We start from the raw sequence: 72,089 nt of genomic DNA, 5'->3' as shown, positions 1-72,089 counted from the left end.
TGTTTGTTCATGCTTACTTGGGGCTGCCTGATGGTACGGCACACTGCAGCTTGTCTGCTCCTCTTCCAACTTTTCATTCTTAATCATCCAAGTGCTGCTCATGTGGGAATGTTGGGTCTCTTTAAAATTAAAACCTGAAGAGTTCGGTTTAGACCTGCTTTATGTGTAAAGTGCCTTGAGATGACTTTGTTGTGATTTGGCACTATACAAATAAAGATTGATGTGATAAATTAAAACAATATGCTTTGACCCCTTACAGACAATAAAAGGTACTACAAATTTGATATGTAAAGATATGGGCAGCCAAGCATTTTTTTAAATTCACTTTGGCACACTTATCTTTAAAAGGTTTTATTTTGGGCTTTTAGACGGTAGCTGGCAAATAAACCCACAAGAATCAGAGAGAGAGAGGGGAATGACCAGAGGTCTGTACTACAAAGCTGGATTTTCTCTTATGGAGGTAACTTCAGGGTTAACTCTGGGTTTTCAGTCCTACGACGCTGGTTCACTTCTTAGCGGGTTAAATCACCATGGTAACTTATGCTGAACAGCTAACAGGTTAAGTTCTGGATAAGAGATCAACGAGTATAAAAGCACCACCTCCTGACCATCTATCAACTTATGGAGCCATATGTTGCAAATGTAACACATTGTAGTCGGGCGCTCACCGTACCTCAGACTGTCTGCATTGCCACAGGTAGGCTAATCAATCAATCAATCAATCAATCAATCAATCAAATGTACTTATTATAGGCCAACATCACAATTAACAGCATGTCTCAGTTGGCCTCACAAACCACACATAACATCCTCTGTCCTCATACCGTCACCCCAGTGACCAAAAAGCATTAGTGGTTGTACTGAATTAGCCTTTTCTTTTAATTATGCTTATGGTGTCTTATAATCCCACCTGGGATAGGTCGTAACACGAGACACGAAAGTCATTCATAGGTACTTATATGCACGATGTTGGTCGATGCTGAAAACCTCAGCAAAAACACTTGTTGTGCTGCTATCCATAAAGTGGCAGGTACCCTGACTGAGCTACTAGATGCATTTGTTGTTTTCCCCGGCCACCTGCCCTTACATTCTATCAAAGAGGGGTTTTATGCGATAGCAGGTAAGATAAAATAGGCTATGTAAAATACACATAATGTACACTTACTTACTTACATGCTGCATTACTGAATGCACAGGGTTCCCTAGGGTAATAGGTGCCATAGACTGCACACACATCCCCATCTGTGCAAGTCTGGGGGGAAATGAGGCAGACTACGTAAATAGGAAAAACGTTCACAGCCTCAATATTCAGGTAGTTCAAAAGGACACATTTTAGTTTCGTTCAGGTGCTTGAAATCCTTAAAAATGCTTGAATTTCAATCTTGTGTTCTCAAGGTCTGAAAAGTGCTTGAACCTAATTGTTTCATCATGCCTGGAAAATAAATGAGCTTATATCACTGAATTACCTTCTTTTCATGTTCCAGTCTCTCCAGCTCTAGCTTTGCTATTTTAATTTTTAGTTTTTTATACTTGATATCAAGCTCCAATTTGCATTTGTACAGCAAATGCTCTGACGTGAAACTAATGAAATACATACAGTGGGGCAAAAAAGTATGTAGTCAGCCACCAATTGTGCAAATTCTCTCACTTAAAGAGATGAGAGGTCTGTAATTTTCATCATAGGTATACCTCAACTATGAGAGAAAATGAGAAAAAGAAAAAAAATCCAGAAAATCACATTGTCTGATTTTTAAAGAATTTATTTGCAAATTATCGTGGAAAATAAGTATTTGGTCAATAACAAAAGTTCATCTCAATACTTTGTTATATACCCTTTGTTGGCAATGACAGAGGTCAAACGTTTTCTGTAAGTCTTCACAAGGTTTTCACACACTGTTGCTGGTATTTTGGCCCATTCCTCCATGCAGATCTCCTCTAGAGCAGTGATGTTTTGGGGCTGTTGCTGGGCAACACGGACTTTCAACTCCCTCCAAAGATTTTCTATGGGGTTGAGATCTGGAGACTGGCTAGGCCACTCCAGGACCTTGAAATGCTTCTTATGAAGCCACTCCTTCGTTGCCCGGGCGGTGTGTTTGGGATCATTGTCATGCTGAAAGACCCAGCCACTTTTCATCTTCAATGCCCTTGCTGATGGAAGGAGGTTTTCACTCAAAATCTCAAGATACATGGCCCCATTCATTCTTTCCTTTACACGGATCATCGTCCTGGTCCCTTTGCAGAAAAACAACCCCAAAGCATGATGTTTCCACCCCCATGCTTCACAGTAGGTATGGTGTTCTTTGGATGCAACTCAGCATTCTTTCTCCTCCAAACACGACACGTTGAGTTTTTATCAAAAAGTTCTATTTTGGTTTCATCTGACCATATGACATTCTCCCAATCCTCTTCTGGATCATCCAAATGCTCTCTAGCAAACTTCAGATGGGCCTGGACATGTACTGGCTTAAGCAGGGGGACACGTCTGGCACTGCAGGATTTGAGTCCCTGGCGGCGTATTGCGTTACTGATGGTAGCCTTTGTTACTTTAGTCCCAGCTCTCTGCAGGTCATTCACTAGGTCCCCCCATGTGGTTCTGGGATTTTTGCTCACCGTTCTTGTGATCATTTTGACCCCACGGGTTGAGATCTTGCATGGAGCCCCAGATCAAGGGAGATTATCAGTGGTCTTGTATGTCTTCCACTTTCTGATAATTGCTCCCACAGTTGACTTCTTCACACCAAGCTGCTTACCTATTGCAGATTCAGGCTTCCCAGCCTGGTGCAGGTCTACAATTTTGTTTCTGGTGTCCTTTGACAGCTCTTTGGTCTTGGCCATAGTGGAGTTTGGAGTGTGACTGTTTGAGGTAGTGGACAGGTGTCTTTTTTTTTTTTTTTTTTTAAAGATTTTGTTGGCATAGACGCCTTTATTTATCAGTAGACCGACAGGAAACATAGGAGAGAGAGGGGGGTGTGACATGCAGCAAAGGACCTCCGATCGGGATTCGAACCGGGGTCGGCTGCGTATATGGGCTGTGTCCCAATTTGGTCCAAATTGCGAGGCTGCATCCTCGAAGTGCGCATTTCGAGGCTGATTACGTCACAACGCCGCGCGAAGGCTGTCCCAATTTGAAGACTCCTTCAAATGCAGCCTTGAAATGCGGCCTTCTTTTCCCTCTTTTTCGAGGATGCATCGCTACTATCCTTCGCGGCCTCCCAAATCCCAAGATCCTTTGCGCGGCGCTGTTCAGTGCCGCGAAAACACAACAATGGCGACACCAACAGGTGAAGACTTTTCATTCAAGTGTAAGTATTGGTTTGTTTCATTTAATTATTTTTACTTATTACTACTTATACTTTTATACTTTTACTAATTACTTATATTTTATTACTTGACTTATATCTTATATATGTATATATATATATATATATATATATATATATATATAAATGGACTAAGATGAACAAATTTAGATTTTAATAAAGAGCTACGTTTGGGATTATCACTCACATTATATGTTATACTTCATTATTATCATTATTATGATAATTTTTTGCTATATTGGAACCCTTTTGTCTGTTGACATAGTAAAAAAAAAACATGTTTTACATTACATTTTGTTTTATTTTTGTTTTAGGGAAACCGAGCTCCTGATTAAACAAAGAGGGGAAAATGACCATCTATTCACGGGGGCCAAAAACTCCACCACGGCGGGATGGAGGTAAGGCTGATGTCCATTTTTGTACATCTTTGCATCCCTGTGTTGATGTGATCTTGTGTTTACCTTTTCTCTTGCTTCCCTCTGTGTTTAGAGCAATACTGGAAAAGGTTGGGCTGGAGGGGAAGGTCCAGCCCTACCAGGCCAAAAAAAAAATGGGACAATTTAAGAAAAATAAATAAAATAGGTAGCCTACAGGTTTGGATTAGTTTTACTGTTACTAAATACTTTTGCTGAAAATTGCTGACATGATTGATTTCCACTGCCTTAGGATTGCAAATATCCAGGGACAGGGGAGGGGGCCAGCGGCAAGCCCACTGCTGGCACTTGGCCGTGGTTTGTCCTCATGGATGAGGTACTGGGGCAGAGGCCATCTATTGCCCCCCCCTGTCCTCATTGCCTCCATCCGTGAGGACACACCAGGGCCAAGTGCCGCAGTGGGTGAGCAGGAGAGTGAAGAGGAGGAGGAGGAGGAGTAGGACCAGCCAGGGCCCAGGAGGAAGAGGAGGAGGGAGGATGACCTCCTTGACCTCATAAAGGAGGACATGAGAAGGCAAAATGAGGCAGAGGAGAGGAGGAAGCAGGAGGGGAAAGACAGGATGGAGAGGCTCTTCTCTCTCCTGGAAAAAGTAATAGAAAAATAAATATAAATCTGTATAGATGTGCTTAATTTGATTTTATTTATGAACTGTGTTTATTTATGATTTTTCTTTATTTTTTATTTGATTGTGAAGATTTTGATGTTTTATGTTGTTATTAAATAAAAAATATTGTTCATTGTTACACGTCTATTCCATTTAGTATTTACAACTTCAGTACAATTTATAACAGGGTTGCATAAAGTGCTACTGTTCAGGAAGAACAAGGGATTAAATATTTTCTTTTATTATCAAGTGATGAAACACTATTTACAAAAATTACATCAGAAATAACTATTTACAGATTATTATTATTTTATTATTCTTTCTCTTGTGTGTTTTCCTTCTTTCTTTCTTTCTTGTGTGTTTTCCTTCTTTCTTCTCCTTTCCTTTATTCTTCTCCTTTCTTCTCTCTTATAATTTTGTCAGCTTTTTCACCGTCTTTTCGGTCGAGACGTCTTTCTCGTCTGATGGGAGGGAACAGCTGGTGACGCAACCAGGAAATGCCTCGAAGGCTAGACCGTCTCATTTAACAACGGTTGATGCGTCCTTCGGAGGTTCCTCAAGGCTGCATCCTTCGGAGGTTCCTCAAGGCTGCATCCTTCGAAGGCCGCAAAGGCCGCGTCCTTCGAGGATGCAGCCTCGCAGTTGGGTCCAAATTGAGACACAGCCATGGCATGCGCTCTAACCAATCGACCACCTGCGCGCCATGGACAGGTGTCTTTTATACTGATAACGAGTTCAAACAGGTGCCATTAATACAGGTAACGAGTGGAGGACAGAGGAGCCTCTTAGACTATGTTTACACGTGCCCGGATATTTTCATAAACAGACATTTCATCCTCTCCGTTTACAAAAAAAACTGCGTGCACACCAGTCCGTTTTCAGAAAAGTTTCCGTTTACACTAACCCGTGTATATATGCCGTCAAGAGCAGCTCAAGCCCACGTTAGCCAATCAGAATCCCGCATGTCAACAATAACAACGTGACTTCATTCCTCCACATAATACAGCACTTGTATTTGCAAATGCAAATATAAAGGGATTGCACCAGCATAAATGCAACTGCTATTCTGCATGCATCCATGATCACCATATATTGTAAACATAAACTGTAGATTGTAAACAATGTCGCATTTTACCCAGGAGCAGTTTCCGTCTCACAATCTGCCATCGGCTCCCCAAATCTCTGTTTTTCTCCATTTCCATGCAAACGTGCAAACAGAGTTTTTCAAAATCTCCTCTCTGGCCAGAGTTTTTAAAAAGCATCGTTTTCAGGGGCGAATTCTCCATTTGCGTAACGGAGGGTACAAACGATGGTTAATGTCTCCGTTTTAAAAAAATAACCGGGTACGTATAAACGGGGCCTTAAAGAAGAAGTTACAGGTCTGTGAGAGCCAGAAATCTTGCTTGTTTGTAGGTGACCAAATACTTATTTTACTGAGGAATTTACCAATTAAATCATTAAAAATCCTACAATGTGATTTCTTGGATTCTTTCCCCCCATTCTGTCTCTCATAGTTGAAGTGTACCTATGATGAAAATTACAGGCCTCTCTCATCTTTGTAAGTGGGAGAACTTGCACAATTGGTGGCTGACTAAATACTTTTTTGCCCCACTGTGTATGCATAGCCACTTTTCATGACATGAATTTATGGAACGCACAACTACTCTTGCGGTCATGGTGAGGAATTAATATTCCAACACAAAACATGCTCACACGGAGGAGCTGAGCCTCAAAAGAACTCTATGGAAACTATTAAGGAAAGGAAGGGCACTGAGGAAGCGCTCTGCCCGAAACATCTGTGCAGTAATAAAATTAATATTGTATAATCTCACGAATTTAACGCATTAACAGAGTCAGCAATGTTCTGCCAGCATTCCTTTCTGGCTTTTACTGCAGCAACAGTGTTGCTTTTGGCCGGGATGATGTGTTTGCAGAGTTTCTCCATGTTTGCGATTGGTCAGACGCTGCAAACACCTCCCCTTTATGTGAGCATGCAGTGATCAAGATTGGAAAACCCTGGGTTCAATTACCGAGTCCAGCTTCATAGTACCGCTTATCAGGATTGCGAATGTCTGAGTAAATCAACCCAGGTAATGGAGAGATATCCAGGGTATGTTAATCCAGCTCATAGTACAGGCCTCAGGTAACAGAGATATCCAGGGTATGTTAATCCAGCTCATAGTACAGGCCTCAGATAACAGATATCCAGGGTGTGTTAATCCAGCTCATAGTACAAGCCTCAGGTAACAGAGATATCCAGGGTATGTTAATCCAGTTTCATAGGCACGCAGATTAGTTCACTGAACCTAAAGTTAAGACTGTACTAAACACTAAACAGACCAGGCAAGAAGCAGCAGCAGGTAGCAGCCTACAAAAAGAGACAGTTTGCCACCTGCACACAATAGAATAAAGTTGTCCGGGCCCCACTTACCACCGTAGTAGGGAAAGGGGTCTATGAGTAGGAGGTACAGGGGAGCTAAACATAAATACTAAAGTTAGCCTGACCCTTTGATCTCAGGATGTCAAACCAACTGTATAACATACGGAATAATATCCCTCATGTGCTTCAAGGATTATTTTTTAAATATATATTTTGGTCAATTAAAAAATTGCATCCATCCCTAAAAACTCTTTCTCTCCTAAGCGCTCCTCACGATCAGCGCTCCAATGTCGACAGGACCTTCTAAGAATGGGCAGGTCATTTTCTAAGAGAACTGATTGGTCAGGAGGTGGTGCTTTTATACTCATTGATCTCTTATCCAGAACATAACCTGCTCCGGAGCAGGTTAGCCGTTCAGCATAAGTTACCATGGTGATTTACCCCAGTAAGAAGTGAACCAGCTTCGTAGGACGGAAAACCCAGGGTTAACCCTGAAGTTACCTCGATAAGAGAAAATCCAGCTTTGTAGTACAGACCTCTGAGCACATGACAGCAAGAGAGGAAGAATGAGGGGAGGCAGGTGCCTTAAATAATGTAGCTCTGATTAGGGGATGGTTAGAGGAGGGGCCAAGCCTGGGGCGGTGTTCAAGACCTACTGAGCTGAGGGAGCATTCCCCACCATGCTGGTAAGTAGACACTGATAGATAAACCGAGAGGAGATAGTCAGCAGGGAGGTCTGAGCTCTCACACAGCCTTCACATAAATGAGAAAGAGTTACAAATAAGCTACAGGACACTGGGCCCATGTGCAATCAGCTCAGCTGATAAGATGTTGTAGAAAAAGCAGTAGGCCACACACAGAATGTCTGCATTCTCCAGGCTTGTCTGTATGTTTGATGCATATGTATGTTACACTATTGCAAGTTTCTCTATGTGTACTATCTGCCATGTGCCCGATGATTATTCTTACAGAAATGCAAACAGCAAATGATAAAGTTTTAAATACATACTGTATACTAACATATAGTTGATTGTCACATTTATCAGATCTCGATCCCTAGAGGGTGCTGTTAAAAAGTTTCTCTTCTAGGCTTTTAGACAATGAGTATATAATGAAACAATCATTATCATTAAAAAGTATGCAGAGAGAGTGATAGTCAGGTAGGTTTTTTTCTTAGTTATGCCAAAACATGTGGTTGTTAGCTTTGCTGGTAACAAAAATTCCAGTTGGTGATGTTTGTCACATTCTCTTTGGGGTTGGTTGTCACATGCTGGCATATGCTATGGTGTGATACATCTAGTACTTTCTTTTTTTAAGATAGAGGTAGACTCCTCCAGATGTAATGCTCAGAGCAGTCAGAGAGGTGGAAATGCACAATATAGTTATATAAGGACAAAAAAATGAGGAATGATTTTTCCTGTTTATGTTGTCTTGGTGTAGGAGATGTGTGGCTGTTGTATCTTAATACAACTATACATTGTAAATAATTTTTAATTTAAAAAAAATGTCTACATTTTAAATGTTTCTCCATTACAATAACACAGGGACAACCAACCTCATAGTGTGTGACAACCAACCCTACGATGGAGATGATATATTTGACAGCACGTGTTCTGAAGACTGTATGACAGAGCAGGTGATGTGAACACTGCCGACCACTAGGGGCGCTTCCGCGCCCGGTAAAGCAGTGTGCTGCTGGGTTTTGAGAGAGAGAGAAGTGGAGACAGTCGGGAGCAGTGTTATTTTGTACATAAAGTGGACAAAGTTGTTGCTCTGAATTAGTTGGTTGTTATTTGATGTGCGTCCAGAGATCCAGACCAGAGCATCCCAGGGATGTGCAGCCGAGGCTTCAGATCACCAAGAGGCCCCAGATAAGCCCAGACACTACTGCCCTTACTGCAGCAATACGCTACACTTCCTAGACAAGTGCCTGAACTTCAAGCAATTGACCAAGGAACAGAAGACGACCTGGGTGAAGTCGAATAATCGCTGCTGGCGCTGTGGACGGCACCACCAGGCCGCCCAATGCCGGTTGAGAGTCCTATGCAAGATGTGCAAAGGAAAACACCTCGAGGCCTTGCATGATGTCAATCTCCGGTCTGGCAGGAATGAACGTGCGGCAGGGAATGGCACCAGTGCAGAGTTGAAGTCAGCAACAGATGTTCTGTACCTGGATCGGCGTGCTGGCTGCAATCAGGTCCTTCTGAAGGTCAGTAAGGTGATACTATGGAATGGCAACCACACTCTGGAGACATACGCCATATTAGATGATGGCTCAGAGAGGACGATCCTTCTCCAGGAGGCTGCTCAGAGGCTGCAACTTCAGGGAACTCCAGAGAGCCTTACCCTTAGAACATTTCGACAAGATCTGAGGACTCTACATGGTTCATCAGTGGCATTCAAGATCTCCCCAGCTAGCCAGCCAACAAAGACATTTAGGATTGAGAGGGCCTTCACTGCAGGGGAGCTAGGTCTGGCTGAACATTCTTATCCAGTGAAGGGACTGCAGCGCAGATATAAGCACCTCAAGACACCCCCTGCAGCCGTTCACAGACGCCCACCCACTTCTCCTGATAGGCTCAGACTGTCCACACCTGGTGACGCCTATTGAGCCAGTCCGTCTCGGTCCGCCAGGGGGCCCAGCTGCAGTAAAGACCAGGCTTGGCTGGACACTACAAGGGCCAGTCAAGTCTCTCCAACAGTGCAACCGCCCACAGCAGTGTCTGTTTGTGTTCACCACCTCCCCAGCAGCTGAGCTCTTTAACCAAGTGGAGAAGCTCTGGCAATTGGATACACTACCGTACAGAAATGAGAAGTTGGTGACTAGATCACGGAGGGACCAAGAGGCCATAAACCTTCTAGAGGTAAAGACCAAGAGAGTCGAGGTAAAGGGAGTACTCAGATATGCCATCCCACTGTTGCGTGTGAGTAATATGCCTACGCTCACAGCACAACCTGAAGCGGTGCTCCCCAGCCTACGTAGTACAGAGAAGCGCCTCAGCAGAGACCCAGTGAAGGCAGAGGCGTATCAAGCTGAGATCCTGAAGCTGGAAGAAGCAGGCTATATCACTAAAATTAGTCAGGAGCAAGCAAAGACCTCCAAGGAGTCGTGGTTTATTCCCCACCACCTGGTGACACACAACGGGAAGAACCGTATGGTGTTCAACTGTTCCTACTCCTATAAGGATGAGAACCTAAACGAACTGCTGTTGTCCGGCCCAAACTTAGGGGCATCTCTCCTCGGTGTCCTGCTGCGGTTTAGGGAACACTCCATTGCGGTCAGCAGTGACATAAAGGGAATGTTTCACCAGGTGAGGTTGCTTCCTGAGGACCGGCCCCTGCTGCGCTTTCTCTGGCGCAACCTACAGAGAGACTCCCAGCCTAGCATATATGAGCGGCAGGTCCTTCCCTTTGGGACTACCTGTTCACCATGTTGTGCTATATACGCTCTACAGAAGCATGTGCATGACCACACCAACCCAGGGGATGCAGTCCGTGAGTCCGTCGACAACCACTTCTATGTGGATAACTGGCTACAGAGTTTCCCTTCTCCAGATATGGCCAAAGACGTCACAGACAAGCTGAGGGGACTGTTAATGGAAGCGGGCTTCGAACTGCGACAGTGGGCCAGCAGCACACCAGATGTCATCAGCCACCTGCCCAAGGAGATCAGGGCAGACAGTCATGAGCAGTTGCTGAATCACACCGACATGGACCCACAAGAACCCGCCCTGGGGCTGCGCTGGTTATGCCACTCGGACACGCTGTGCTATAAGTCACGCTTGCTGGAGAGCTTCCCTCCCACCATGAGGAACATTTATAGAGTATTGGCCAGCCAATATGACCCCATAGGGTTCCTCACGCCATACACTACGAGGGCTAAAGTGCTTGTTCAACAGTTATGGGACAAGAAGCGGGAGTGGGACGACCCCCTGCTGCCTGGTGAGTTGCTCACGGCATGGCAAGACTGGGAGAACGAGTTACAGTACTTGGACAACATCAGACTGCCTCGCTGCTATGTGAGCTCAGCCATGGACCGTTCAGCCAGTAAGCAAGAAGTCCACATCTTCTGCGACGCATCTCAACGTGCGTATGGTAGTGTGGGATATCTTCGCACAGAAGATGCAGAGGGGCATGTAGAAGTGGCATTCCTGACAGCCCGTTCCAGAGTGGCCCCAAAGCGCCAGCTTTCCATGCCACGGTTGGAGCTGTGCGCTGCATTCACTGGTGTTAGGGAATTTTCCATCATTAATATGCACTGGGTCAAACTAGGCTTTGCGGTCATAAGCAAGGCCTCACCAAATGATAGGGTTTAGACACTGTCTCTGTGTGTCTGCTCCTTTTGGGGAAAACAGGAGCCATTTCTGATAGGGTTGCTATAGCAGCCGAGGTCAGATATGTGTTTGACTGTTTTCCCTGAATGGGGTTCGAGGCAGCTGCAGTCAAGAGTTTTGATATAGTGTTGAATGTAGGACAAAGGTCCTGAGTGTTGTCTAAGCAATGTTTTGTCTATAGACCAGTACACTAAATTCTGTATATTGTAGATGTGTTGGATCTGTCCATATTTGGGCATGACTCAACCTTGGGCATTATCTGTGTGGTTTAAAGTCTATCCCGGAGGAGAGAAGCTTCAGAATATGAAGGAAGCGTCAGTAGCATGTAATGTGTACTGATCATTCGCTCATTACTCCTTGGCCAAGAAAATAAACCTTTTTCAATACAAGACATCCTGGACTCCTGTCTACTCCCTCCATTGTTATATGGGCTGCATAATTAAAATCTCTATCAAACTGGCGTCACGAGAACAGGATCTCAACATAACAACGACTGGGTAAGTGCAAATTTTATGAATTTATGCCTTACCATGTCGTTGTTTGACGAGATCAAAATAAAAGAACCTTTTTGATTTCAATTTTGCAAACTGACAAAAGTAAGAAAGCCCATCAATTGGCACTGATCACAGACGAAATATCCATTTGACTAAAACATGGATACTGTATCAGAATCAGTGTGATTGACAACGATTGGTTGTAATAGCAGAGTGTGTGGTGTTGGAGGGTCAGGAGGGGTGGGAGTTTTCAACCCCTCGTAGGGCCACATAGTGGCTGTTTTTGGTTTCTGGGCCAGCTTCGGGCTGAGCTCGACACAGAGGGACCCGCATGAGATTTAAGCTGTAAGAAAAGACGTTTTCGGGGATAGTAATTGGCTCTACCTCGCTTAAATCAAGATTGCGGACTATCTGCTCTGTGTCCTTTGGGAAACATGGCTCGGTTTGAGCCTTGGCGCCGGTAATTTTGTGTATACACGTATATTCTAAGCTTCAAACCAACACTGCTGCTATTGTAAAAGAGGAGTTGGAGTCCTAGATGCTGTTGAAATCGTATGTTTTATCTGATGTTGTAAAGTGATAAAAATGGGCAATGATACGTCCAGCGCAGGTGGTAGTTTGGAGTCTAAAACCATACAAATTGATTCAACAAAATTTAGAAGACAGAGAGACTGTCAAACAGTAAGAAACACCAGTGAAAATGTGGAACAGACAAATACATCACCCAGAATGACTAGACAGAGACAACAGGCTGACACAGGGTCAGGTTTCCTTAATGCTCCTAAAATAATGATTGGGGAGACAGCTGTTTACAAACCATGGACACCTGCTGAAATTTTGGATTTAGCCAGAAAGTCTCCAAATCCAATAACACAGGCTGAGAAGTACTGGCTGTGGTTGTCTCAAACATGTAAGGTGTATAACGGTCTGATACCTGATGTCCAAATGTTGCTTGAATTTACATATGGCACTCATTGGCCTCTGTGTAAGGATGAATTTGTTTTCCCTGATGCAACGGAGGATGGCCAGTGGCCGCAAGTCAGACCTATGAGTGTTTGGATGAACAATGAAGCTAAAACAGCAATAACAAAATGTGCTAAAACGCAGTGTGATTTCTCAGAAGTGGTTGACTGTGTTCAAGGTCTTAATGAGGATGTGCCTGAATTTCTTCAGCGATTTATGCAAGTGTGGGATAATAATGCTGGAATGAAACGAGAGGAGAATGCTCTCTTTGCCATTCACATTTTGCTGCAAAATATGAAACCGCAAATTTCCACAGCATACAAACTGTCAGCCCCAGATTGGCAAAGAATAGGTTGGAAAACAACAAAAGGCAAGCTGATGGATATGTACAGGAGTGGTATTTTCACTACTGAAAAATCCACTTCTAGGTCTAAACAGATGGTGCAACAGGCACCGTATCAGAGTGGAGAGCAGCCCACACACAGAAAGTACAACAAAAAGAAATCAAATTGTCGCAGATGTGGAAGAAAGGGACACTGGGCCAAAGAGTGTCAAAGTAATCCCATAAATCCAAACCAGCTTCGCCTCACATACGAACCCCAACAGGCGCCCCAATATTCTCAACAGCCGAACCCTTACTCTCCTCCTCCCCATCCTCCTCCTCCTAACACACACACACCTCAGCCGCCTGCGCACACATCGCAGACATATTACAATCAAGCATAGGGAGGCCATGGAGAGATAGGATCAGAACAACCAATTCACATTCAAGCTGCAACTATTCAAATTTCCAAAAATCCCTCTGAGGATCCAATGATGTCAGTTCAAGTTAATGGAAATAATGTTGATATTTTGGTGGACAGTGGAGCAACTATCTCCACAGTAAAATCTTCTGAGCATGTGTGCACTCCGACCTCTAGATTTATCACAACAGTCGGAGTCTCTGGCATTCCTAATAAAGAGCCATTATCACATCAAGCTGAGATAAGCGTAGAAGGCACAAATGTACAGCACTCTTTTCTGATATCTGAAAAGAGCCCAATTAACCTCATGGGGCGAGATTTGCTTTGTAAGCTCCATGCAACAATTCACTGCACCCCTGAAGGGCTGTTTTTAACTCTACCTGATCACAGAGCAGCCCAAGCATTTCAGTTTTTGCAATCCACTGTTGATTGTTTGTACTGTTGGACATTGCCAAATTTTAACATGTCTTCTATGTTCACAGTGCCCAACATTCAGAAAATTGCCACAACATCACCAGCATGTGCATCATTGATGTCTGCCATGAGGCCTCTCCTGACGTGTCATTGCACGGCAGCCTTTAACCCTTTGGAACAGTATAAGGTATTGGCTAATGATTTCCTAAACAAACAAGAGGGGTTGGAGAGTGAGCAATGTTTGTTTGTTGGTCCGCAGGGGTGCGCTATTCCAATCCGACTGTCTGACACACAACATACACTGTTTGATGTTAAAGATTCATTTCCACACATCACTGTGGCTGTTGCACCCGGAAAAGAGGCGAAACATCTTGGTAAAATGGTGGCTCGATGCCAAGCACTGAGAGGAGCTGTAACAGCCTCTCAAAACCAAACAATAATAAACTTGGGCGAGGAACTGTATTTGTTATCATTAAGTGAGAACACTCAGTTACCAGATAGCACATTTGTTTTGTTTCAGCCACCTCATCCTGCAGAATATGGGGCTCCATCAGAGTTATCAGAGGTTCCCTCATATTTATGGGCAAAACATAAAAATCATGTAGGTTTTGTGAATTCGGCTCCACCTCATAAAGTCACACTCAAACCAAATGTCACATTGCCAGCTATCAGACAGTACAACTTGCCTCACAGGGCCATTACTGGAATTGAAACAGTTATTCAATCTCTATTGGATCAAAATGTACTGGTGCAAACTTCCAGTCCATGCAATACACCCATTTTGCCCATCCCAAAACCAAATCGTCCAGATGAATGGAGATTTGTGCAAGATTTGCAGGCTATTAATAATATTGTCGTGCCCACAGCTCCCATTGTGCCAGACACTAATTCGATTTTAGCCTCGTTACCATCCAATTCAACACACTACACAGTCATTGATCTATGTTCAGCTTTTTTCTCTATACCATTGCATCCAGATAGCCAGTATCTGTTTGCATTCACGTTCAAAGGCAAACAGTATACATGGCGGCGTTTGCCACAGGGTTATGTTGAGAGTCCAACAGTGTACGCAGCAGCGGTAAAAAGAGACCTTGATGACCTCCACTTCCCAGGGGGTTCAACACTTCTGCAGTACGCAGATGATCTTTTGATAGCCTCTCCATCCGAGGAAGCTTGTCGAACTGATTCAGTCTTGCTCCTGCAGAGGTTAGCTGAGTGTGGACATAGAGCATCACTGCCCAAACTGCAATTTTGCCGATCTGAGGTCACATATTTGGGTCACCTCCTGAAGGATGGACAGCGCCTCCTATCACCAGAAAGGGTGAAACTGCTGGTCAACATGCCTCCCCCCAGAACTAAGAAGGGCATGCTTTCATTCTTAGGGATGGCGAACTATTGCAGACACTGGATTTATGAGTATGCGGCTATGGACTCTGTATTGCGAGCAGCCACACTGCAGTCAGCTCCCACTGCAGTTCAATGGACTGATGACATGCAAAAAGCTTTTCAGAACTTAAAGCATGCTCTCACCATGGCTCCAGCATTAGGATTGCCGGACTATCATCAGCCGTTCCATCTACACGTACATGAGAGAGAAGGCTTTGCTACAGGCATTCTAGTACAAAAACATGGGTCTCACTACCGTCCTGTTGCGTACTATTCGTCTCGACTGACCCCTGTAGTCCTTGGTATGCCGGGTTGCCTGAGAGCGGTGGCTGCAGTTGCTATTCTGCTTGATAAATCCGCTCCCATTGTACTGGCTCATGACTGTGTCGTGCACGTTCCGCATGCAGTATTACACATTTTAAACACGTCAGCTACTCAACACATGACAGCAGCTAGACGTTCAGGTTATGAGGCAACCATCCTTTCCAGCCCACACATAACTTTAAAGCGCTCACCCCCCTTAAATCCAGCCACTCTCCTTCCACTGATTGACACAACTGAAATTGAGCATGATTGCATTGCTACTATTGATATGTGTACATCACCAAGGCCAGACCTATTGCAGACACCAATACCTAACTCTGAGATGATTCTTTACACTGATGGGTCAGCTAGCAGACCATCTGACAATGTTCACCTAGCGGGCTATGCAGTAGTAAATGATTGGGAGGTTTTAGAAGCACGAGCTCTGCCTCCTGGCACTTCAGCGCAGGCAGCAGAACTATATGCCCTCACTAGGGCCTGTATTATCGCTTCTGGTAAAACTGCCACCATCTACACTGATTCACGATATGCTTTTGGTGTAGCTCATGATTTCGGTCAATTATGGAAAATGAGAGGGTTTGTGTCATCGTCTGGCAGGCCATTACAACATCATGCGTTGGTAAATGACCTGCTAGACGCCATTATGCGCCCGTTCCAGCTTGCAATTGTGAAATGTGCTGCTCACAGTCAGGAAAATGATCCTGTTTCACGAGGAAATGCAATGGCTGATTTCGCAGCCAAACAAGCAGCAACTTCCTCTTCCTCCATGGTACGTCAGTGTGCCTCCACACAGCCTGTCCATCCATTTTCGCTACCCTCCGTTAATGATGTCGTGATGTTGCAAAATCACGCTGATGATAAGGAGCGTAGTCTTTGGTTGAGAAAAGGTTGTACAGTTGATGCGGAGTCTAGCTTGTGGCTCCACCCTGATGGTCGACCAGTTTGTCCTCGAGCTCTCCTACATGTTCTGGCACGTGTTACACACGGACCAGCACATGTCGGAAGAGGGGTGATCAATGATGTTATTCGCTCACAATGGTTTGCACCGGGTATCACACAGGTCTCACAAACTCTTGTTGAAAGTTGCTTGATATGCCAACAGACCAGAAAACAGAACAGCACTGTGCGACATGACCATTTAGAACCCCCATCAGGTCCATTTGTAAATATGCAAATAGATTTTGCACATATGCCCAGTTGTCAAGGCTACAAGTATTTGTTAGTCATAACTGATCGATTTTCAAAGTGGGTTGAATGCTTCCCAACCAGGAAAGAAGATGCCAGAACTGTTGTGAAGTGTCTTCTAAGGGAAGTAATCCCAAGATTCGGGGTGCCACAGGGAATAGATAGTGACAGAGGTCCAGCTTTTGTATCACACATCACAAAGGGACTGTCAGCTATTTTAGGATTCAAGTGGCAGTTACATGTTCCTTATCACCCACAAAGTTCAGGACAAGTTGAAAGGATGAATGCAACTATCAAAGAAAGACTGACTAAAACGGTAATGGCGACGGGTCTGAAATGGCCTGACGCCCTACCTCTGGTGTTGTATTCAATTCGAAGTGCACCAAACGCAACCACAGGACTTAGTCCTCATGAAGTGTTGATGGGGAGGCCAATGTCCACAGGGACAAGCCCCCCTTTAACTCCAAACAAAACTACCTTGCTCTGGACGGATGAGTTCATGACTGATTATGTGAAAAAACTAACTGAGATTTTGAGAAAATATCATTTGCAGGTATCCGAAAGGCTCCCCAAACCATCAGAGGAACCAATTCATCCTTTTAAGGAGGGTGACTATGTACTAATCAAATCTCTGGAAAAAGTGTCTTTGTCTCCTAGGTGGAAAGGACCGTACCAGGTGCTGCTGACAACCAGGACAGCATTAAAGGTTGAAGGAAAGGCAGAATGGATTCATGCCACAAGGTGCAGACTTGCCCCCCCAGCTGCCGGAGAGGATGTGCAGGTCAATTGCAGGTAATCAGACGATTACTCATATTTTCACTCCTGCTAGGTGAACTGGGCCAAGTTACAGGTCTGAAAGTTTCAGGAGATGGAGAGCAGGGAGGCTTCTCTGCTCATGATACAGTCGTAGTTACAGAGTCCTCAAAGAGGGGGTGCCCTCTGCGGGAGAGCCCTGGAGAAACAAACCAGGTAATAGACTCTGATTGCAAGGACGGAGTAATTCATTTTTTGAAGAAAAATGGCACATGAAACTGCATTAGGTATAAAGGAATTACATGTTAACCATGGGTTTAATTTTGGAGATTTTTCAGGTATCTTCGGACCATGGGGGTCCAACCTGATCAAGCTTTTGACTACACTGCTGGTCATCATTCTCCTCCTCATCCTCCTCTGTGCCTGTATGAGTTGGCTGATTAAGCTGATGGTGAAGAAGACCACTAAATCCGTCACTCAAGCACCCCAGGTGTGTACAACTGTTGACACAAATGTTAACAATAATGTGACAATGAGATATTATGATTATCGAGGCTTTGAGGAGTGGATACAGCGTCTTGGGCTGGATGACCTCTCCCTGGAGGATGATGACGAGGAGGAGGAGACCTCAGGTCTGTAAGCAAAAGTATTTAGTTTAATGAATCAGATAGTGGGAGGCGTGATGTGTCTGAGTGTTAAACTGAGGCAGATGCGTATCACCTGCTGTCTGCGGATGAAACTCAGAGGCTTCTGTGTGTTCATGTACTCCTTGTTTTATTTTCCTTTCAGGGTTTCATTGTTTTAACGATTCCAGATTTTATTGTGTGTTCCAAATTTCAAAATAACTATTAATCACTTTAATCATTTTTGTTTAATGAAGTACAGTTAAACATTTCTCTAGTTTGAATAAGCAGAATCATTTCTTTGTGTAGTTTATAGAGAATGTTGTATGTGATTTTGATTTCATAAATGTGTATTTGAATGCAATAAAAAAAGAAAAAAACAACTGCAACTGATGAAGAGGATGAAACGGATGTTGGATTCAAGGCCACCATGCTTCGAAAGTGCTAGTAACCTCTCCATGGTGGTGACCCTCGACTGTACGTTAAGTACATGGGTTGAAGACTCGTCAGTGCATAAATCAAATGTGTGACAATGATTAAAATTGTTAATGTGATTTAACTTTTCCTTTTCAGGGATGAAATGAGTATTTTGCTGTATTGCTGTAATCACATGTGTATGTATGTACCACCTTTCAAAGTGTAAGGTTTCCTAATAGGATAAGATAAGGTAAACCATAGGTCTTGTTACCTCCATACCATCGAGGCGTGGCCTTAAGTGCTTTGCTAGTCTAGGAGTAGTTAGCACAGGGTTCTTGTTTGCTTTTTCAGGATCTTTAGGGAAATATAGCTTCTGTGAGATAGGTGCATATGACTCATGACGTCTGTCCTGAGCTCCTTTTAATACTTCAGTATTATAGGGGTTCTTCATTCCTTTGAGGGTGAGCTTCACAACTGCCCTTGTTGGCCGGAAGGCAGAACTCATGTGTCATGTGACAGAATAGGCATGTGGTACATAAGAGGGGAATTGTTATGATTTGCATGAAATGTTTTTCAATGATTTTCATGAAATGTTTTAAATTCATTTTATTTTTCCCTAGGGACATTAATTGTAATGGAATGATGTTACTGTGTGAGTTTATGTTTTCAATACTATTTGATTGTCTTATGTGACTTTTGTGGATTTGTACGGTAGATGCTGCTTCTGTTCTGAGGTACTCCGTGGGTAGTCTTGCCACTGTAATGTCTAGAGTATGGGTAGTCAGTATTGATCTCCTGATCAATAAGAGGGGATTGTTAGGGAATTTTCCATCATTAATATGCACTGGGTCAAACTAGGCTTTGCGGTCATAAGCAAGGCCTCACCAAATGATAGGGTTTAGACACTGTCTCTGTGTGTCTGCTCCTTTTGGGGAAAACAGGAGCCATTTCTGATAGGGTTGCTATAGCAGCCGAGGTCAGATATGTGTTTGACTGTTTTCCCTGAATGGGGTTCGAGGCAGCTGCAGTCAAGAGTTTTGATATAGTGTTGAATGTAGGACAAAGGTCCTGAGTGTTGTCTAAGCAATGTTTTGTCTATAGACCAGTACACTAAATTCTGTATATTGTAGATGTGTTGGATCTGTCCATATTTGGGCATGACTCAACCTTGGGCATTATCTGTGTGGTTTAAAGTCTATCCCGGAGGAGAGAAGCTTCAGAATATGAAGGAAGCGTCAGTAGCATGTAATGTGTACTGATCATTCGCTCATTACTCCTTGGCCAAGAAAATAAACCTTTTTCAATACAAGACATCCTGGACTCCTGTCTACTCCCTCCATTGTTATATGGGCTGCATAATTAAAATCTCTATCAACTGGCGCTCAGCTTGCAAACCTGTTAACCAGAGAGCTCACCCTGCAGATATCCAGAGTGGTCATGTGGACAGATTCCACAACAGTTCTTGCATGGATCCAGTCGGACTCCTGCCGCTATAAGGTGTTTGCAGGAACCCGCATAGCGGAAATTCAGGAGTTAACTGATAGCCAGGCCTGGCGCTACGTGGAGACGTCAGAGAACCCCGCGGATGACCTCACACGAGGGAAATCACTGCAAGATCTCACTGGTGAGGATCGTTGGACCAGTGGACCCCCGTTCCTGTGGCTGCCACCCAACCAGTGGCCAGTGCACCCAATCACGACCAGTGAAGACATTACGGAGGAGCTACGAAAGCCTACAATGTGCTTGGTTGCTACGGTAATAGGCACCGACCATTCCTTGCCTGATGCCCAGCAGTTTAGTACCTACAGTGAACTGGTGAAGGCAACTGCAAAGTACCTTCACGAAGCGGCTCCTGACGCTAGTGAGACTCCTACAGCAGAGGAGTTTAAGGAGGCGGAACTCAGCATTCTACGGTCCGCTCAACGAGACAGCTTCCCTGAAGAAATCCAGTGCTTGGCAGCTGGAAAACAAGTCCCTTCCTCCAGCCGCTTAAACACGCTAGCTCCAGAATATGATGCATCTTTCCAGCTGATACGAGTAGGCGGTCGATTACGGCGCTGTCAAAATTTGGAGGATGATGTGATCCACCCTGTACTCCTTGACCCGAGACATGCTGTAACCAGAATGCTCATCCGACAGGTCGATCATGATCTGAAACATCCTGGTGCAGAGCGGCTCTTCGCGGAGCTGAGGAGGAAGTTCTGGATTCTCCGTGGCCATGAGGCTATAAGAAGAGAGCAGCGCTCATGTCCCGAGTGTCAGAGGTGGAGAGCCCAACCTGTCAACCCCAAGATGGCAGACTTGCCCCCTGCACGGCTCAGGCTACATCAACCAGCCTTCTTCTCAACTGGGATTGACTGTTTCGGTCCGGTGCAGGTTAAAGTTGGCCGTCGGAATGAGAAACGCTGGGGCTTGCTCTTTAAATGCCTCACAACGAGAGCAGTCCATATTGAAGTGCTTTCCAGCATCAACACTGACTCTTTCCTGATGGCCTTGAGGAGGTTCATATCACGTCGTGGGAAACCGTCGGAGTTGCACTCGGACCAGGGCACCAATTTCCGGGGTGGAAATAGAGAACTACAGGAAGCTTTCCAAGCCCTTCATCCTTCTCTCCAAACCCAGCTGGCAGAGTACCAGATCAAGTTCTGCTTCAACCCGCCTAGTGCGCCTCACTTTGGCGGTTCCTGGGAGCGGGAAATTAGGTTGATTAAAGCTGCCCTGACTGCTACCCTGGGCTCCCAAGTTGTCAGCGGAGAAGTGCTGACCACCGTCCTGATAGAGATTGAGGGCATTCTCAACTCCAAGCCCCTCGGCTACGTATCATCCGACGTAGCAGACCCAGACCTCACCCCCAATTTGTTGTTGATGGGGCGGCCAGACCCCTAACCCTAACCCTTACCTCAGGCAGTGTACCACGACTCAGAGCTGCTCAGTCGTCGCCAATGGAGGGCATGTCAGGTGTTGTCTGATCGCTTCTGGGCACGGTTCCTGCGCCACTATCTGCCCATGCTACAAACCCGGTCCAAGTGGCAGGCAGACACACCCCCTCTTCAGTTGGACACTGTCGTGATGATTGTCGACCCTCAACTGCCCAGAGCATTGTGGCCTGTGGGGAAAATCAGCAAAGTGTTCCCTGGTGCCGATGGTTTGGTTCGTACAGCGGAGAACAAAGTCAGGGACCGCACATATGTTCGACCGGTGAGCCGTCTCATCAGACTCCCTGCTGTACCGGAAGAGGATGAGCAGTGATGGACTGAGGACTGCAAATTTGCTGGGGGCTGCTGTTCTGAAGACTGTATGACAGAGCAGGTGATGAACACTGCCTGACCACTAGGGGCGCTGCCGCGCCCGGTAAAGCAGTGTGCTGCTGGATTTTGAGAGAGAGAGAAGTGGAGACAGTCGGGAGCAGTGTTATTTTGTACATAAAGTGGACAAAGTTGTTGCTCTGAATTAGTTGGTTGTTATTTGATGTGCGTCCAGAGAAATGTGAGTTGAGTTATGTTTGATTACCAAATGCATTCAATTGTTGTGCTGCTACCTGTTACCGGTTAGATTCAAGTTTATATCTGGTGCTAATGAGCGTGTCTTGGTAATGATTAAGGGTGCTAATTATCAACAGTAATGACACGAACGGTCATTTATTTTATATTATACCGTCTCTTTTCTTTCTCACTTATCTTTATGTGATATACACATAATTCTGGTGATTGTGTATGTTAGATTTAATTTGCTTGAGGAACCAATTGAGATGCTAAAGATAATTATTATTATTATTATTATTGTGTATTTTGTTATTAATGGTTATTATTATTTCTGCTTATTTCAGAACCACACACACACATACACACCTGAACAACCATCTTTGTAAGGGTGACTTTCAGTTGAATTAAAGCGCCATAACCTGATCAACTGTCTCATCCTTGTCTTGGGGGAACCTTGTGAGCTGCGTTCTGACCGACGCACATTTTGCGATTGCGATACAGAGAAGCCAGTCATCTTTCTATGAGACTCTTTATTACAGCACGTCTTCTGAACACAATCAGCTGAAGGAGAGTAAGACCGCTCTATTCCTACATGACACTTTAGGCTCCAATGACAAATTAAAAGGGAATCTGTTCAGTATATGATTTATGAGGAATTCAAAGAAAAGTAAAAAGTGTGACTAACCACCCCCTTCTCCCCTATTCCTGCTTCTTGAGCTGGAGAACATACTCTTAAATGTAGAGAGGGTGTCTGCCCCCCGGACCAAATCTGGAAGATGGTTCCACAGGAGAGGAGCCTGATAGCTGAAGACTCTGCCTCCCATTCTACTTTTAGAGATACTAGGAACCACAAGTAGACCTGCATGCTGGGAGCGCAGTGTTCTAGTAGGTACATAAGGTACTATAAGCTCTTTAAGATATGATGGAGCCTGACCATTGAGCGCTTTGAAGGTGAGGAGAAGGATTTTGAATTCTATTCTGAATTTTACGGGAAGTCAATGCAGTGAAGCCAAGATGGGAGTAATATGATCTCTCTTTCTAGTTTTTGTCAGAACACAAGCAGCTGCATTCTGGACCAGCTGGAGAGTCTTTAGAGACTTGTTAGGACAGCCTGATAATAATGAATTACAGTAGTCCAGCCTAGAAGTAACAAATGCATGGACTAGTTTTGCAATATTACGTAGATGAAAGAAGGCAGTCATTGAAATTTGTTTTATGTGGTAATTAAAGGACAGATCCTGATCAAATATAACTCCTAGGTTCCTTACAGTGGTGCTGGAGGCCAGAATAATGCCATCCAGAGTAGTTATGTCATTTGATAATGAATTTCTAAGGTGTTTAGAGCCAAGCACAATAACTTCAGTTTTTTTCTGAGTTTAATAACAGGAAGTTGCAGGTCATCCAGGCCTTTATGTCCTTAATGCATGTCTGTAGTTTAGTTAATTGGTTAATTTCATTTGGCTTTATTGATAGATATAATTGAGTATCATCTGCATAGCAATTAACATTTATAAAGTGATTCCGGAAAATGTTTCCTAAAGGAAACATATATAAGGAGAATAGTATTGGTCCAAGCACTGAGCCTTGAGGAACACCATGTCTAACTTTTGTTTGCATGGAGGATTTATCATTCTATCAGATAAATATGATTTAAACCATTTTAATGCTGTTCCTTTAATACCAATCAAATGTTCAAGTCTCTGCAACAGGACTTGATGATCAATAGTGTCAAAGGCAGCACTAAGATCAAACAGAACAAGGACAGAGAGAAGTCCATGAGGTTAAAAGGTCATTTGTAACTTTTACTAGTGCAGTCTCTGTGCTATGATGAGCTCTAAATCCAGACTGAAAATTCTCAAATAAACTGTTACTATGTAGAAAGTTACACAGCTGATTAGCAACTGTTTTCTCAAGGATCTTGGAGAGAAAGGGAAGGTTCGATATCGGCCTATAGTTGGTTAGAACCTCTGAATCAAGGGTAGGCTTTTTAAGAAGTGGTTTAATTACAGCTACCTTAAAGGACTGTAGTACACAACCTGTCACCAAAGACAGATTAATCATATCTAATAAGGAAGTGTTAACTGAGGGGAATACTTCCTTACGCAGCCTAGTTGGAATCGGGTCTAAGAAACAAGTTGATGGTTTGGATGAAGTAATCATTGATCATTGGATATTTTCTGGTAGTAGCTTTAGTCAATCACACTGCCATCTTTAACAGTCAGACTCCCCCTGATGTCCATAAGATGCTTCTACTTCCTGGCTGGCTCCAAAATAGTTAAGTGATAGCAGTTTTCAATGAGTACAGAGAAAGTTTTGCCTCAGCTGATGAATGTGCACACAGTCTTCCAGTGTCAAATGCTGCACATACATTATTTTACACAGTGATGCTCAAACATCCAATTGTAGGACTAAATGAATGTAGGTGGAGTTTAAGTTTTCACTTTGCCAGTTAGCTGAGTTAGCCGCCGAACTAGCTGCCGAGTTAGCAGTAGAAAGCTCTCAGACGTAGCGTCCATGTTTTGGGTAGAGGTGGTGACTTTGATTGACAGGTGACACTTGGTAGGGGGCGGGGTTTCTGCTCACATACTTGCGTCCTTCATGTTAGCATGGATGTTAACCAATACATCCACCAGGGGGCAGCCCAGAGTCAAAAGTTTATGACAACAAACAACAAACTCAAAAACAAACATGGCGACTGTGGAGGAGACATCTTGCATAAAAGACAAAAACAATGTGTTGTTGTATGTTTAAAGTTTTAACCAACTCGCACAACCTTTGCTCAAAAAGTTTGAGTAGTTCTGCCATTGTTATTTCTTCTTCATGTCTCACTAGAGCTACGTATCAAGTAGTGACAGCAACACTGCTCCCCCATGGTTTTCCAGTGGTACTGCTCCGTTTGGTCCGTATCCGCAAGCTTTATGGAAACGTGCAGAAATACGGACGAAAAGAACGTGGAGCACGGACAGAAGGCTCTTTCCGTATCTGTATCCGTATTTAACGTTGAGCATAAATGGGCCTTTAGGGGTCTATGAGCCTTAGAGGGTTACATCATATAGAAGTGAATCCAGCTTGTTACTTGGTGGTGTGAAGAGCTTGGTGCCTGATTAGGTTGCTAAGAAAGGAAAAGTTCTTGCCACACTTGGAACAGTGAAACCTCTTCTCCCCAGTATGGACACTCTGGTGGACCTTCAGGTTGGTGGAGGTGGAGAACTGCTTGCCACATTGGGGGCAGGGGAACGGTCTCTCCCCTGTGTGAACCATCTGGTGGCGCTTAAGGCTGCAGAACTGGCCGAAGCTCTTCCCACACTGGACACACTGGTACGGCTTCTCCCCTGTGTGTACGCGCTCATGGATGCGTAGCTGGCATTGATGAGCATAGCGGCGTGAGCAGAAGGTGCAAGCATAAGGGAGGCAGGGCTGCTGCTGCACTGAGTCACACTCTCCATTCTGACTGCAAGTTGGTTGATAAAGCTGGTTTTGATTAGAGAAGGTTTCCGTTTGCTGAACTCCACACCAAGAATTTTTTGAATGCGTTTGTTGTTGGGAGTCCACTGTCCCCGTGGTAACAGGGGGGTTGTTAAAGATAGAGACGTGATTACTGTAGGCTCTGTTACCTTCAAACATCACCTCAGTGTGTGGCTCCTTGATCTGAATACATAGCAGTGGTTGACACGTTGACCTCTCACTGGCATTGTTCTGATCTTCTTCAGCTCCATCATGGCCGCCTCGTACAAGTGCCATCGCAACACTGCAGCTGTCCTCCACTTCACGTGGAAGTGAGGTGCTGAGAATTTCTTGGAACATAGATGCAGAACTTGTCTGACCAGTTTTGGAAACAGTAGTGACACTGGAGGTGGGGTTTGCTCTTACTCGGCTCAATGATGACCTTCTTGATATGGTTTGTGGTAACAACATGGAACAAGATGGCTGCTCCATAGCTTCAGTCTCACTGCTCTCCTGCCACTCCAGCAGCATTTGAGAAGGACTATGTTTCTCTGCAGTGCTACCTGATGAGATGACAGCAAAGGAAAAAAATTAAGGAACATACAAGCTGTGTGTGTCATCAGCAGTTTATGTTGAGAACTGTGAGAAAATACTGGAAGGCATAATAATAATGATAATAATAATACCTTTAATTTGAGAAGAGAGATCAGAATGATGATCAAATACTAGTAATAATAGAAAAGCAGAGTCACACATGATGACACCAACACAGATCTAAAAAAGCTACAGGTGAAATACCTGAGCTGGTTATGTTAGGCACAGTTAAAGGCGCTTGGTTAGTGTGTGCCACATAATTGCAGCATCCCTGGTTTGAATCCGAAATGGGATCTTTACTACAGGTCATTCCCCTTGCTCTCTCCGTTTCCAGTTGGCATCTATAACACTGCTGTTCTTACAAATAAAGGCAAAAATGCCCCAAGATAAATGTTTAAAAAAGGAGTTCTGTAATATACAATATTAATACCTTATAAAAAATCATCAGGATTTTAAAATCAATTCTGCAGCTACCAGGCAGCCACTTTAGGGAGGACAGAATGGGAGAAATGCGCTCCCTCTTTTTTTAATCATTTTGGATACCAAAGTTACAATAATCAAGGTGGGATGATATGAAGGCACAGATGACTTTCTCCAGGTCACAATTTCAAAGAATTGATCTGAGTTTAGAGATGATGTGTAGCTTGTCGAATTTCAATCCTGAATCTAATATGACTCCAGGATTCTCCAAGTCATACATACATAGACTAGATAGGGAATATTGTTTGGCACTTATGTTAACACAACATATATATGTTAAAACATATATATATATATCTATATATATATATATATATATATATATATATATATATATATATATATATATAGATATATATAGATATTATATGTGTGTATATATATATTTTATTTTTGTCCACTTTATTTTAAAAAGTAGAATATCTTATCATTCTATAGTTTTATCTTCTCATTTTTATTTGTTTATTTCTTTTGGCTTTTGGTCTCTTTCTTAACCTAATTGTAGTCCAGCTTTTATTAAATATCTTCTATTTGACCTTTCTTTTGTCCTTTAATCTATTCTAACCTAATGTTTTACTATTTTACTTTTATTATTAATTTCCACTTATTTAATTTACATTTTTGATCATTTTCATTTTTTTTCTCTTGCATGCATTGATCTCCAGTATTGTCTTTAAATTGTTCTTTGTTTTATTCCTTTTTTAAAATGATCATTATTGTTGTTATTTTTCTTTTTAATTGTCATTTGTTCTGTCTTATTATCAGCTTGTCAATCAAATAACTGTAAAGCACAAAGATTGATACACTGTAGTAAAGATAAAAGCACTTTCACAGCCATTTAATGTATGAAGTGTTTGACAGGAAAACAAATGGATACCTTGCACTTCATCCATCTTTTCCTCCTTGCTCTGAGGGCTGCTGGTGTTCAGACATCCTTGGCCCTGGAAAGAGGAGGGAGGTGTTTAGGAAGTTATGAGATGAGTCCTCCAGTCAACAGATAACAGAGAACAGCAGTACAGTAGTATTGTTTATTGAGTTATTAGGCTGCTGTTTATGCAGTTTATTGCTAAATATGAGATAGGATGCAACATGCTCATAATTAAATAAATGAGAAATGTCAATAATTTAGCTGAATAAATCACAGATGGAGCCTTCTAATAATATTACAAAAATCAAACAGTAAACCTTTGAAAATATGGTTTATTGGCATATTTACAATTGGTATGGATCCATGAGAACATACTTATGTGTGAATGAATCTCTGTTATTCAAAATCATTTTAAATTAGAAGTTCATGACAAAGAATCCAAACACCTGATTCCATTCTTCCCAGTGGATCGCTCCATTACTAAATACACACTAAAACTGAATTAGTGCTGCCATGGTAACCAATCTGTCATGTAAGGAGCAGTGAAGCATGCTGGATCTGAGCTGGGACAAATGCTAATGACAGGCTATCTTTATCTGCCTGTCTGGACTTCACACTGTACTGAAGTGATGGGTGATTCTACTCAATATGAAATATAATCATGTTTCTTGGTGTAGATGCTCTTCTAGAGGTGCAACAGTTAAACTACAACACTAGTCTAACACTTTAGTTAGCTAAAAAGAAATATGCATGAATGTAATAAAAGTGTTTTTTGCTTTATTATGTGGTCTGTACTGTTCACTTCTGTTTAGCAGCTGGTGAATCAAGCTGCTTCTGATGTAATTATTGATGGCAATTAGTTTCAAATTATTTTGTATCATTAAATCATTTTTTTGTTTTCTACCTTGTATCATTTAAATTCAATTAAATAGTTAATAATATATCATATTTTTTAATTTAGTTCTTCTTTTAGCTTAGTTTGGTTTGCAAAACTGCCCTACTACTACATAGCAGCAGGCTCTGTCTCTGCCTGTTTACTGGTGTTTGCTTCATTATCCTGTAATCTCATCAACCCTCAACTTTAAACACCCTGAACATCTATTCTCACTATCACTATAAGTAATTATGTACACAAACATTTCATGCTTCATCACAAACACATACTGTATATGATGAGAAGACTCTGAGATGATATTACTCATCATATACAGTAAATAGTAGTTTACCACTGAATGGAGTTACATTTCAAAGAAAGATGCATTTTGGGGTCTTTGTTTTTGTTCTTGCTTTTCTCAGCACTAGTCAGATCTTAGCTGGTTATTGAGTTGATTTTTCTGACTTAAACCTTCACTATTGTGTATTTTATCATGATTGTTTAATAATATATATCTAAACAATCTGACAGCAAATTATCTGATGTTTATTAGATTGAAGTTTGGGGCTATGGATCAATCATTTTCATTATTATTATAAATCTACTTTCAATTTTCTCGATTGATTAGTTGTTGGTTAATAACATTTCATGAAATAATGAAAAATGTCCATTAGTTTCAGTTTTTCACAGAGACCATGGTGAGGTCTTCAAACTTTGTGCACATTTGTTTTCCAAAACTCAAGCATATCATATTTACTATCATAAAAGACAGGCAAATATTATTTAAAATATGTACTACAAGCCCTACCAGGCCTAAACTGCCAACGGGTCTATGCATCTGGGATTTAAAGCTGTTTCCTGAATTTGAATGTGTTATTCAAGTGGTGTAGCTACTTAAGGTCAGTGTGCAGTGGGTGTGCGGTCGAGAAAGAGAGAGAGCAACTGACACTCTGCTCACACACATCAGGGCTTCAGGACTGACCTAAATAAAAATAAAAGTATATCAAATTTTAGAACAAACCCATGAAATCATCAGGTAAATTCTAATGTTATTTGACCCTAAACAAAGAGTTCATGGTGGGAGAGTACCTGACCCTAACCCTGACCCTAACCCAGAGAGGCCAAGCTGCGGTTCATTTGTTATGAGACAGAATCTCACTTCCTACTACTCTGAGACAATGGAAGGATTTGGGAGAGGGTTTCTTTGAAATCATCAGAAACTGTCCTGTCTATATGGGAAGAAAAGTCAGTGTGTGGAAACAGCTGCATGAATATACTCTATAGTAAATGAGCGATTACATCTTTCATTATATTGTATTCCATAAGATTGTTGATTTCAATATTGTATATTATTTGCTAATGATAAAATATTTGCACTGCTTTGGTAATATATGTTTCTGATCTGATTTAAATTAGTGAGACTTGTAAAAAACAACAGATGCTATGAGAGAGACATGCAGCATACTGAGCGAGTCACATCATTAAAACATCACTGAATATGATGGACAATGTATTGTACTGTGATTATTTTTATAATATAAATAATATTGTTGTATTACCTTAATTGAACTGTTTCTATGCTTTGGCAACATGGAGACTTTACATATTCCAGCCCATGTCAGTACGATATGATGTGACTATAGTACAGTTACACACACACACACACAGTCCAATATTATTCATCTATAAATGTGTTACATACACACATGCAGTGGTTTACGGACTAATTATGAAGTTAGACTGGCTAAACCAATCTACAGTCATCAAACAATCATACACACACACAAAGAAAAGCACACACACAAACAAACAGACGCACACAAAACACATGTTTTATGTTTTCTGCAATTGTCTTTTTATTTATTCATTGATTTATTGTATTGAATGTATTGTATTATTCTAGACCCTTGGCAAAACTGTTTATCTGACACTGGAGGAGAGAAAGAGAGAGAGACAGAGAAAGTGTTACTGTGTGTGTGTGTGTGTGTGTGTGTGTGTGTGTGTGTGTGTGTGTGTGTGTGTGTGTGTGTGTGTGACGGTGAGGCAACCAGAGCAACCCACATGCCATCCAGACAGAGACTGAGCAGATACAAAATAGGAGAGTTTCTGCCAAAAACAAGCAGTGACCCGGTAATAAATCACGTGCACAGTGATTGCATGTTTAGTTATTGTGTGTTTTGAAGGTGATCTACTAAGAATAACTGTGTAAATGAAAACAGGAGCAACAGGAACAGACAGCAGTATTTAAATGAGGGTTTTGTGTCTTAATGGAGAGTTTGGACGAGCAGAAAGCTGCAAGAACAAAATGAAATGTGATCTGGTTCTAGTGGAAGAGGTTAACTAATATACTGAGTATTTGTGACAAAGTCAATGCTGTTAGTAAAACCAAAAATATTCAACTCCAAAAATATTAACACAGGTGGACAAAATCTGTCCTGTGTGTATCCTGTCACTGTGCCTCCGTCTCGTCTCTCTACAGTAACAGCAGTCATCTGTGCACAGTAACAGCTGGTTAATACCTGCCCTTCAAAGGTAGCGTACCTTCAAGTTTGGTAAATCACAAAGCGTGTGCTAAATAACATATTTACATTTTCTCCTCCCTGCATTTTGCACACTGTGGTTAAAACGCCTCATATTACATATTCATTATGACAAACTGCGTTAGTAGATCAGCTTGCACATTTTTTGCAGGTGATGTCATGTTTGCACACGTTTTTACACCTTTAGTACATCAAACCCATAGTATTTCACAAATTAATAGTTTTTTTTTGGACGGATGTGGGAACTGAAAATTATTTAAATGATTTCTGTGATTAACTGATACTGAACTGACTAATTTTTTCACCTCAATGTGATTTTGATTCTTGGGATTTTCTCTCAGTCATCTCGCACATCTTGTGCTGTTTTTAATGAACAATGGAGCACTCTGAAAAATAAGTCTCAACTGGTATAAAAAGTCAAGCAGTAAGTCTTGTGTAAAATTGTCTTCAGAAAAACAGGCTGTAAAACTTCATGTGTGTGATCAGTGCTGGATCTTCTGGTGTCTCTTCAGGTTGCTGGGATGGGAGAAGCGGCGGTTGCAGATGGAGCAGCTGAAAGGCCTCTCGCCTGTGTGCACGTTGCGGTGGATGTCCAGTTGGCTCTGGCACACGAAGCTCTTGCCACACACCTGACAGGTGTAGGGTTTCTCCCTGGTGTGCCTGGCCATGTGCTTCTGCAGGTCAGACTCCAGGAAGAAACGCTTGATGCAGCTGGTGCAGCCATATGGCCGCTCCATGGTGACAGCGTGGTAGAAGGCCAGGTGGAGGTTGCTGGAAGGTTTCTGGTAGCTGTGGCTGGGCTGGCTGGCAGAGTGGTGCAGAGCAATGCTGGAAGAGTTGGCCTGGTGGACTGTGTGTGAATCACTGGAGGTAGTTACTGGAGTATCATGACAAGGGAAAACAGACGCTGCCACAGGCACTGAACTCTGTCCTGCTGATTCCAGCTCAACACACTGAATCATGGGTGTTGCAGTTTGATCATGTCTGTCTCTCCCTCTGTCTGCTTTTCTGTTGCTAGGGTCTAAAGCTATGTTCCCTCCATCTGACCACTCACACTCCTCTGCCTCTCTGTCTAACGTTCCCTCTCCATCTATGACTATCACCTCTGAGACAGCGTCATTATATTTCCTGCCATCATCACAGGAAGTCAGAGTGTCTGAGCTTGCAGGTGGCTGACTGTCCCCTGCTCTGACATCACCTTGAGTTAACTCCAGCTGGGGATTGTGGGTAGTGTTGCTGCTGCTGCTGCTGCTGTCTGTTTCAGCTGTCTTGCCGACAACAAACGTGACGATGTTGGATCCACTGACCTCCATTTCTCTGTGCTGTCTGGCTGGCCGGGGGTCACTGGAGTCCTGGTCGTCGGGGGCGACGTTTGCGATGCTCTCAAATGCTCCCTCCACCTTCACAATCAGTAGCTCCTCCTCCTCAGGTTCTGCTGACTTTAAGGACAAACAGAGAGGAGCATTAACAGTTATGTCCACAATGTTCACATTTTGAGTACTGAGGACTGATGATGAGGTTGATTATTTCTGCCTACAATAATCTGATTATAATACAACATATGGACAATGAGACCCACATGCTGTACTTAACACATCCCTCTATCAGGTTGCTGACAGTGTGTTGAAGAGCTACAGACTGGATACCTAGGAGTGTGTCTGTGACCACTATGGGTCAAATGATCTATGCATTTGTATAAAACACAGTGGGCCAGATAAGCTTAACATGTTACTTACTTGAGAAAAGAAAGAAAATAATAACATACATAGTACAATGATAGAGATATACTGCATGTGTAATAAATCACAGGGTTCCCACACCGAGTCTAACCCTGAGCTCTGAGTCTAACCCTGAGCTCTGAGTCTAACCCTGAGCTCTGAGTCTAACCCTGAACTATGAGTTGACTTACTCCGAGATGAAAAACTCTGACTATCCGGTTCCACAACAGCTGATCTGAATTACTTCTATCAACTCTGAGTATGTTCACTTTGATTTTATTCATAGTTGACGTAGGCTATTAAACAAAGTATATATTCATTCTATGACTATTTCAACATGTAGTAATTTAAACCCCCAACAGAAACATATGTCCTCTCATCTAATATCCTGCTTAATAGATTAACATTTTACACTATTTTAACACTTTTATTTAACACATTTTTACTAATTATAAATATTGGAGTCATTGATTTTAAGACTAAAATGTGACACTCAATCATTTCTTAACATTCTCCAGAGAATGTTAAGAAATGATTGAGTGTAATGAACAGTGATACATTCTAACAGATATTCATCTCAGAATAAAAGCACATCCAACTCAGCCCTAAAATCCTCTCCCAACATAAGGCATTGTGAATTGTGATTAATTCTGCCTCGATATCTATCAGATTTGGAAGAAACGGACAAACCATGTCTGGCAGCTTGCTTCAGGTAAGAGGAGACAGGTAGAAACTCTCACAGAGTCAGTTACCATGGTGACTGACTCAGAGTTTCAGTTACCTCTCTTTCTAGGACGGATAACACAGAATTTAAGAATATATATATTTACAGAATATAAATACAGACTGGTTGATTGATTGAAAATGCTCACAGTGACAACCTTTCACTCAATGGAGGAACAGGTTTTATATCAGTCACTCTCTGTCCTTTTTTAACACTATTGGCGCTTTTCCGCTACACAGTTCCAGCACGACTCGACTCGCCTCGGCTCGTTTTTTTTTTTGTGTTTCCACTAGGGATAGTACCTGGTACCTGGTACTTTTTTAGTACCTGCTCTGCTGAGGTTCCAAGCGAGCCGAGCCGATACTAAATGTGACGTCAACAGACTGCCGGCCACTGATTGGTCAGAAGAGTTGTCGCTGGAAGAGTCATGAGCCAACCCCCACAAGAATCAAACCCGGCATTTTTAAATACCGGCAGCAGTGTTACAGTCATATGGCTCAGTTTTCTTGCTTTGTGCGTGACAGAAAGCCACATACAGCAGCAAGTACACCATCGCCTCCATGTCCTCCATTGTTTATGTGTTTGTGTTGCATATAAAACAAAGTCACGGCAGTATCACAGAGCCGTGCTATGACGACCCCACCAACGTTGAGTAGGTACCTTTTTGTAATGGAAAAGGTCGTTCCTGGAACCGTGTCGAGTCGAGCCGAGTAGTGCTGGAACTGTGTAGTGGAAAAGCACCATATGATGGTTAAAAACTAAAGCTACATTAAAGTGAGAGTAGTGTTTGCTGCCAGTGACTCATCACTTTATCACAACATACTTTAATATTAAGTTTATTAGTAATATTAAGGTAACTGAGTGCACTGAGGCTAAACACACACTATGAGACACTGCTACAAAAGTTAAACATTTCATGTCATGTTATGGTCTCTTTAACCATGACAATGCAGCACTTACGAGACAATGCTAACAAAGTAAAACAACACTGTTAGCCAGCACTTAGTCAATGCCATCCATAGCTTTAACCCTGGCATCACATTCATTATTATCAAACTGCCTCAAAAATGACTAACACACATTTGAAGCATTGCTCCTGACCAGCGAATCACAAACCTTAAACCTTTGCAGGCAAGAACAACATGCTAATCACTTTAACATGATTCAACAAGAAAGCAATGTTAATCTATAAACTAGCCAGCAGTGACTGATATTTACATTTGAAGCATAATGTAACTACTTTTGGAGCCTGCAGGTGAGCTGGGGGCGCATTCTAAATTCCCTCGTCCATAAACACACGTCACCATTTGAATTTTAATATGATCATTAACATCACGTAGCCCTGCTGTCACTGTCATCTGTTTGGGGGAATTCTGATAGGAAATGCTTAAATCATTTTCCAGGACATTTTGCCATGTGTTTTCCATGACTGGAGAACTGCTCAACTGTTTTCCAGGTTTTCCAGAGACACATGGAACCCTGATCCAGGAGAACACATGTGATTGATCTGCAGCACCACATCCTTCCAGCTTCCTATAAACTGTGCATACAAGTCCATCAATTACAACATAAATGGAAGAAAAAAAGTCAATCAAACATTTCATTTGAAACAAACAGTTCAGTTGTTACTGATATTGACCAGGAACAACAGTAAGGTCAGGTTGTCCCATTTTAGCAGCAAATCAAAGTTCATTTAAAGTGTCTGGTTTCATATCTCTGGATTTCTCTCTAGCACTAAATATTTATGACTAATGGCCAGAGTTCAGATCAATGATTGACAACAGAACAGTTTCAGTATGTTGCAGTGGTGTGAACTGATTAGTTGATAGAGGTCAATCAGGAAGCAGCACAGGGCATGGTGATAATACTACCTTGGCTTGGACCACACTGCCTACCTCTACCTCAGCAGTGCATGCATGCTGCAACTAGTCATCAATTATTGAAACGATTCATCCACTAATCAGATCAGTAGCGGCTCTGGCTTGTAAGGCGACCCGTTATATACAAATAACAACCCTAAATACCAAAACAATATACAATCATGAATACCAAAAATGAAGTACGAAGAATAGAAATCATAATATGCTATCCTAGCATATAAATATATGTGAGTTATTTCAATTATTACACTTATAAATCAATATAACCATCCTGCAGCAGTCTTAATCAAGAGTCAAGACTAAACCAGTTCACAAGACTGATTTTACATTATTCTTAATGATTTTACTCACAGCCCAGAAAAAATACAACAATGTGTCTGTGAAACGACAGATTCACAGTATGACCTGTGGTTTATTTGGTGTGACTGGTTTTCCATCAATTTCTGTCAACAACTTCGACTAATAATTGCCTCCCTAGTGTTCACACATACAGCTGCCAGCCCTGTCTTTCAACATAGAGTTTGACTCTGATAATGTCCATCAATAATGAAATGTTTCAGATCATTTCATTATAAATCTCATTTATATTTAGTTGAGATAAAATAAAGTTCAGCAGCGTGTGGTCAACTGTGAAATATGTGTGTGATTGGGACTACTTCTATGTTCTATGTCAGCCACATACACTCCTCACACAGGACAGGGTTTTTATTGATTATATTGAAAATCCCTCCAAATGAAACCAAGGTCTTCAAACAAGCCAAACACACAATAAACCTAAATTGACAACAAATAAGTGTCAGTAAGGAAACAACACTAAACAACAGCAAATCTCAGTCTGGAAGCAGGTCAAACTAAAAGACAAAGATTTCACAGGATAGCTTTAATGAAAATGTCTTTTAGTGGTTACTGTACTGTGGAGTAGCTACCTCTATTTTAGTGGTGGTCACAACCTCCTGATCTGGGTCCTGGTCCAGGTTGATGGACTGGCTCTTCTGCAAAGATTGCTGAGACGCTGGCCCTCTGCTTAGAGGCCTGGTCCTGCCCTGAAGAGCCGGGCCTGTTAGAAGAGGAGAACAATGATGGGCCATTAATTCAACTCAACTCTAGAGAACATTCTATGAACATGACACATTGTTATCTATCTGGTGAAAATGTACCATTTGTGTTGTGTTGTGTCTGCCCAGTGACACTGGCTGAAGTATTCTGCATTGTTTGACACTTTGTTAAACTCTTGTATTACAGCAGGTTTACAAAGTGCTACAACCCCAACTAGTTAAGAGCCTGGTGTATCGCAGCCGACTGTTAAGGTAAACGGCTCTTTTGTGCCGTGTCGTTTTTCAGCTATTCTTTAAATATTATTACTGTTTATTAGTTTTCTTTACAGCGTGTCGCTAAGGTTTTGTATTGTTTTTCATTTGCAGTTTCACTCGTGGTATTACTACTAAATCTAAAGAAATAAAGGGAGCAAGACGCTCCGATCCTGGCTCAAGTGTACCTGAGTTTGGTTGACTGTTAAACTGTGTTAACGTACACAAAGCACACAACACACAGGGAGAACAGTACAGTCACCATTGAGTGTTTCTACCAGCTGATATAAACTCTTCTGTCTGGAATTTTAGAATGTAGGGAAATTTGAACTAGGGCTGAACATCTCAAATGAATTATTTGAATTGATTACTTGAAAAATGTGTTTCTGTACAATATACAATTGTTACATCGTACAGTCACGTTACAATATACGCAAACATTTAACTTTTAGCCAAAAAATGTATAAACTGCTTTGGGTCATGACAGACCCGTAAACTTTGACGTCACGTGATTTGCTACACAACATGAGCACCTGCTGCAGGTTCCGGTGGCGAGCTGTCTCTCACTCTGTCACTGTCAACTTAATGTCACCTCTATTTTGTCAGTGCTATACATATACTACATTCAACGCTGTGTATTGGAGTGGAGGAATAATATATATCTCAGAGATGGATCAAAACCACTACTCCAGATGAGAAAATGTATTTGTAATTTGGGTCAATTGGTCCTTTAAAGTTGAGGATGAAATTACATAATTATACATTTGTTTATAATCGCGATGTAACCGATGTAACCAGAAAACCAACGCACCAATGAACATATTCGGAAAAGTTAGTGGAGTGTGGTTTTCCATACCTGCCAGAGTAGCCCTATCCTGCCGGGTATGAAGGCGAACCCCGAGGAAGCGGCTGTTGCTGGAGCTCTCCGTTCCCCTCACTCTCTCCGCTCGGTACCGGGCGATCTGCAGCTCCAACAGTTTGATTTTCCGCCGCAGAAACTCGTTCTCCTTCTGACTCCGGGACATTTCCAGATGGACCACGGCGTATCCGTCGTCCACAACTTTGCAAATTTCTGCGACGGCGGAGTTAGCTAATATCTCCATGATGGAGGCTATCTGAGAATGGAAGTCCATGGCAGTCGACATTGTCATTGCGAGCATAAACAGTCAATCTCTTTGTTGAAGAAACGGGCGTTTGTCCAAAAGACACTGATGGGAATTTAAAAAAAAAACCCCTTGCCACGCTACCTAAAATGCATAACTGACTGGTTATACTTGTAAAGAATAAAAAAGAAAAACTTCACCCTGGCTGCGGAGTCTTTGTTTTTGATATATAGGAAGCACAAATTGTGCCATTTCTTCCTAGCAGGAACTATGGATACAGCAAAACAGCGCCCCCTAGATCCAAAGCGGTCCTGCAACACAGCACACACACACCTCACACTTTGCGGTACATACAATGTCGCTGAGCACCCAAAGAAGTGCAGTGTCGAGGGTGAAGGTGTCTTGAAATGATTTGCTTATTATACCACATACGACAGTCTGGGCTTTCTACCCCTTTTTTTCCTTTGACTATATTATCTTAAGTTTTTTTTTCAGAACATTTACACCCAACGAGTTAGATGGACTACTAGATCATCCCAATCAATCCATACACAGAGAGCAAAGCTCAGCCTGTCTCTACTGTTTCACCATAGATATTCACATTCACTTCAGAATAAGGTTAAAAACAGTCATCTATTCTTACTCCACTTAACAATTAAAAGATAGCAGAATATCTACAGATATCTAATATCTACAGATCAGATAAAAAGAGCCATCCACCTCTGTCTTTCTGTTATAGATACAAGAAAACCAGTGAAATATATATTACGCCAGATATGGACAAATTAAAAAAAGATGTAGATGTACATCTATCCAACACAGAGGCAATATTGATGACTAAAATGCATTCAGCAGCTCTCTTTCTTTTTTTTTTCTTTTTTAATAATGTTGCCAAACCATCACTGTCACCTGTTCATGAGCTTCCAGGGAGTTGTAATTTATAACGGTTTAACCACACTCCAGTCCAGCAGGTGGAGGAAGAGGCACAGTAGCAATGCTTTACCCTCACGAGGAGAAAATATAAGACCGTCGGGATAGTCCCGCGACATTTGCATCGGCAGTCGCAGGCACAAGGTCACGGCTGCCTTCTAGATCCGAGGTGAGCCGGTCAAAGCCGAGCCGAGCCGAAGACAGCGTCCTGTCACAAAGCATGTACTAGAAGCGGTGATTGAACTCTGCGGTGAATTTGAAATATCGATACCCGCACAGCTAAACTTGTGTTACTCCGAGATGGCCAGAGGAAGCCGCAGCCGTTCTTCAGCTCCAGCAAGGTAAAAACACTGAATAGTTTGCTCAGGTCTGCCTCAGTCAGTGCTGCTGTTATACTGTAGCGGCTTCCACGATGCGTGTTTAAAACTCAGCCGATATTAGCTCCAATATTTGAAACATTAAAACAGGCATAACTCATGTTAGTTAACCTGAGATAGTTTGTCTAGTTACGCCAATAACGGTCCTACACAGCAATTAGGTCAATTAAATTATTGTTGCGTCATAACTCCAGTCTAAAGTTTGATCTTGGCAAGGTCACATGTTAAAGGTAATCTTTCTTTAAGCCAAATCAGAGAGCTGCACAACTGAGTTTTATCTTCCCCTATGTTTATTTTTCTGAAGAGAAGTTTTCTAGTGGGAGTATTCTACATCTCTTTGTGTGGAGTTAACGTAATGCCAAACATACAGTGCCATATGTTATAGTTTTTGGAAACAGACAGTTATTCTGTAAACGTTTAATCACAGTGGAGAAAGAATTGTTCATGTGTTTTTGGCTGGTCATTAAGTGTATTGTAGTTGTGTTCATTCACTGGGCCTCAATATAAAAGTGCTTGTTAATTCTAATGTGACAAGTAAATGTCACTGAGCCTTACTAATGTCAGAATCAATTGCTTGTATATAAAAAATAAATAATATAATAAATAAAATATTATGATGAATTAAGATTATTTGGAAACTCGGATGGTAGCTTTTGTTGGTATTGCCCTTTACTGAAATTGGTCAAAACTCCAGCTTGAATTGGTCCAGTAGTTCCGTACCGCACAAATGTCCCCCCTCCCCTGTCCCCCGCTGGCCCGCATTCACATTACGTCAAACCCAAGTGTACTCAAGCACCCATAGGTTGCGCAAAAACATATAGACAGTTTACTCTCATAAAACAGTGTGTGTGTGTGTGTGCACTGTAAAACAAAACACAGCTGATCAATTAACACAACGCACTATGATTAAAAAGTGCAAGCTTGTTCTTCTGAGTCATGCCTGTGTAGTATGTAGTACTAGATACTTGTATAAAAAAGACTGTAGTAAAAGCAGATGTACTGATTCAACTCTTTACTCCAGTAAAAGTAAGACTTAGTTTAATGACTTAGAAGTTGCCAAATGACTTACTTTAACTAATTTTGTTGACTAAAAGTGTGATATAACACTGTATGGATACCAGGTAATGCAAGAACACTTAGTCCATCAAGGCACTTTGGTGATTATTTGTTTAAGGTATTTATTAAGTAACATTTCTCTCCTGCTTCTCCAATGCAAGCATAATGCTGTGTTATCAATTGGACCCCACTCTGTTACCTGGTGACAGATGTTTGATAATTTTGAAATTTGATTGAGACAAAGGGTAGGTATTTTCTCTGCAAACAAGGCTGAAAACCCCTGACTGACAAAACATAATTATTAACATTACAGTACACTGCATGATGATACATTCCATACTTATATTTTATACTCTACTTTTCTGATAGAGCTCCAGGAGACAGGAGAGGTGGAGTAGACCAGTTCTCATTTATACAGCAGACTTTGTACTGTTTTTGTTCTCTTTGTAGCCCAGCTCCATCCCATGCTCCAGCTCCCACTCACCCACCTCCTGCTGCCCTGGCCCCAGCTCCAGCTCAGTCCCAGGGGCCAGGCCTCATGGCCCAGATGGCTACCACAGCTGCTGGGGTGGCAGTAGGCTCGGCTGTTGGCCACGTGGTTGGCAGTGCCCTTACAGGAGCGTTCAGTGGGGGCAGCAGCAGCAGTTCAGAGCCTGCCAAACCTACATACCAGGTAAGAGGTGGAGTATATATAGTTCACGTATGCTCCAACACCCACATGTGTTGTATTTCCAAGTAATCAGTTGATGCATAGCCTAATTAATGTACTGAGAACTTATGTAGATGGTTGATTATTTGAAAGAGTAAAAACTGAGATAAAGCTTTGCAAAAAAGGAAAATGTTTCAGTTTAATTTCATAGACGAATGAAATGAAATAACATTGGGGAAAAAAACCTGTCAATAGAAAAGCTCTTCAAAAGCATCTGCTACCCTTAAAACACTATGGCTCAGTTTCTCAAATAGAAATGAAGACTAGTCCTAGACTAAAAACAAGGTTCTGTGAAAATATTCATTAAATAAGAACTCTAGTCTTGGAGTAAACTTAATCCCTGTCCAGGAATACAACAGGACGTTGGTCTAGAGAGTATTTAAAGTTGGTGGCTGCATTAGAGAACAGCAGGAATAGTTATGTGTGGAGTTTATTACTGCCACGGGTGCGCAGCTCCGAGGCACTCCTCTCCAGCAGTAAAGCTTCTATTACTATCTATTACTCTTCTCCATACTTATTAGTGCCACGGATGCGCAGTTCCGAGGCACCCCTCTACAGCAGTAAAGCTGGAGAGGAGTGCCTCCGCAGCTTTGTGAAAACCCCGAAAATATATACATCAAAACATGCGGCTTGATTGGGAAAGAGGTGTTGTGACTTTTGGTGTTGAAATTCCAATTTTTCCCAAAGTTATTCCCAAATAACCAGGAAAAATCTCCATTGAAAATTAATGGGAATTTTTTTCTAAAAGCCACCTAGCTCTCTCATACCTACACGTAGTAATGTGATTCAAACTTTAAAACGGAGGAAACTTGTGCTCTCTGGAAAAAAAAACTATTTTTCCATTGAATGTAAACTTTTCAAACTATGAGTCAAACTTTTTCTTCAAAGTTAGAGTGGAAGCGTCAGTTAGCTTGAGTGTGAGAAGCAGTAAAAAAAATAACCACAATTTTTATTTTTACTCACGGCCAAACCGTAAAAAGGACACAAATAATTTTTTATCAAAATGTAGACATAGGTGTTGGGATTCATAAAATGTGACTTTGACAGGCGGGGTCTGCACAAAATTTAAACGGGGGGGGGGGGGGGGGGGGGTGTCAAGACCGGCAGCAATACCTGTCTCGCTCCCATTGACCCTAATGTAATCTTTTTTTTTTTTTTTCAAAAGACTCTAGTTATATCTTGTGGTTATATGATTTGTGGTGTATAAAAAGATTCAACATTTATCAATAGAAGATAAACAAAATGTACATAATATAATTATTTAAAATAAAAAGTATAATAAAATCTACTCTCTAAATGATTTGAAGATTTACTTAATAATTTCATAACAGTGATGTTCCTGTCTGTGGAAAAAATGAAGTAGACTTTAATTAATAAGTTTAAATAAATATTATTTATGCTTAAATATGATTAACATTCACTTAATATTTTCAGGGATGTTAAGTTGAGAATAAAGTACATTCATAAAGAAAAAATAAATCTTGTACTCGTCCCAGTAGTAGCCCCGTGGCACTAAAAATTTCCCTGGAATTTTCTAGTTGTTGGTATTATTATTATTATTATTATTATTATTATTATTATTATTATTATTATTATTATTATTATTATTATTATTGGGGCGGCTGTGACTCAGGAGGTAGAGCGGTTGTCCACTAATCAGAAGATTGGCGGTTTGTATCCCGGCTCCTCCAGTCCACATGTTGATGTGTCCTTGGACAAGATACTTAACCTCAAATTGCTCCCGTTGCTGTGCCAACGGTTTATGAATGTGTATGAATGGCTAGTTTCCCTCTGTTGAGCAGGTTTGCATGGTAGCTCTTGTCATCAGTGTATGAATGTGTGTGTGAACACAGGGGAAACATTTTCATATTGATTTTTGACAAATTTGTATCAGTTGCTCTAACTAACATTTGCTGTTGGATACTGTCATTAATAAACAATTTATTGTAAACTGAAATACAGAATATTGGAAACACATAGGCCTGTGTTTTCTACCCTTGTTGCTTTTGTGAAGTTGTGGTCAACCAGAAGTCCCAACATTCTTTTCTATCTTTCTAGCTGCTCTGCTGTGGTGAAATGTCATCACACCTCAGATATGTGATGTGTTATCTTGCTGTCTTGTATCCAGGAGACCCCCCGGCCTGCTCCAGGACAGCCAGGCCCTTGTCACTTTGAGGTAAAACAGTTCCTGGACTGTGCCACCAATCAGAATGACCTGAGTTTATGTGAGGGCTTCAATGAGGCACTCAAACAGTGCAAGGTCTCCCATGGTGAGTCTGTTCTCAATGTTAGAGCACCGCTCAACACAACAGTGACTTTAACTCAAGAGAATTGTGGTCATAGCAGTAGATTATTGACCTTTTGACTACTATAGAAGTATTCATGTGAGCTTCAAGGATCTACAGCAAGTTGTTTGACTTGTATATATTATATTTAGAACATGTGAGTGTGTATCATGTTTCATGTTTTGTTGTCTTGTTTTTCTGTAGGTGTGACATCACTGGTGTGAAGAGTGAGCATCATAGACACACACTCATATGGTTTAATGACTCTGTACCTCAGGCAGGGAGCATTCTGGGTTTGTTTGTTTTGTATGATGACTGTGAAATGTACAAGATGTTTTTGGTAATACGTACAGTGAACTTTAATAAATAGCTGCTAATTTCAAATTCTGTCAGCATGTGTTGTATTGATTTCTGTTATGGCCATATTGTTACTATGACTTTTTTTTATCCTAAAAATTGACCTAAAGTGGAATTATTATTTTGTTGTTGTTTATTTTGAAATGTCTGTCTAATGAAAAAGTGGAGCAGCAGAGGCGCTCTGTCTTGGACCTTCTTGATCCATGGTTGACCCAGAAATCCTTCCTGTCCACCATCATGACAGCTGTTCTACACACACTTTTATTATATATCTGTTGATGATTGGACGCTGCACCGGATCACCAGTTTTATAATGCTGCAGATATATAACAGATTCAGCCCAAGTGTATTACTTTGTTTGCGTTCTGATTCGCCATCAAAAAAATCCTGATCAGTTCTGTAGTTTCAGATCCCTGTTACTTCCCCTCTAATATGAGCTATATCTGAAATAGATCTCTGCTGGATCTCTGCCTTTTTCATAAATATCTAGTTTCAGTACCCACAACACAAACCCCATACAAAAATATAGATTTATCATATTACTTTAAAGTATTCAGGTGAAGTATATGTTCTTACATAAGAATTAGCCACATTTGATCTCATCTGTACAGTGGCCCTGAAGGACAAACGACAACAACAAAAAGAAAAATACAATGACATTAACTCCTAACAGAAAGGGTAGGTACCTGCTATAACTAGGATCATTGCTGATTGGATTCCGTTAGGAGTTAATGTCGTGTTTTTGTTAATGTTGTGTTTTCTGTCATAAACTTCTTGTGAGTTAAGGTTCTTAACACAAGAAAAAATGACATTCCTCATTTTTGTTTTATCATTCCACTCGCATGCGTGCAACCGAAGTTATTAATCATGTTTAAGCAACATTTGTTAAGAATGAAAACACAGAAGAAGTATAAAAGACTATAAAATGCTTAAACTACAGACAGCCAAAGAGATGCTAGACAAGAGGTTGTTTTAATAGAATTGTATGAATGGACATCAGTTTGTGTAGCAGATTGTGGTGTGAAGGATATTTCTGGGAGCTGGCAGCTTTTTAGCTGAAAGATAAATATGACAGACATATTCAACATATCGTTTGGAAAAGGTGAAGGTACAGCACTAATCAAAAAGAAAGTATTGGAACAATGGTAGGAAAAATGGGATGGGGACAGTAAGGAGAGATCATATCTAGAACACAAAAGACAGCACAGAGTATTAAAGGGATAAATAGAATGGGGGAAGTAGTCCTATCCAGATTCAGGTTTGACCACACTGGTTTAAATATGTTTCTATTGGAGAAAGTCAATTCACAAGAGCTAAATGATTTTTCATATTGGGATACATAAGGTCAAGCATGGGCCTTAACATGGGTAGAGACAGCACTTCATCATGGCAAAAAGACACTGTCTTCTCTTTTCCTTGAGACTTGGTCAACTGACTGGTATTTGGGAAGCAGGAGCCATTCTGATAAAGGTGAGGTGGCGTTGCTGTGGTAACTGAGGTCAGAGGACATGGCTGTCTAGCTCTCTAGGCCAGGGTGAGGTGACTGCATCCAAAGCCAACAGGGGTCAGATAATGATGACCCTGGAGTAGAGTGTGTGTTCATGAACTGAGGCCCCATGTCATGTGACCTGAACTAAACACCTAGAGTAACAACGCATTGGGTTTGACCATATGGGCATAGAATTTTCATGGCACTCTCTGAAGGCTTAAAGACTACACATGGAGGAGATTACACACCAAAGTGGGTACTAAGTGGTACTAAGTGAACTGATAATTCCTTCATTCTCATTTGCTAAGCATAAGACATCCTGGGCTCCTGAGCACTTTCTCCACTGATGAGATGAATAAACAAAATTCTCAGTATCAACAAGTATGTATTACAGAAAATATATAACATGTAATCAATTTACCAAATGTAATGAAGACAGGGTAATATTGCACCAAAGGGTGATACAGGCTGGACGAGGATGGAAGGAATTCTAGGAACAAAGGAGGTAAGTTATGGGAAACACAGAGAGGGGTATAGTTTCCCAATAAATACGGAAAGGTTTAATATAGTATCTATTTCTTTTATTTTTTCCAGAATAATGTATTATCAATCCTGTTCTACATACTCCTGTACAGTAGGTGGCGGTATGCACCTTAAATTGGTACTGCAATCCGCCAATAAAGAAGAAAAAGAAGAAGAAAGTAAAGTTGTTGCAGACCAGAGACAGACTTTGAGCAGACTTCAGTTCCAGCAGCACAGCATAGTGATCAAGATGCCTTTCATTGACATAGAGAGTAATCTAGCAGCCAGCACCTTCACCGAGGACTTCCTCAAGAAGCTGTGCGCCTGCACCGCGGCTGCTCTGGGCAAACCACAGGAAGTGAGTGTTATATTTCTGATTTAGCCATGCTCAATGTCAAAGCTATGTGCATATCCATAGCCTATACCTACTGGATCACAGCTGGTTGGATTACTACCCGAAACATGGGGGCATGAATACGCTCACATATAGGCCTACGTCTGTTTGTAGGTAGGCCTACAGCTAACGGAAAGCTTATCACATTCAACACTGCAAAGAAGATTTCAGCATAGTATATTCAACAGATCAATATAAGGCCAATGAAGATAATTGAATGTTGGATATTCAGACATATTCAGACAGGTTATCCTTAATAACTCTAGAGTGAGCTCATCAGTACAAACCAGGTTTGTTGTGCATTACAGAATAAAGCGTGACTGATGCTGCTTAGGACGTTTTTACCTCACGATCCGTTGTTTAAGCGTGTTGCTTTGGGAACCTTGACATTACCCAAGGCAAATGACCAGCTGCAGTTAGGGACCGTCTCTAAAGTGCAGACAGCTCGGTCAGTAGAGTTTACCAGCCTTCTCGTAATATATGGAATAATAGTGATGTTACAGCATTTTTTTTCATCAGACACTTCACTTCCAGTTTTGTGTTAATCTGGGTCTTCTCCCTCTAGATGCACAGCCTCCAGTTTTCACTAAATGCATTATATTGGTTCATGGAGCAGTATTATGCAATATGGCCCAGTTAGCTATTACAACCTGTTTTTCTTAATACTTTACACACCTTTTGTCCAAGACGTTTTTATCTCCTACTACATGTACAACGGGCTGCTAGAGTATGGAAAAAAATCATAATCATGATTATTTGGGTCAAAATTGAAATGACGATTATTAAAATGATTATTTTTTACTTTGGAAACATGCTGCATTTATTGGACATTTCTTGTCAAAAAACACTTTGTAACTGAGGACTTCCTTGTACTTTCCTTTTCCCCGTATGGTATGGTGGAGATAAGTATACAATTAGTAGGCCTATTTGGCTTATTTGGTATTTATCTGATTGGTATTTATTTATTAATGTTTCTATTTTTATTACAACAAAACATGAACATAACAGTTTAATACTGTGGTAAAAACATATGTAAAAAAAAAAAAAAAGTTTTTTGCCACATTTAAACGTTGGCTTTGATTTTGTCTTAATGAGTTTCCCCTCCAAGCAGCAGCCTTTTATCTGCTGCTTAACGCAACACACAGCAGAACATGTGCAGAGATATTAGTGCAGCCTTACCTCCAGTTTTACTTATATGGGACAATGAGCTATTACAGTTTAGTTTTACAGTCATCTAAAGATTGTAATGGGAATTCTTATTATTCATCTTCTCTGATAAAATTAGTAACAATGTCATATGATTAGGTGTGTGTGTGTGTGTGTGTGTGTGTGTGTGTGTGTGTGTGTGTGTGTGTGTGTGTGTGTGTGTGTCATAACCTGCTGATTGAGTGAACATCATGTATGTTAAAATATACTGATTAACCATTGCCCTGATTGTAGACACATTATGACGTGACTATTGTGCTTACATTGTTCTGATAGTAGAACAGTGTTCAGGACTCAGCGCTGCAGGTTTAGATCTGTACAGCTGGAGTCTGGGACTCGAAAGGAAGGTCCTTTAGGACCAAACAGACGTTTGATCAATCATTAGATACAACAAATAATGAGTTAACCAATCTTGCCACGTTTGTTAAACTAAGAGTTATCACTGAGTATGTACCTGACATGTCATGAAAAAAATGGAAGAATGCGCGGGTGAGGATTAATGATCTCAATAAAAAGTTATTGAAGTCATAAACTAACCAGGCCAAATGTCTGAGTATCCAATATCAAACTGTCTTTGAATCTTAATTGTCCATCCAAACCTTAGTTTCTGCAATGCAAACAATATATAATACTAACTAAATAAAACTATTACCCTTTTACTAACTACAGGTAAACATGACATGATTACACTCTCAGGAAAACAGAGAGCTGTAATCTTATTTGGTGGCTTTAAGCACACCAGTTTGTAATTTGGCAAACGAGCAGAAGAAAAGAATAGGTCAAATTCTAGTAGATATCCTGTCCACCAGGAAGTGAGGAGTTGACATTGAGCCAGCGTGAGAGTTCATTCCAGAATTCACAACAGCTATGACGATCCATGTTTGATGCTGTTCCCTCCCTAATGCTGGTTCTGGTTGTTGTCTTTCAGAGGATGAACTTGGTGGTGAAGCCCCAGCTGCCCATGCTGATAGCTGGCTCCTGCTCTCCTTGTGTCATGCTCTCAGTGTCTGCTATTGGTGTGACTGACACTGCTGACAAGAATAAGGAACACAGTGCTAAGATCTTTGAGTTTTTGACCAAAGAACTTGGTCTGACTGAAGACAGGTGAGCACTTTCTGAGGTCACCATCGGCTTACATAACAATCTCACACTCCACTGTTTCCATTCTTCTGCTACCACTACTTTCATTTGACTTTTTGAATAAAAAAATGTGGCCTTTGTTTTCTATACATGTGTGTATATATATATATATATATATGTGTATGTGTGTATATATATATATATATATATATATATGTGTATGTGTGTATATATATATATATATATATATATATATATATATATATATATATATATATATATATATATGTATATGTGTGTATATATATATATATATATGTGTGTGTATATATGTATATATATATATATATATATATATATATATATATATGTGTGTGTATATATGTATATGTATATGTATATATATATATATATATATATATGTATATATATGTATATATATGTGTGTGTGTGTGTATATATATATATACATATACATATTGGTTGCTTACTAGACAATAGTAACACATTCAAGGAGTGAAGGAAACATATTTGAACCATCAAATCCTGTCTAATGATTGAGAGAACAGACTGTGTGTTATGTTAATCAGGGAGCAGAGGAGTCCAATCACCTGCTCGTTGCCTCAAAGGTTGGTCAGTGGTGCAGATTTACCAAAGTTGAACTCTTTATGAAACCACAGCAGAGATGTACAGTATTTTGTGATAACAGCTGTTCCATTAGTTATCTCTTTTTTCTGCCTATATATTATTCTACTTAGTGTTACCATGAGCTCTGTGTGGGTTTTATCTACAGTTTGGTATCTGAGCCAGACTGTTCTCTAACTCATTTTATCATACTTATGCTGATCTGTGTAATTAACAACAAGAAATCAGCACAATCTCAGACACTTGTTTATATGTCAGCTTCACTTCAATTCACCAAGTACAATATGTGACCTCATCCTGCTCTTATCATCCTGATAAGTTTGTCTGCTGCAGAAGTCAGTGCTAGTCCTAGTTAAAGCTACAACATTTGACGGCATCATGATACTAGAGATTCACTCAGTTCATGGACTTACTGTGTTATCTTCCTGTTTGCAGGAAAGAGTAAATGATTGACAGCTTTCTTTTCATTCACAGGATTGTTATTCAGTTTCACGCACTGCAGCCTCACCAGGTCGGGAAGAAGGGAACAGTCATGAGCTTCTTGTGAAGGACTGATAGTGCTCATTCATCTCATTCCTAAAATACAAGAAGATCAGTATTACACACTAATGTAGAGTTGATTATTTTAATATCAGATACTGTATTTTTATGGCTACCCTGTCTTAATCATGTTTTACACATCTGCACTTGGTCTGTTCTGAAAGCTGATGCTGTGATTAAACAGTGTTTCCTTCAGGTTGACTGTCTTCTATTTGAGAAATAAAGATAGAACTTGTTTAGTTCATTATTGCATATCAGTGCACATGTTTATTCAAAAAAACAAAAACCCCAAAACAATGAATTAGTAAAATACTAAGTGTGTTATCAATACTTTGTTTGGACAACAGCAATTATAAATACTACTACTACTTACACATTTAAATTTCACATAAAAATGTCTTGAAATTGCCAACATGTTTGTACACCGGCTGAGTGGAGAAAGTTGATATATCAATAAAAGCAAGTGAACATAAAAAAGTCACAAATGAAAATACTTTAATATTTCTCAAATGAATACATGAAACAGACAGAAATGTCATATTTCCATCATGATTTCTCATCATAAGGGCTAGAGCATTGTAATGACATCACCTCACCATGTCCTCCTGCACTGTTTTAAACTCACACCTCAGCTGGAGTGTAGGTCATTTGAAATATTTTAAATCCAATCCACTTTATTTATATTGCACGATTTTAACAAAGGTTTTCCAAAGTGCTGCACAAAAAGATAAAACACAATAAATAGATAACACAATAGAAGCACAATAAAAAGATGAAGTACACAATAGAAAGATAAAAGCAATAAAAATAAAAATAGAATAAAATAAATGCAAGATAAAAATATGCATGAATACACATGAAATCATAAAATCAACACCCTACATGGTGTCAAAAGCCAAAGAGAAGAGATGGGTTTTAAAATGAGACAGAGAGGAGGCCTGTCTAATGTGCAGCAGCAATTAATTCCAGTGTTTTGGAGCTGCAACCACAAATACTCGATCCCCTCTGAGTTTAAACGTAGCTTTAGGCACTGTCAGGAGCAGCTGGTCAGCTGACCTGAGAGATCGGCTGGGAGTGTAGGGGTGCAGCAGCTCAGAGAGGTAAGGTGGGGCAAGGCCATTCAAGGTTGGGAATTTTTAAGATATAAAACAGTCTCAAAAGGCAAAAACCTAGTACTGAAACATCTTAAAACCATGCAGACAATCCATTAATATCTTTATGTGGATAATTCATGGATACATTCATGTATTGTCATTTATTAAGATATAAATCATATTGACATATTTACATCAGTTTTAATTTAAGAAATGCAAGAATTCTCAGTTGATATTCCATTTTGCAGTGTAAGCATACTATATGATAATGATGTTTTCTTAGTGATTAGTGATGTAAGAAGTCACATAAGTATTATTTCTCTCAGTACTTCCTTATTGGCCACATGTAGATAATATGATATTATTTGACAAAACAGGTCAGAATGCATTCATTCATGAGGTGCTATATACTCTAACTAGGGCTCAGGTGTGTATATTAGAGATACAATATAAATATAAAGATTTCTGAACTTTGTCATGGGCTAAAGAAAGTGTGACTCAGATCCAATGGCACCACCGTGTGGCCATTTATGGGCTTCTGTTTCCTCAGAGCCCTCAACCATTAAATGAAAAGTATTCCTTATTTCAGGACTAATCTATCAGTGTAGGCAACAGTCATTCTGGTCAGTTGAGTCTGTCTCAAAAGTTTTGCACAAATCACCCTCATAAAAACTCTCATGTACTCTTCTGTTCATGTAAAAGATTTAAATATTCTGCAAAACTGCAAAATCACATCACGTGTGCTTTTCCTGCCAGGTAAAATATCTGCTCTGAAAATGTTCGACATGCACTCACAGCTCATTCACCAGCACACAATGATGATCTTTTTAACTTATGTAAAGTGTCTTTGGGTACGTTGCTCTATAAATAAAACTGATCACTATTACTGTAGATGCCATATATATAGGTTGAACACTTAAGCATGAAAAGCTCAAATTTATCTATACACCATGGGTCATAATGAGCCAATACCAAGCTGCATTATTAATGGCCTGTAAATCTCATATCCTGATGCGTTTACACACAGAGAGATGCCTGTGTCCCCAAATAATGTAAAAAAAAAAAGAAAAGGAAGTCACAAGTTATTTTATTTTTGCATGGCATAAAGTTAATTGCACTCATAATGGTTTGTCAGCTAAATACAGTAACAAAGAATAGAAATATCAAACTCAGCAAAGTAAAACAAAAAACAAAAGAAAAACATTTACTTTGATGTGTATTAACATGACATAATATGTAATCTTATAAAGGACAAGCTAGCAGTTTGACCGGTGCTGACAGATGAATGGGAAGGTCATGCCACAGCCGTGATTGGACCATCCTCTGGACTCTGCAAAAACATCATCATCCTCAGCAGAAGCAAGAGCATTTTCATACTGTGCACGTAAGATATTTTTGCATTGAGAAAGATCTTTCCTTCCTTCTCTTACCCTGAGAGTTGAGCTGGAGGCACTGATAGTGGTTAGTGGAGCTTGCTGTTTCCCAGTTGTGATAGTCAAACCGTGAGCCATCTTCCCATCTCCAATCATTCTGGAAGAAAAATGACAGTTATAGTTCCCTTAAACTGAAGCTTTTCACATTTATCTCCACATTTGTTAGTTTAAAGCATGTACATGTAAAATTTGACCATTTCTCATTCTGGTGACACCTAGTGGTAGTATTTTAAAAAACAGTTTGTCTCTAATTGCATAGACTGCACTGTCAGTTTCCCAATGGATGGACCAGGGACACCAACACCTAACCCTAACCCTGACAGGTATAGTCAGCTGTTGTAGGCTAATTTTCAGTGTTTGAAAGTAAATGATGCGTTTGTTCATTTATCACTGTTTAAACAGAACGAAAAACAAATTATACACAAACAAGCTGACTAGAAACCACAGAGTATGAATATTCTACCAAGTTTTCATCATAATTGGTTATTTACAAATAATAATCAGAATGTGTGATACAAAGTTGTGGCATCCATGTCCCAAATTATTATCATCCAAATGAAAGGAAAGCACTAGTTCATGAGAAAACAGTGAAAATGATTATACCACACAGCCTACCTCTGAAATGTGTTTGTAACTAAAGGTTGTCTATAATACAGGCTTTTAAAATGTTTCAACAAACCTGGAAGTAGTAACCTCCAATCCAGGCGAAGGTGTGACCACCAGTCTTCACCATACGCTGGAGGAAATGATACTCCCAGATGTTATGGACTGAGGCCAGACTGCTATCAAAGCTAGCACAGAAGCTCTGCAGAGGGACATAATGCAGTCATGGAAAGAAAAATATTTTTTTTTTCTTTTCTTTTTAAAAAAAAATCTTTTCTTTCTTTATATATTCTATCGTCATTACCTCAGCATTTCTCCAGGTAACAGCATCGTTGCCTAAATAGTAGCAGCTGCCACCATGACTTGTCCAACCGTCGAGGCAAAACCCAAAACGAGCTGAAATTTATGAGGGAAAAAAAGTTATGGAATTTAAATAATACAAGCAAAAATACTAACATATATTTTTACTTATTAAATAATTTGTTTTATTGACATAATAGATAGTTGCTAGTAAATGATAAGCACTGCATTTGATTTGTGAAAAAAGTCAAAAATGAAAACATCAAATTGAATCAAATGTATTAATCAATCAATCTTTATTTAAAAAGCGCCAAATGACAACAAAAGTCATCTCAAGGCACTTTACACACAGAGCAGGTCCTGACCATACTCTTTAATTTGATAACAGAGATCCAACATTCCACCATGAGCAGCACTTTGTGACAGTGGCAGGGAAAAAAACTGTTACAGCTGACAACAACACAACAGCTGACTTAAGTGAAACAGGCTGAGCCCAGCTCATGTATTGTTACTGTGAGGGTTGAGCATCTCTCCACATGTAGTTTGATGTGTTACTGTGAATCTCTTTTGTGTGACTTTCTTACCATGAGGTTGATCAGCTGCAGCAACCACCTCTGTGAAAACAAATCAACATAAGCTCATTTCAGTTGATTGATTTGTATGCTCTTTGTGTGAAATGGTAAATAGACTGTACTGTGTCCTGTGTTATATAGCTTTTCTAGTCTTTATGACCACGCAAAGCACTTTTAAGCTATATGTCACATTCATCCATTGATGACAGGAGCTACCACACAGGATGCTGACCTGCTCATCAGGAGGAAACTAACCATTCAAACACTATTGGTGCAGCCATTGAGACAATTTGGGGTTTAGTATCTTGTCCAAAGGACAAGCAGACAAGTGGAGGAGCCAGGAATCAAATAGCTGATCTTCCGATTGGTGGATGACGGCTATACCTCCTGAGCCACAGCCGCCACAAACAATGTCAATCATTATTCATATATATTACTTTATAGAACAATTATTATTATTTGTTATTACTTTATTACGTTATTTTAGACATACTGCCACAGAGTAGAAATATAGGACATACAAGTTATTTTTAGTTCAATCTTCTATTATTTTTTATTTTTAACCTGAGTTTGGTATGTGGTTGTCCTCCTGGGGCACAGCAGCAGCAGCTTCAGCTGGAACAACTGTGGGAAAAGAAAGGCAAACATTATTCATATAGATCAATTTATAAAACTAAACAAGTACTAATGAGTGTTACTGGTATTTAGACATATTCTGTCTCACCTGTTGCAGCTCTGATTGAAAGTGCAGCACAAAGGATAACAGAAAGGATCAGAAGATTCTTCATGATGATGAAATGTAATGAAGGTCTGGAGGGAGAAAGAAATCCAAATCCAGTGCTCTCAATTATGTAACCACAGTTTTCTTCAGTAGGCAATGTTAACGTGGATATTTAAATGGAAAAGAAGTTGCAGTGAAAACAGACAATCAAAAGTAGACTTAGAACATACAGCAGCAATGGGCTAAAGGAGATAGCATTGGAATATACAGTACAGCTGAAGGGTTAACTATATGCACAGAGGTAAAAGACTTACAGGCAGAAGCAGCTGTCAGGTCAATGTGTTCCTCAGGTATCAGGTAGATCAGTGGAGGCTTCTCTCTTCTTTATATACTCACTTCAACCCCTAAAACTGAGTCACCTTATTCACCTGACAATGATAAAACATGGACTTTGTCTCCTGCGTCAACATTGAATTGTTTTGCAGAAAAATAAACATCTATCAAATAGGTCTATATACTGTAGGTAGCATTTCCAGGCAAAGCCATTATATCCTGCTCATTAATCTGAGTTTGGGATGACCATGTCTAACAGGAACCCAAAGGCAGAAAAAGTGTCATCCCTTTTTTGTTTTTGTTACTTTTTTCTCTTTGTGACTCCTATGTTCATGTAACAATTCAAAATGTAATTTACAATAAATGTGAAGATTTTCTGATTTTCTAACAAATGAATGGATGCACTGATTATATTTATTGACCAGTGTAAACTTACAGTGTTGAGCTGGTTTGAATGTATTTATTTCCTTCTTTAAAGCTGTTCTTTATGGTCTTTACTCTGCCCAGAATAAAGTCAAATACACTCAGTATAATGCACTAGATATTTAAACACTCAGCATATAAAATAGCATTATAGCATTACACTCACTCACTCTTCTTCCAACCTCCATTTAATTCATAGTAGAAAGTAACATAATTAAAGGAACTAACATTAAGGAAGGAATTATATGACCAACTGTAAAACATAAATGACACGTGCAATGACTCAGTCAAGGAAATAACAATGATGTGAAACTCCAATGAACTTTGGCAGAGGAGTAATTGAACTTCCTTCTGGAAAACATGATACATTTCCCTAACCCATTTATTGTCATTTATTGTCATTCATGAGGAATTTCCCATCAAGTATGAAGTAAATGAGTAAACAAGAGAATAAAAGAGAGATTAAAAGAGAGAAAATGGAGGTTAAGTTCAAATCTATCACACTACCTTGTGCTAAAAGCTGGCTTTCATGTCATTTTCTGTCAGACATTCATACTGTCTTGACCTCCTGATGGCAAGGAATGTGGCAGGATTGTTGAGCTGCACAAGCAAGGCCTCTCACAAAGCGCCATCGCTGCTGAGGTTGGATGAGGTAAAGTCATTTTAAATTTCTTAAAAGACCCTGAGGGTTATGGGACAAAAAAGTCAAGTGGTAGACCCAAAACAAATTCATCTATCATGGGCCAGTATCAACAGTTAAAGGTGATGGAAGACTTTCATCATCCTTTCATCTATGTTTTTCTACTAGGCAAGGTTGCCCTTTATCCACTTTCCTGTTCTAGCCTCAAGAATACATATACTGCAAGCTAGTTGATGATGATTTCATATGACTTCATTGTTTTTTCAGGTCGTTCTTAAACTTTGTTCAGTCCCTACACAGTTACCAAGAAGCTAAATCTGCCTTTCATGAGACATGCAATGGGTTCTCAATGTGAAGGATGTGACTGAGGTGAAGAAGACGCTTTGCAGACAAAGAGAAATGAAATCACACAAATGATATCAGAGCTTTACACAACACTAAGACATTTATTCAAACACCATGTAATAGCAACCACCATAGGAACAACAGAAAATGTTACATTCCTACAATTTTCTGGTGTGACCTGAAGCAATCAGTAATAACTGATAAACTAAACATAATATACATTCACTGAACAAAAAGAATGAAAATAAAATGCACATTTCTCAGATTTCTCTAGAAATATTATCAAAATACATTTTTATACTGATCTTAAAATATAAAACATTTTTGACGTGGACGCAGGCCAATAGAAAAGAATAGGCAAAGAAATTTGACATTTCAGTACACTGTAAAAAAGTAAAAGTTGAGAAAACGTAAAATATCAAGGCAACATGATGCAAGAGATTTTTGAGTTTTCTCAACTTTTGCCAGCTGTTTAGGTTTTTAAGTTTTGCCAAGAGTTCTGCCAACTCGGATCTTTTTGTTCACCTTATGTGGATAATACACTGAAAAAAATTACTTTTTGGTGCAGTAAACTCTATTAGAGTAACTGTCATAATTTCTACCTTGTATTTTTAAGATTCAGTAAGAACTAGAGTTTCTTAAGGGAAATTAAACATTTTATTAACGTAATACATGAATTATGGGGGAAGAGTAAGTTTTACTTTGGTTTCCTCATACTATTTAAATGTTTAATAGTTGTATGTACATAAACCTAGAAATACTACATCAACTTTATGTGCAGTGAGAGTTCAGGTGTAATGTTCCTTTAGAATGACGTCACTTCCTGTAGGGCCTGCTGGAAAATAAACAAATGTCCGACTGAGCTGAAAGCGTCCGAGTGATTCTGAGACTGTCTATTAATGTGAAGTGACTGTGACATAACACTTTACTCTGAAAGTGCAGCGTTTTGAAACGCATGCACGACGCATGCGCACAATACAACAGGACTGGCTCTGCTCCGGACGTTACAGGATCACAGAGCAAGGTGTAGCACGTACGACAGTCATTTCGCAGATAAGTTATTACCGTTTTGTTTTAAATTTGTGATAATATATAAGTCTGCACGTAGTTTGACGCAAGATATGTCACTGTTCATAAGTTAATTTAAAGTTAGCATAGCGCCACATTGGTCCGTGCTGACCTGTACGTAAGTGGGAGGGCTGCAGTTTTTCCCGATAAAAATAACTGAAGTTAGGATATTAAAAAAGCACCAACGTAACGGTATAATGTTTAACAAATGCGTCTGCACTAATTTGGGTTAACAACTTTTTTACTATTATTTTACTCAGGATTCGTGTTTTTGTAGTTCAATGAAAGAATCAATTGTTCATTACAAGTTCTATAAATCTGTCATGTGTTGTTTTATTTAGCTAGACAAAACAAAATGTTCATTTGTTTTTGTTCATGATACAGTTTATTTCTTATTAAGACTTATTATATTTTATATATATTATATTTTTCTATCTATCAACAGGAAGCAAATCAGAACAGAACATCATGCAGGCAAGTAGAAAATAATGTATGCATGATATGATATTGTTTTGTTATTTTCCCTTATTCATCCATCATAACGTAATATTAAAATTGTGACTGAATATTTTAGACCATTGTTTTAATACCACAAATTGTGTCTCTTTATTTTCAGGGTGCCCTTTGGAGGAGCCAGTGGACTTTGTGGACAGTTGGAGTTGAGGTCTAGGGAGAGGAGGTCGAGGAGAAATTCATCAGGGAGAAAGAGTAGGCCTCTTGTGATATGAGATGGTCATGCAAAAGATGCAATTTTCCCCATTGCTATGTTCAGTTCTCTCAGAATCCTGCAGACAAGGTTCCCTCCCTCCTTCATTGTCTGAGGCCATTATTACTCTGATAGCTAAAAAAGGTAAAGACCTGACTGAATGCGCCTCCTACAGGCCTATCTCCCTCCTAAACACAGACGCTAAAGTTTTAGCCAAGGTCCTAGCCCGTAGATTGGAGAATACCCTCCCCACAACCATATCCAAAGACCAAACAGGCTTTGTTAAAGGCAGGCAGTCCTACTTTAACATAAGACGACTGTTCAACATTGTCTACTCTGCCTCTGAAGATGTCCCTGAATGTGTTGTTTCTCTCGATGCAGAGAAAGCATTCGATCGTGTTGAATGGGTCTACTTATTTACTGTGCTGAACAAATTTGGTTTTGGTCCAAATTTTACTTCATGGATTAAATTATTGTATTTGCATCCCACAGCCTCAATTCGTACTAACTCCCAACGGTCAAGACCTTTTAGTTTGCATCGTGGAACCCGTCAGGGGTGTCTCCTCAGTCCCATGCTCTTCGACATGGCTACTGAACCGCTTGCCACAGCACTTCGTTCTTGTAAGGATATATCTGGTGTCTGGAGAGGTCACACGGAGCATAAAGTCTCACTTTATGCTGATGACCTGTTGCTCTTCATCTCTTATCCAACAGCCTCATTGCCCCCTGTTCTGTCGCTACTTAGTCAGTTCGGTAAACTTTCAGGCTATAAATTAAATCTCAATAAAAGTGAGCTCTTCCCCATCAATAATGAAGCACGTGCATTAGACCTTAGCAGTTTTCCTTTCAAAATTGAGAACACCACATTTTCCTATTTAGGCATATCCGTGACAAGGAAGCATAAAGATCTTTTCCAGGAGAATCTTATTACATTGTTAAATCAAACTAAACAAATCCTAACACAATGGTCGCCCCTGTCGATGTCGCTTGTGGGTCGCATCAACTCAATCAAAATGACCATACTATCTAAATTTCTGTACCTTTTCCAGGCCTTACCACTCTTTATCCCCGGATCCTTTTTCCAACTTCTCAACTCAGTTATTTCTTCATATTTATGGCGGGGTAAACGACCACGTTTGAACAAGATTCATCTTCAAAAAACCAAGCCGACAGGGGGTCTGACCCTTCCAAACTTTCCTTTTTATTAGTGGGCTGCTAACTTGCGCTGCCTTGCATTTTGGTCCTCCTGTTATGGCCAGCCTGACTGCCCTGACTGGGTGGCGATGGAGTTACAGCCAAACGAAAATTTGTCAATTCTTGCACTCCTTGGATCCTCACTCCCACTTCCCTCACTTAGATCAATCAGAAACCCAGTGGTTAAACATTCTCTAAAAATTTGGGCCCAACTTAGGAAACATTTTGGTTTTCATAGCTTTTCTCTGCTAAGCCCTATTGCATCAAACTACCTTTTCAAACCATCCTATCAGGACTCTGCCTTTCAAGAGTGGCACAGGAAAGGGATTGTACGTTTCAAAGATGTGTTCATAGACAACCAGGCCCGTCGCAACAGGACAGGCAAACCAAGCAATTGCCTTGGGCCCCGAGCTGGCCGGGGCCCCTAGACAACGACTGGTTATGAATTGAATGCAACGACAAACTGTTTGCGCGTCCCTTTATGTAGGAGCCAGATATGAATTTGAGTGTGGTACTCCTCGCAAACAGCAGGGGGTGCATGGTTATGCAGGCAGCGCACTATTTATTCTTAAAGGGTCATGCCAATCACCACAGGTGCGCTGATGGTGAGGGCAAAAAGTTTTTTGACTGTGTTCAGGTCGCAGCTATTTTCTGTTGTTTTGGTTTATTATGTTATTTTGTATTAAGAGCAACAAACGAAAACTAAGCGTTGTGTTTAAACGACCAATAAATAATAGATCAACCAGTTAAGTAGTCTGCGTATTGAGTGCACGTCGGAACATCCAGCCATTAGCAGCCAGTAGTGGCTTTAAGTTTAGGACTAGTCACTACACTTTAAATGCTGTGATGGTCAATGCAGGAAAGTGCAGCGACACTGTTATCGGAATCCCCCTCAAGGGGGCCCCCCACAGTAGAGGCTGCTAGCTCGGCGGCTTACTCAGCGGCTAACTCAGCTAACTGGCTAACTGTAGACGGGATCATGTGTGTGTGCGTGTGTGTTCCCCGGTCACATACAAAGTGAGGAAACTTGGGACCCGGGGGAACATAGGGACGATCCTTGTTTATGTTAGCCACTTACCCATTTGACATGCTGAACTACATATACAGTGAAAAGTTACTGGATCTTTACAGTAATTTAAGCATTGCCTTGCAGCTACTCCTGACTCTCCCTGTGACTGTGGCCTCAGGTGAGAGGAGCTTTTCAGCTTTGAAGCTGATAAAGACATACATGAGGTCCACCATGAGCCAAGAGGTCAATTCAGCGTGATGTTCGCCGGTCTTTGGACATGGAGGACATTGTGGTTGCCTTTGCTGAAGCCAAGGCTCGCAAACAGCAGGTGTAGATATTTTGCATATTTTTTAAAGGTTAATCTTATATGTGTGTGTGTTCTTTTATCTATGTTGGATTTTATATTTAATACCGAATTTGCACTTTGTTTATATGTTGATTGCAAATGTTCAAATAAAATAAGTAGATATACAATGTGTACAGTAGCCTATATGCAACATTTGTAAGCAGTATTTGTAATGTTAAGAACATTTTTATTGATATGTGTGGTTGAACTTCAACAGTGTCTATGCTGTGGTTCCTGTAGGCTTTGGGCGGGCGGGGAGGGATAGTGAGGCGTAGGTTTTTTTGCTGTGGTCCAGGGGTGTCGGCGTCGGCGGACGGTGGTGGTGGGGGGGCCTCCAAGTCCATTTTGCTTGGGGCCCCCAAATTCCTTGAAACGGTTTGTGCAGTGTCGCTGCACTTTCCTGCATTGACCATCACAGCATTTAAAGCAGGGGTCACCAACTATATTCGTCAGAGCAGGGCCGGTTCTAGGCAGGTATATATGAGGGGGCAGTCAGAAATGTGAAGGGGGCATCATGTGTACACATCATGCTCCAGCACTTTTTTCTGTGCTTATAGTAACGATGCTTCCTTCATTGAAAGGGGTCTATGTGTCCAACCCCAACCTGGAGAAGTGGATTGTACTTTGTCAGGCCTCTACCTTCAGACCTGTCCAACTTGGGTGTCCCACCTGAACACTAACTGAGGCATGCAAACCCCCTGACCACAATAAGGTGGCAATCCCTCAAGGGGGGAAACTGAAAAATAAAAATAAAAAAAATTAATAAAATAAAATGAAATAAAACATTCTTCATCCAGATTTTATCAACCAACAACATAATATTTATCTTAACTGGATGACCTGATTTTCAAATAAATTTTAACCTAAGGTAGGACTTCTCACACTACAGTAAACTATAATACTACATATATACTGATATTATGGCAAATTCACATGGAAGAAGAAGTGATCCCTGTGTCCCTCACACCGTTTGACCATAGAAGGTGCTATTTATTAAACAACAGAATGAACTACAATCGCATATGCTTACTGGCCAGAGGTAATCAAACACACCAGGAGACTCAGTCGCGGTGGCTACACTACTAATTACAGTTAACATCAAACTTAACACTATGTATGGCCATATAACCTGGAAACTCACATAACACAATTAAATATGCACATAACATCACTAAAACATGGCTTTCCTTTCAAACATTAACAGTCCCATGAGCCTTTGAGCTCAAACCAGAGAACCAGCTCAAATTGTCCCAATCAGAGTGACCACTCCCCCCTCTGGTCGCTACAATATTTACAAAACTGAAAGATAGTCTTATTGAATAATAATACAAAATCTTCTCAAACTATTTTATAAAACACAACAGATATACAGCAGAACTTTTTTTTCTTGTTTTTTTGTTGGCAGCTTAACAGGCTGCTTTGGGGGAGCACTTGTTGAGGGGATGGAGGGAGCTGGTGCAGGAGAATCAGTGCTTGCTGATGCTAAAGGTGCAGTATTGCTAGCGGCTGTGATTATTAAAAAAAAAAAAACAGTACAGAACTACAGCCTGGGGCGGGGCTTTACGTAGGGGTCCGTCCATAGACTGTATAAAGAGTCCGTCAGACACAGGTCACTTGTCTTCAGTTTGTCACATGCAGTGGACGTGGGCACTCATCTCTATGCTTGTAACGCTGCTGCTCCTTCAATGTCTAACCCACTCCGTGGCAGTGCTGAAACCTGACACAGGGCTGAGGGGTGTGTGCGGGTGTGTGTGCGGGTGTGTGTCTGTGCTGCGCAGCCTGTGGTGAATACACGTCATAGAATGATACACGCACAGCGGAGGGACAGAGAGATGAGAGGGAAGCCGACACTGTAGGCTATCCTGTGTGTCCCTTTTTCGGCGGATTTTTCCGCTAATGCACATTATTTTGTCAACTTGTAATGCATATTAATTTTGTGAGTATATTAAAATGTGCTTTCTCAACTTCCAAAATTTTGATTTGAGGGGGCAAGACATTTATTTAAGGGGGCTCTGCCCCCTCTTGCCCCTGCGTAGAGCCGGCCTCGCGTCAGAGGGCCAGAATTTTACCGGACAGTCACCTTGGGGGCCGGACCCTCAAATGAAAATTAAATAAAAATCTAATTTTGGCATAACATTATTATTTGATGTTTATTGTTTATATTTTTTCCATTTCATTACAAAACTGAAGGCATGTTTAGCCTTTATGAGTCAGGCTCCTATCACCTATACCACAGTCAACCACCAGGAGTGATAGAGATATTTTGCCTCAACTCAATTAAGTCAACTTTATTTATAGAGTATGGTGGCCGAGAAGGGTCATAACACATGCAAATGCCAAAACACCTGCAAACTCAGAAAACACCTTCATCAATGTTAAAAATATTCACAACACGAGCAAATAGGGAAACAAACTGCAAACTAGATGAAAACAGAAATGTTTCCAGGGGGACCATAATCAGCGACAGACCCACACGGGGGCAACAGCGCCCCCTATAAATTAAAAACGAATATAGTCATATGACACACCGTTTTGAACGTTTAACAATTACTGAGTACTTAATATGTTGGAATTACACATTACACTTACCTCTTTGGAAACAACTCTGTGTTTCTTTGTTTTCGGAAAAAAGGATGTGGGTCCGTCATTTGTTTTGGCATTTGCATGTGTTATGACTCTTCTCGCCCACTGTAATAGAGCACTTGAAAAACAAACACCACGGAAGTGATAGGAAAAGGCCTCTTAACACAGGTAAAATGGCACTCTCAAGGGCCATGAAACGAAAAGTTGATGTGGAAAACAGATCCTTCAATGATGACTGGACTGAAAAGTACGCATTTATCATGCCAACCTTCCGAAATGCGTCACCTGTATGCCTTATTTGCAACGAAACTGTTGCTGTTGCAAAAGAATATAATCTGCGCCGTCACCACCACACTAAACATACAAATTTCAAGGATTCATATCCTGAGCAGTCAGAGGCCCGTCAGAGAAAAATCGCCACATTGAAATCTGCCTACTCCCGTGCAAGTGGCATTATTACTCGAACTTTAACTGATCAAGAGAGAGTAACGTGTGCATCTCTGCAGGCTGCCTGGGTGCTTTGCAAACATAACCGGCCTTTCACGGAAAGTGAGGGTTTAAAGGAGTGCATGGTCACCGTTCTGGAGGAACTTGCCCCTGACAAATCCATGGACAGAGTTATTGCATCTGTCAAACAAATACCTCTCTCTGCTTCAACTGCTGCACGTCGTGTACACGTCTTGGCAGAGCATGTCCAGCAAGCTGTCATTGACGGGATCAAGGAAGCCAAATACATTTCACTGGCTATTGATGAGTCCACTGACAACACGGATATTTCACAGTTGTGCGTTTTTGTCAGATACTTTGATGGCAAAGATTTCCGAGAGGAGCTGCTGGCATTGCTTCCTCTGGAGGACAACACCACTGCTGACATCATCTTTGGAAAACTGGAGGATTTTTTTAAAAGCCATGGATTGTCCCTGGATAAAATCAACCTGACAGTGACAGATGGTGCACCTGCCATGATTGGCAAAAACAAGGGTATGGTGAGCAGAATAAAGACTGTCGCTCCTAAAACTAACGCACTTCACTGTATTATCCATCAAAGCGTGCTGTGCGCAAAGCTAAGTGGGGAGCTCAAAGAGGTGATGGAGAAAACAATGAAAATAATTAACCACATCAGAGGAAATTCAAGCACGCAGCACCGCCTGTTCCGCAAATTTGTGCTTGAATCCCAGGCTTCTCATGATGACCTGTTACTCCACAATGACGTGCGCTGGCTCAGTAAGGGCAAAGCACTGGAGCGCTTCGTTGAACTCCGTGCCCAAGTGGATTATTTGAAACAAAGTAAATCAAAAGCGGCAGCTGACCATCTCCGCATCATGCAAGACAGAGAATACATGTGCAACGTTGCGTTTTTAACAGACATTTTCTCCCATTTGAATACACTTAATCTCCAGCTGCAAGGAAAAGAAAAATCAGTGGTGGATTTGGTGGAAAAACTTGATGCCTTTGGGAACAAACTTGATGTGTTCCACGCAGATTTGTTGTCAGGGAGGCTGCTGCACTTCAACACACTGAAGACGTGGCAGAAAGCAACGTAACACACAAGATGAAGACATTCATCACACAATTAAAAGACAACTTCTCCGCTAGATTCGATGACTTTTTCATTTCCAGGGATGTCATTGGATTTGTGCGTGACCAATTCACCATCAGCCCAGGCGGAGAATTCTCCACAAACGAGGTGAAAATGATGCCGTTGGACGAGGCGGCCATTCAGAGCGAGCTGGCTGAAATCCAGGCCGCAGGTGACATGAAGGCTGCTCTCCTTGGTGCTGAAAGGCTGAGCGCATTTTGGGTGTCTTGTCCCGAGGACTATGGCACATTGAAGACGCTGGCTATGTATGTGCTCACCATGTTCGGTTCAACCTACACCTGCGAGGCTGCGTTCTCCAAGATGAACTCGATAAAAACATACGAGAGGAACCGACTGTCAAACCAGTCTTTGGAGGACTGTTTGCGCATAAGTCTGACAGCGGCCAAACCTGATGTGAAAAAGTTGGTGTCAGAGGGGAAATGTAACTTCAGCCATTAAACAGTATGAGTAGCCCATTTCAGCCTTGTGATTTAACTTTTTATTTGATGTGCAAACATTATTTGTGACCTGTTTTGTTCTGGTACCAGGTTATTTACCATGCTATTTTAAGTTATGCCAGTTGGTTTTTCCTGCTTTTTTGTCCTGAGAAGTCTACTAGTTTGAAGCTTTTAGTTGAAATTTGAAATAAAAACCAAATGTTAAGTAAGGGCATGAGGGTACAGTTATGTTTAAAAAAAAAAAAGAACTGTGTGAAACAATAAATGTTAGGCTAAACAGTGCAGCGAGTCTGTCCTCATTTCGGAATATATAGAGTCATAAATGGTGTGGATTACTGAAGAGTCTCAGTTGTTGCTGTTTTCAGTTGCTTTAATAGTGTGGACCACATGATATTTTCTCTTTGATCCTCATAATTATGGAATCCAGTCGCGGGCCGGATTGGACGGTTCGGCGGGCCGGATTCGGATTCGGATTCATAACCAGTCGTTGTCTGGGGGCCCCCGGCCAGCTCGGGGCCCAAGGCAATTGCTTGGTTTGCCTGTCCTGTTGTGACGGGCCTGGCCCAAATTACCAGAAATATACAGAATATGTGATAAATTCTCAAAATGTAGCCTAGGGTTAATTAATTAAGGGTCTTGTATGTTAAACAAAAAACTTAACTGTGGAATTGCTTCACAAATATATCATGTTATGGTGTTACAGTAAATTAGAGGCAAGGAGACCATCATTTAATATTTATTTACACAAAAACAGGCAGATCCTGCAAACCCTGGCATCCATTTTATATGGTACCGGAGATTTCACCATATAAGGTCAAGAGTGTCTTTGACAAATGGGATTTTTTTTTAATGATTTTTTTTTTTCTTTTTTTGGATGACTGTGATTGGACCTCCTGGTGGCTTGATGAGAGCGTCATACATTCGACACATAAATTGCCTTGCGTGGTGTCGCTCGGCTTAGTTCAAACGTCTCTGAGGTAAGTGCCGGTTCATGTCTGTTGTCTTAATGTTAGCAGATTGTGTGTTTAGTTTGTGAAGCTAACTACGGCTAATTTTAGTCCGATAAAATTGAACCCCAAGACACACATGGTTGACTTAAACAAATATAAAATATGCTGTGTCTGGCTTTGTTTCTCTCTCTGAGTGTTACATCGCTTATATTTTTGATGAGATGCCAGTTAGGTAATTATATTAAGAGGAATGACTCATGTGTTTGTTGAGCTTGTGTAGCTAACTGCAGCTACTTTTTAATGTGATTAAATCGACTCTTAAGACACAAGTGGCTGACTCAAATACATATTACGAAATGTAAAAAGGCTGTGAGAATGTTTTTTTTAAAATGTATTGGCGTTTTTTTGGAAATTAGCATGATTAGCGCGTATGCTAATTGATTGCAATTTAGCCACGTGTTAGCCTGCTTGCCGTTAGCTGTAGCATGACTCGTACCTGTCATAGACTGTATATAAGAAACCTGTATGCTAGCTGTATGCTAATCGTATGCTAATATCATGCTAATACGCTAATCGTATGCTAATGTTAGCCGCGTTAGTCTGCTAGCCGTTAGCTGTAGCATGATTTATGCCATTATGTTAATTATATTTTAAGGCTGTAGCTTTGTTTCTCTGTGTGCTACATAGCTTATATTTACCCTAACCCATTTTTTGTCCAGTAAGATGCCATTTAGGTAATTATATTAAGAGGAATGACTCATGTGTTTGTCGAGCTTGTGAAGCTAACTGCAGCTGCTTTTAAGGTGATACAATTGAATCTAAAGACACCAGTGGTTGACTTAAATACATATTATCACATGTAAAAGGAAGTAATAAGGTTGTGAGATGGATTTTAAAAACGTATTGATGTTTTTTTTTTGCCAATTAGCATGATGAGTGGATAGTTAGTTGTATTGCAACTTAAGTACATGTTAGCCTGCTAGCTGAACCATGATTTGTACCTGTAAGCTAATCGTATGCTAATGCTATTCAACTTTAATGCATGTTATTTTAGCACGAGCTAGGCAGCTGTTTGATGTGATTTATAAGAGATGGTGTGCTTGTTTGTCTGTATGCTTTTGTTCCTCTGTCTGTTATTTATTTAGTTTTGTGTTGGTGTGTAAGTCAATATGTGTGAAGTAATAGAGCAAATATTTAATAAGGATACATGTAAGACAATCATGCTTTTGAGAGGAAAGACTCCTTGTTAATGTCAAAAAATCTTTTGCTACAGTTGGGGATTAGTTTATCCAGGATAGTTAGACATTCTTTTGATTTGAAGTGTTTTATCTTGTTGTGTCTATCAGACATGTGAGTGTACAGATTTTCTATATCACAGCAATATTTAAATTTAATTGTGTATTATTTTTGAATGTACAGGTATCCTACTCTGGCCTGTGTGATCTGGTTCTCTGCTAGTTTGACGACTGTACGATCTTCAGCTGCTGTACATCTGTGATCCTCTGATCCAGAACACATTTACACTCTATACATTTATTCAGTCTCTAAACACACAATCAACCATTGACCTACAAATATTTCCACTGATTCTGTACACACACATAAAACCTAGACACACACTTCATTGTTTTAGTAGACAAACTCCTGTCAAGATGAGATTACGTTGTTTTTTTTAAAGTATATTTTTTTCGGGCTTTTTTTGCCTTTAATGGACAGGTTAGTAGAGATAGACAGGAAACAGGAGGTAGAGAGGGGGGAATGACATGCGGGATTAGACTGTGCGGTGCGGGATTCGAACCCGCCCGCAGTGAGGACTATAGCCTCTACACATGGGGCGGGTGCTCTACCCGCTGAGCTATGCTCAACCCCGAGATTACGTTTTTGTATATTTAAAGCTTGAGGTCCAACTCTGGCTGGTGAAGCATAGGTTTTGAGTGTGATTGGCAGAGGGAGTCTGGGAATAGTGAATAAAAGATTTTGTTTTGTTTTTCGTCCAGTGCAAAGTCCCACTGTCATGCCCTGGCTTTGCACCGGAGGATGCGTCGTGGACCCCCGTGTCCCCCGTCCCCTGAGTTTGTCCCTGTGTTCCCTCCACGCCTGAACATCGCGCCGGGCCAGCAGCAGGTGTTTGGTCAGGAGTTCCACCTTGTCGCAGCGAGCATGGGTATGTTAAAGTTGTGGTCATTTGCACAATACGGGTTTACATTTTTGAAATATTGATGATGTTCCGCACATGTCTGCGTCAGGTCTCCCGTGCGTGCCTGTGGCCGAGGAATTCCCGCTGCATTGGTTGGAGCTGTGGTGTCATGATGGTGTAAGTACAGCATACTTTGTTGTGACAGGATATACATGGAAGGATTTTGAGTTTTCTTTCATGTTCGATACACATATGGAGTGACATGTTGGCTGTGTTTGAATGTTTTTCAGGTGCACCTCAGTGACACCGTTGGCGCGCCCATCCTGGTGGATCTGCTGTCAGGCTGCGGTCCGCCTGCTGGTACCTCCTCCGCCCAAGCCTGTGGTGTGTTCCCCCCGACATCGCAGCGTGCCAAGGTCTCCCCCAGGCACCAAACCCCTGGGACTGGACCCTGGACCACACAAGGAAATCTCTCTGCTAAAGAAGCTTTAAAGAAGTTAGGCAGTGTATATTTACACGACAGGGACGTTTGTGCCCAGGAGGCAGTGTATAGGAACAAGCATCTGAAGGAGTGTTCCAGAAAGGTTGTTTTTGTGCCGACAGGGAACAACATAGTTAAGATGAGTTTACCCCTTAGTGTTTTGAAGCAGAGGGCGTGTTCCCACGATCTTAGGCCAGAAGATATGTGGATGACAAGCATAATGAACAGGTATAGGAACAGGCCTCAGGGTGATTTATTTGAGAAGATGTGCATGGCTACGTTTGTGTCAGTATCGTGTTCTCAGCATAAATGAAAAGTCTCCTAACAGAATTACATTGAGAAATGGTTTGGGATTCATCTTGAAGAGAACAGTCAGTTTGCGGTTGTTCGTTACATGCGTTATAGTTTAGAGAAACAAAATGAAGATCATTTTCAGAGTGTGCTGCAGTTGTTCCTTCCTCATAGAACTGACTCAGACCTCCTGCCCAAACCTGAAGGCTTTGAGCTGTTTGAACAGTTCTATAAGGATGGTAAGGTGACATTTAGTGATGGCTCCGTGCCTTCAGTTGAGACCGTGGTAAAAGAGAATAGGGCAAAGTTTGAGATAGATTGTGCTGATTTGGAGCGAGCTCAGGAGATTGCTGAGCAGCAGCACGATGTAGATGAAGACGCTTGGGGAGCGCTGTGTCCTGAACAGGAAGTGGAACGCCTTGAATGTTTAGAGGAAAGAAGGCAGCAACAGGGAGAAGAGCAATTAGTAGAATCTTTTGAGAGTGTTGCAGATTTGGATGTTGGTAGCAGACAGGTGGCGCAGTTAGAGAGAGACAGGAGCATCATGTCTAGAAGTGAGGGTTTAGCTTTAGTTAGGTCTTTAAATGAGACACACATGGCCATTTTTTACAGGGTGAGAGAGTGGTGTTTGCACAAGGTGATGGGTAAAAACCCAGAGCCTCTGCATGTGTTTGTGACAGGTGGTGCAGGGACGGGGAAAAGTCATTTAATTAGAACTATTCAGTATGAGGCAGGGAGGCTGTTGTCAACTCTGTCATCAACCAAACGATATTTCTGTTTAAATGCAGCAACAATTCATCACACATTGAGTATTGGCACACATGCTAGTTTACCTTACATCCCTTTGGGTGAAGATAAACTAAACTCTCTGAGAACCAAATTCAGACACCTCCAAATTCTAGTCATTGATGAAATAAGTATGGTTGATCACAATCTGTTAGCATATGTTCATGGTAGGTTGAGGCAGATTAAGCAGACAGCTGACTTTTCCCCATGTGGTAATGTCAGCGTGATAGCTGTTGGAGACTTCTATCAATTGCCTCCTGTTAAAGGGAAGCCTTTGTATAGCAGTCAGGTTGGTGTGGACCTGTGGTGCGACTTTAGTGTAGTGGAGCTGAACACTGTAGTTAGGCAGAAGGACAGTGTGTTAAGAGTGCGTTCCAAGGACACCCCCTTGTTAGAGAGCGATGTAAAGATGTTGAAGGCACGTAAGACGGGAAAAGAGCTCCGCTTTGCATATATTCCCAACTAATGCACAAGTGAGTGAGCACAATCTGACCAGCTGTTTGACATGTGTCCCGATTATGTAACGATAGAAGCACAAGATTTTAGGAATAACAGGGAAACAGGGAAATTAGAATTGATGGTAGGGCATCACAGTAATGTGTCGGACACATGTTTACAGGAGAGTTCATGTTTAGCTAGGAATGCGCGTGTCATGTTATGTAAGAATGTAGATGTAGAAGATGCTCTGGTCAATGGCGCATGTGGCACAGTAATTTATAGATTGTCAGGACTGATCATCAGGGATTTTAAAGAGAAGGCCATCTATTGCAAGGGCACCATAAAGGAGGCTATGGACAGCATGTCTCCATTTTTAATTGAGCAGCCACAGCCTTCATTAAATGCACACTTTCTCTGTGTATTTAATGAACGTTCAAAATTTAAGTCGCCACCGTTCAGATTTGGTGTCTTGCACACAGCATTTACAGCCTAACTGTATTGCTGTCACAGAAACATGGCTCACTGCACAATCCTTATCAGACAGTGTCCAAATTGATGGGTACACTTTCCACAGTTGTCCTCCAGGTTTGTGTTACAGCAGCAGTAACCCCAAATTGTTAGAGCTACAGGACCTAGAACATGGTGGAGTTGGTTTGTACAGTTTAGGGGATATGGACTGTGACATTCTGCAGGTACCCGATTTGAATCTGGAGTGTTTGGTGTGCCTGTGTACCATATTTAACATCTTGATGGCAGTAATCTATCATCCACCATGTAATCCAAATTCTTTATTTAAACAGAATCTGGGGAAATTACTCAATTGGTTAAATCCAATCAGTAACATGATTGTAGTAATGGGAGACTTTAATGAAAACATTCTGAACAGATCATCAATTTGTAAATTCATGAGTAAAAAAGGATTTAATCAGCATGTAACACAAGCAACTACAGAGAAGGGGACATTGATCGATCATGTTTATGTTAAAACAACACAGTATGATGATGAATGTGCAGTGATGCCCACGTACTTCAGTGATCATGAAGGTATTCTGTGTAGTTTTAGTGTGAAAGATGATCAGGGGCAGTTAGAGGATACAGAGGTAGTTTGAGGATGTAGGGGTAGATGTGGAGTTTGATTTAGATCAGGATTAGGTTGGTTTATTTAGCAAAGGAGCTGAGTGAAACAGAGCTACAGTGCAGTGTCCCGGTGAAAGTGTTGGTCTTTACACGTTGTGTCATTGTTGCAGTTGTGTTTATCTGTAGGGTTTTAAGAGGAAACTGACTTGTAGTGTGTCGTGGTTTTCATGGTGTGTACGCTGGCTACCACATGATTGTTGTTCATTAGTGTGGAGTCTGTCCCAATCCAAAATGTAGATATTGTGAGTTATAGTTTGTGGTTAATCATGTGTATTTATTGTGGGGAGATTTTAGATATTATATTTATTATATTGTGGAAATGTAATGTTTATTTATGTGGCTCTGATTTAGATTGTGTGGAAAAGTTTATGTGGATCAGATTATTGAGGAGAAATTTTAGATTAAAAATATGATGCGTTAGCAGTAGTAGAGGTTTAGCTATGTTGAACAATGTGTAGGCAGGTGATTAATCATGTGTCACGGCTTTTAATAATTGGAGATGTCTCTGTCTCTGTTTGCCTCATGTCAGCTGTTGGTCTCTATCACAATTTTAAATGTATTCATGCATGTTTGAGTTTGTTGTTCTTTCATTCCTGATGTGTTCATGCACAACTCTTTAATTTCTTGGTGGTTAAAATATCTTGGAATCTAACAAATGTCTTAAAAAGAAATGGGCAGGCTTAATGTTTCATGTTATGTTGTCTATATCTCTCTAGTGTTCAGAATTCTTATCTGTAACAGTTAAATCATGACATGTTGCATATGAACACAACAGGAAATGATTTGAACTATAAATACATGAATTCCAGTCAGTAGTTTTTAAATAAGAAATGTTCATGTTTGTGTGCATGAACTAAGAGCAACATCTGTTTTGGCACCACAAGGTGCAGACTTTTAATTCTGCATGCCTGATCTGCCGAACAGCACAGTTTAAAAATATATATATTGCTGTTATTGCCATTGTCCCCCCCCCCCATGTTTTATCCTCCCCCTTGTGTCCCCCAGTCATCTTTTCTCTCCCTATCCATTTCAAACTTTCTATAGTTCAGTGGCCTTTAGGGTTGGGCAGTGACACGGTGTAACGGGGTATTTAAATAGCAATTGTATTACTGTCACTGTTTTTTCTTGAAAAGTAGGTTGTATTGTATACTGTGTAGTTTGTCGGTGTCATTTGCTTTTAAACATTATCTTTGTTCTCTCTGAGGTGAACTTCATGGTTACAGATGCTGCTGTGAAGGAGCGTCCCCAACCTCGCCAGCCCCCTAATGTTGATGTGCAAATTATATTTTGCCACAGAAGCAGCAAATATATATGTTTGTGTGTCCTGTAATTCAGATGTACGTTAGTCTGAGTATTTTATGTCCATGACACGAGTTGTATCAGGTAAAATTTAAAAATGTAATCCTATCTTAATTGTAGTTTGAAAGGTAATATGTCATCATTGAAAAGAAATGTAATCCCCAAAATATCCACATTTAAATGA

The 72,089-nt window shown here is 40.9% G+C and overlaps 4 protein-coding genes across 4 annotated transcripts; 2 read left to right on the top strand and 2 right to left on the bottom strand.

The window, feature by feature from the left end:
- Positions 1-24,929: 24,929 nt before the first annotated feature.
- On the bottom strand, positions 24,930-37,608 carry LOC128367092 (zinc finger protein 250-like). The gene is made up of 6 exons (XM_053327897.1): positions 37,143-37,608; positions 35,906-36,036; positions 31,147-32,096; positions 30,637-30,658; positions 27,253-27,316; positions 24,930-25,864 (listed from the first exon to the last, which is right to left on the bottom strand). The coding sequence occupies exons 1-6, from the start codon at positions 37,444-37,446 to the stop codon at positions 24,930-24,932; spliced, it is 2,406 nt and encodes an 801-aa protein (XP_053183872.1). The 5' UTR covers positions 37,447-37,608.
- An 835-nt stretch (positions 37,609-38,443) lies between these two features.
- On the top strand, positions 38,444-43,130 carry chchd10 (coiled-coil-helix-coiled-coil-helix domain containing 10). Its single transcript, XM_053330550.1, has 4 exons — positions 38,444-38,660; positions 40,203-40,425; positions 42,590-42,731; positions 42,951-43,130. Exons 1-4 carry the CDS (start codon positions 38,620-38,622, stop codon positions 42,968-42,970), a joined length of 426 nt encoding a protein of 141 aa, XP_053186525.1. The 5' UTR covers positions 38,444-38,619; the 3' UTR covers positions 42,971-43,130.
- A 2,201-nt stretch (positions 43,131-45,331) lies between these two features.
- ddt (D-dopachrome tautomerase) lies at positions 45,332-49,226 on the top strand. The gene is made up of 3 exons (XM_053330572.1): positions 45,332-45,472; positions 47,643-47,818; positions 48,914-49,226. The coding sequence occupies exons 1-3, from the start codon at positions 45,365-45,367 to the stop codon at positions 48,984-48,986; spliced, it is 357 nt and encodes a 118-aa protein (XP_053186547.1). The 5' UTR covers positions 45,332-45,364; the 3' UTR covers positions 48,987-49,226.
- Positions 49,227-51,251: 2,025 nt separating this feature from the next.
- Positions 51,252-53,769, bottom strand: LOC128367085 (ladderlectin-like). The gene is made up of 6 exons (XM_053327885.1): positions 53,706-53,769; positions 53,546-53,605; positions 52,414-52,505; positions 52,186-52,311; positions 51,504-51,603; positions 51,252-51,403 (listed from the first exon to the last, which is right to left on the bottom strand). The coding sequence occupies exons 1-6, from the start codon at positions 53,767-53,769 to the stop codon at positions 51,330-51,332; spliced, it is 516 nt and encodes a 171-aa protein (XP_053183860.1). The 3' UTR covers positions 51,252-51,329.
- Between the last annotated feature and the right edge of the window lie 18,320 nt (positions 53,770-72,089).

The sequence above is a fragment of the Scomber japonicus genome, chromosome 2 (assembly GCF_027409825.1).
Source record: "Scomber japonicus isolate fScoJap1 chromosome 2, fScoJap1.pri, whole genome shotgun sequence".
Classification (NCBI taxonomy): domain Eukaryota; kingdom Metazoa; phylum Chordata; class Actinopteri; order Scombriformes; family Scombridae; genus Scomber; species Scomber japonicus.
Note: the sequence above shows the minus strand (reverse complement) of the source record. Positions and strands in the feature narration are given on the sequence as shown.

What these genes read in the sequence shown, in the direction of transcription:
- LOC128367092 (XM_053327897.1), bottom strand. Translation starts at nt 37,446, where the DNA reads ATGCTCGCAATGACAATGTCGACTGCCATGGACTTCCATTCTCAGATA. An exon ending in ACGCTACCTTTGAAGGGCAG is followed by an intron (nt 27,317 to 30,636) that starts GTATTAACCAGC and finishes TCCTCTTTCCAG; the next exon opens with GGCCAAGGATGTCTGAACAC. An exon ending in AAAGATGGATGAAGTGCAAG is followed by an intron (nt 25,865 to 27,252) that starts GTATCCATTTGT and finishes TCATCTCATCAG; the next exon opens with GTAGCACTGCAGAGAAACAT.
- chchd10 (XM_053330550.1), top strand. Translation starts at nt 38,620, where the DNA reads ATGGCCAGAGGAAGCCGCAGCCGTTCTTCAGCTCCAGCAAG. An exon ending in CGTTCTTCAGCTCCAGCAAG is followed by an intron (nt 38,661 to 40,202) that starts GTAAAAACACTG and finishes TTCTCTTTGTAG; the next exon opens with CCCAGCTCCATCCCATGCTC. An exon ending in ACAGTGCAAGGTCTCCCATG is followed by an intron (nt 42,732 to 42,950) that starts GTGAGTCTGTTC and finishes GTTTTTCTGTAG; the next exon opens with GTGTGACATCACTGGTGTGA.
- ddt (XM_053330572.1), top strand. Translation starts at nt 45,365, where the DNA reads ATGCCTTTCATTGACATAGAGAGTAATCTAGCAGCCAGCACCTTCACC. An exon ending in CTCTGGGCAAACCACAGGAA is followed by an intron (nt 45,473 to 47,642) that starts GTGAGTGTTATA and finishes GTTGTCTTTCAG; the next exon opens with AGGATGAACTTGGTGGTGAA. An exon ending in CTTGGTCTGACTGAAGACAG is followed by an intron (nt 47,819 to 48,913) that starts GTGAGCACTTTC and finishes TTTCATTCACAG; the next exon opens with GATTGTTATTCAGTTTCACG.
- LOC128367085 (XM_053327885.1), bottom strand. Translation starts at nt 53,769, where the DNA reads ATGAAGAATCTTCTGATCCTTTCTGTTATCCTTTGTGCTGCACTTTCA. An exon ending in TTCAATCAGAGCTGCAACAG is followed by an intron (nt 53,606 to 53,705) that starts GTGAGACAGAAT and finishes CTTTTCCCACAG; the next exon opens with TTGTTCCAGCTGAAGCTGCT. An exon ending in TTGGAGGTTACTACTTCCAG is followed by an intron (nt 51,604 to 52,185) that starts GTTTGTTGAAAC and finishes TTTTTCTTCCAG; the next exon opens with AATGATTGGAGATGGGAAGA.